The sequence below is a fragment of the Sapajus apella genome, unplaced genomic scaffold, assembly GCF_009761245.1.
Source record: "Sapajus apella isolate SASKATOON/1434 unplaced genomic scaffold, GSC_monkey_1.0 scaffold1, whole genome shotgun sequence".
NCBI lineage: Eukaryota > Metazoa > Chordata > Mammalia > Primates > Cebidae > Sapajus > Sapajus apella.
The window spans coordinates 76,428,616-76,500,704 of record NW_022436941.1 but is presented as its reverse complement, the minus strand read 5'-3'; the positions used below and the strand labels follow the sequence as shown (position 1 = coordinate 76,500,704).

Here is a 72,089-nt window from a genome sequence, read left to right as displayed (position 1 = left end):
GACCAATTTCTTTTCAAAGGCTTATTCCAGTTTTGTGAGGTTACCATGTGGTGTATACATTTGCCTGGGGCAGATTTGTACTTCTGAATTAACTCATGCAGCAAATGCTATGCATCTGCTTACAGTCCATTTAGAAGCATTTGCAGTGGATGATGGAGGGGCCAGCTCATCACACTCCTGCTTGCTGATCTACCTCAGCTGGTGGGAGGACGGGGAGGCTAGGATAAAGCTACCAATTCATTCTGAGTACTTGCCCTCAAAGGGAGTAGTGATCTTGATCTTCATGGTGCTGGGCACCAGGGCAGTGATCTCCTTCTGCATCCTGTCGGTGATCCCTGGGTATATGTTAGTGTTACCAGACAGCACTGTGTTGGCAAATAGGTCCTTGTAGATGTCCACATTACATTTTATGAAGTTGAATGTGGTCTCATGGATGCCACAAGGTTCCATGCCCAGGAAGGAGGGAACCTCTCATTGCCAGTGGTGATTACCCGGCTGTCTGGAAGCTACTAATTCTTCTCCAAGGAGGAGCTGGAGACTGTGGTGGCCATCTCCTGCTGGAAGTCCAGGGAAAGATAGCATAGCTTCTCCTTGATATTGTGCATGAGTTCCTGCTTGGCTATGGAGGTGAAGCTGTACCCTTGCTCTGTGAGGGTATTTGTGAGGTAGTCAGGTCCCAGCTAGCCAGGTCAGATGCAGAATGGCATGCAAGAGAATGCAGACCTGGTAGAAGGGCGCCATGTTGGTGACCCCATCACCAGAATTCATCACAGTGCCAGTGGTGCCGCCAGAGGAGTGCAGGAATATCACAGCCTGGATGGCCATCTACATGGCTGGGGTGTTGAAAGTCTCCAACATTATCTGGGTCATCTTCTCATGAGCGGCCTAGGGGTTCAGGGAGGCCTTGGTCAGCAGAACCAGGTGCTCCACAGAGGTGATTTGCAGCTGGCTGTAGAAGATGTGGTACCAGATCTTCTCCATGTCATTGCAGTTGGTAATGATGCCATGCTCAGTGGGGTACTTCAGGGTCAGGATGTTGTGCTTGCTCTGGGCCTAGAAGGAGTCCTTCTCGCTCATGCCCATCATCATGCCCTGGTACCAGGGGTGCCCAAAGATAGAGGGAGAATACGGGTTGGGGGATGTTGTGCCCAGCAAAGCCAGCTTTGCACATGCTGGAGCCATTGTCAATGACCAGCCTGTGATCTCTTCTTTCACTGCCTTGGCCAAGGAGCCAGGTGTCCCAGCTGGGAGAGAAAGTGGAGCATGGGTCAGGCCAGTGATGAGTGAGCCTATTAGAGTCTTTAAAAATACTGTTTGTAGAAACTATAAATTGAAACACAGAAGCTGTTGAAAGCAAAACCCTTCCCCTCCTTTCTCCAAAACGGAAGGAGGAGGGAAGGAAAGAAGAAAGGAAGGAAGGGAGAAAGGAGGGAGGGAGGGAAGGAAAGAATGAAGGAAGGAAGAAAAGAAGAAAGGAAGGAAGGAAGGGTTAAAAATGTAGTTAACCATATAAGTAATGGCCTCTCTCATAACTATAGATAATTTTTCTCCCTATCAAAGGTACTAAATTATGTGAAAGGCCACCTCATCTACTATGTGCAAAGGAAGAGGGAATGTAAAACAGAAGAGAAGATCATACGAGTAATTCAAATTCCTTAAGTGATGAAGATTTCTGGAAATATCAGTAAACAGAATCATGTGCTCCAAAAGGCTGAGCTTTCGTTCAAAAACCCTGTAAGAGTCTCTTTTTGGATTACCTGATGAAAAGCTGCAACTTAGGTTGGAGTCAGCAGTTTGGAAGCCATAAAGTTTTCAATCTAGGCTGGACGCAGTGGCTCAGGCCTGTAATCCCAGCACTTTGGGAGGCCGAGGTGGGAGGATCACAAGGTCAGGAGATTGAGACCATCCTGGCTAACACAGTGAAACCCCGTCTCTACTAAAAAATGCAAAAAAATAGCTGGGTGTGGTGGCACACACCTGTAGCCCCAGCAACGGAGGAGGCTGAGGCAGGAGAATTGTTTGAACCCGGGAGGCAGAGGTTGCAGTGAGCCGAGACTGCGCCACTGCACTCAAGCCTGGGTGACAGAGCGACACTTCATCTCAAAAAACAACAAAAAAAGTTTCCAATCTAGGCATTTCCCATTTCTTATGGCCTAGTTGGTATGTCTAAGGAAGTTTACATAAGGGCTTCAGTTCTTCATGGACCCTAAAACTATTTGCAAAATTACCTCTAGCCGTTTCAATTTCTGAAGCTACATGAACCACACTCACATTTACTTAAGCCAATATGTCCTACCTCATATTGTTCTCTCTTTATTTTTCCTATTTTTTAAAATCAGCATTTACCTATAGGAAAGACAATCAGGTCTCCTCTTGCCCTGAATTCAGGTCCTTCAAGGCTCTCAAGAGTGTTACAACAAGCAGAAATCTTAGTGATGAAGTTATTGCAACCCCTCCATTTTATAGGAGAGGAAACTGGGATCAGAGTAGGTATGAGACTTATCTATAGTCACAGAATAATTTTCTGCAAAACATAAATCAGTGTGCATGGTAGAAAATGACAGGTCTCTGAAGTTAAACAGACTGTATAAGAGTCCCAGTTCTACCTGCTGTCCTTGTGGCCCCAGGCATAACCATACAACCACAATCTTGTAATGTCATCCATAAAATGGGGATAATAAAATATATATTAGGGGTTGTGTGGACTGGGCTAGGACAGGCTTTCAATAAATGTCCATTTTCTTTCTTTAAAATACAAGACACCAAAACAAGTAAAATATCCAAGAGATTAAGATGGGCAAATTTCCCAACTTATATTAGGCCACGTGAAAATGAAGTAATACTTCTATTCTTAGTTGATCTCTGTAATTCTTTTAATTTTCTTAAAACCCTGTATCTCCATGGGAGCTCCCTGAAAAAGAAATATTTCCACTATTGAAGAACCTAGAGTTCTTACACTTCCCTCTTGGTGCCTGGGAATTGGATTTCCCTCACACTGTGAGAGTGCAAGGACTCTTCGACATTGGCCTAGATTACTTAGGATGTCGCTCAAGGTCCAGAGGATGGGAACCTCGAGTTTGATGAGCTTCACATAGTAATCATCAAAAATCAGGCTGAGCACTTGCTATGGAATCAGGAAAATTACCAGATGGATGGACTGGTGTGAATATGAAACATAGCCTGATTTTGGAAGTAAGTAAGAAGAAAAGAAAGATACTGGCAATAATGCCCTGTAAACATCACTTCCAATCATAATCTTATATACATATACATATATATATATACACACACATATACATATATATATATATACACATATACACACATATATATATATGTCTCTAAGTAGCAGGAGAGTGATGATATCAGGAACAATAAGCGACTTAGGCTTCAAAGAGACAAATCATTCCTGCACAATAGCTTTTTTTTTTTTTTGACAGTTATGAATAGATAAAGAGGATATTTAAGAGATGTAGTATATCTTATGTTGGTAAAGATTTGATATGTCTCAGAAAATTTTATTTGCAAAATAAGCTACAAGATCACAAAGAAAGGTTGTTGATAAATTGCAAAGTATCTGGTCATAGGGAGCTGCAGAGATGGCTGTCGAGGATGCTCTTATTTAACACCTTTATCATTAATTTGGAAGAGGTAGTGAAGCTCTTGCTGTGTTCATAAAAATTGCAGTTTATGCTAAATCAGAACGTGGTGTGAACACTGATCAGCCAGAGACTGACACAAAATGGTCCCAAAAGGGGAAAATTGGAGAGACACAAGAGCTAACTGAGGAAAGCGTTTTAAGGTATGTTTTGATTTACCTTTCTTCACAGTGAACTAAGTTAGAATCTGACAGCAAAGCAGGGCCACACAGACTTGGAGGAAGAGGTGGACAATGGAAAATAATCTATTAGGTACTCGTGGGGACTAGTATTTGGTGAGGGTCCACCCTGTGCCAAAATCTGCACTCGGACTTTAACATTCTGTGAGTGGGTGCTCAGAAGAGACTCAGAGATGTTAAAAATCCCAGAATAGAAAAGGAACTCAAAATCTTTCATAATCCAGTCATTACCCAGTAATTATAATATGACAAATTTGACTCCCCTGACTTCTAGGAGTGATATGATTTGGCTATATCTTCACCCAAATCTCAACTTGAATTGTATCTCCCAAAATTCTTATGTGTTGTGGGAGGGACCCAGGGAAAGGTAAATGAATCATGGGGGCCAGTCTTTTCCATACTATTCTGATGATAGTGAATAAATCTCACAGGATCTGATGGGTTTATCAGGAGTTTCTGCTTTTGCTTCCTCCTCATTATCTCTTGCCTCTACCATGTAAGAAGTGCCTTTCATCCTCTGTCATGATTGTGAGACCTTCCCCAGCCACGTGGAAGTTCAATTAAATCTTTTTTAACTGTAAGTTAAAACTTACTTATTAACTGTAAGTCCAATTAAAACTTTTTCTTTTGTAATTTGCTCAGTCTCAGGTATGTCTTTGTCAGCATCGTGAAAACAGACTAACAATACACACAGTAAATATAATTTGATAAAAATGTGACTCCCTTGACTTCTAGGAGCTTGGATTCCATAGTAGCACAAAAATCCCATGGCAGATGATCCACTGTTTATACTGACATATGTCTGTATACAAACAACGTATACAAAAATAAACTTATTTTAACCTTTGTAATCAATATGGGGGAATGATGCAAGGTTCTAAATGAACTATGGCAGATAGCTCAAGGAAAAGATGGTGGATGGTGTTCTTGTGACACAACTTGCAACCACATTTGATTGAGAGAGTTTGCAAATCACATCAGAAGAGGGTAGCTGATGATTTACTGTTGTACTGAAGTCCCACAGAATTTTGAAAACAAATCAAGAGGGAGCAGGTTTGTTTGAGACAGTGAAGAATGTGGAAGAGCAGTGGACTTGGAAATAGTCCTGGCTGTTCCTCTGACCAAGCCAATTCAGAAAAGTCACTGAGCATCCTGAGCGCTGGTGATCTCATCTTTTACATGAGAAAAGTGGGTTAGTCTAGGATTTCTTAGGGTCCAGATAAACAATGTAAACATGTAAAGTTTCCATAGGAGGTGGTGGGTCTTGTGGATATTGGACAGTCATCACAACAATTTTGGGAATTCAAAACTTGAAAAACTTTGTACTGTTTAAATGAAACATCTTTGTTCATGGGTGATATGGTTTGGCTGTATCCCCATCAAAATCTCATCTTGAATTGCAGCTCCCATAACTCCTGTGTGTCACAGGATGGACCTAGTGGGAGGTAATTGAATCATGGGGACAGGTCTTTCCCATGCCGTTCTCATTTTTTGTTGTTGTTTTTTGAAGCCTCATGCACCTTTATTTTCCCCATGGCACAAAAGATGGTTCTTCCACCCCTCTGGGATCCATGCTGAACACACTGTCCTGGCGTTAATCCAAAAAGAGAAAACTAATGACTCCTCGGAGAATGGTCCATCACTCCACAGATGCCAGACTGCCCTGTGGGAAGGGGCCTCCAGGCAACACAGCTGCCTGTGCTGGGAACCTGGATGGGCCCATCACTGGGGTCACCTTCTCCTCCTTGGGATGGGCTCTGCAGCCCTGACAGCTGCTTGTTCCTTTGGCTGATACTGGAGAGGGGCCCATTCACAAATCCCCTGGAATTGGCCATGTAAGCCCCTCCACCCCACCTCTCAAGCCAGCTGGGAAGACCGCCTGTCACTGATGCCCCCCAGTGACACCAGCAGTATAGGCGGCCTTCACTATTAGGTCACAGTGAGAAAGTGAAGCCTTCTGCAATCTCTTCCCAGCCTCCTAATTACATCAAGGGTCAAGAGTATGAGTCTTTATGGTGGCTCTGTCCCTGCTAATCTCTCTATTTAAGGGAGGAGGGTGGCCCTGGGCACAAGGCTCATGGGAAACAATGTGAGTCCATGTGGCCAGAGCACCCCAAAACTAACATGTAGTCAGGGGTTCACGTGTGTTGTGCATGTTTTTAGAGTTACTTGCAACTTACCACAGGTGACGCTGATTTTTTTAACTGCAGCAATGATTAACGTGTCTTCTAGGTATAAATGTATTTCAAAAAGAAGTGAGTTGATTTAAAGATCCAGGTCTTAAAATAACAGTATAGGTGACACTGGATCGCCACGGTGGTCTGCATACACCGAAAGCTGTTCTAAAAATGCCAGAAGCTGCTCAAAGTGTGGGGCCCCTTCCTAACCAAGAGGCACCTGTGTTCCCTTCTCCTGCAGGCAGGGACCAGGCCTTGGTTTTCACCAGGTCCCCTTCCAGAAACCCCATCCAGAGCAGCAGGGGGCCTGCAGGGTCATCAGGAGCAGCCTGCAGGGCCCACGGGCTCAGGCTCACTGGGCTATCTCAGGTAAGGCAAGGAGTGCTCCTAAGCCTGGTTCTACCCCGAAAGGGCACCTAAGCCTGAACAGAGCTGTGCCTACAAAACCTCTGGGAACGCCTGGGTGTAAGTAGGCCTTTGATACACGCTGATGGCTGTCAATACCGTATGATCCACACTGGATGTTGAATGAGAAACACAGAAAGGAAAAGACCCCCTAAACAGTCCAATCAAACACCATGAAATACCACGTGCCAGGTCTCAATGCCTCACAGGCACATCCCAGCTGTCCACTGCTGGTTTGGGCACTTTTCTAATGGCCTCACTCATCTGGTTTCCTAGACAACAGTGGGCAGGAACAATCACTGACAGCCCCTCCAACAAGAAGGAAAAGAGGAGGAGTCTGGGCTATTTCGTACAGGGAGAAACAGCCCACAGAGATCAACATCCCCCTGGACACCAGGGGGCCCTGGCTACGAGCTGAGCTCCTTCCCATCCTGGTCCTGTCATGGAGCACTGGATGACTCCGAGCAGCTTTCTTCGCCTCTCCAAGCCCCAGTGGTCCCATCTGCCGCCGACACACTTGTTTCCACGGTTTCACCCTTTGCCGAGCTGCAGGTGCCTTCGGGCAGCCCTCAGCCTGGCTGTCATGGGCGTTTGCAAGCCCTCCCAGCAGGGCTGCCGAGGGCGAGCGGCCCAGGAAGGCTCTTTCCAGCCCCTTGCAAGGCCTCAGGATGCAGAATAGCTCAGTCAAGATGCTCAGGGCCATGGTGGGACCCTGCTCCGTGTCGCCTGTGGCAAACAGCCTCTCTCTCTCCAGGAGAGGGTCTGTGCAGCTGGGATCCACAGACACCTGCTGGGTCTACTCTTTGAAGACTCCGCCCAAAGCCAGGGTGCTGGTCTGGTAAATTGCTGGTTGCAGGGGCTGTTCTCGTGGTCTTTCCCATGCTGTTCTCATTGAGTCTCACAAGTCCCGATGGTTTTATAAAGGGGAGTTCCCCTACACAAGTCCACTTTTGCTTGCCACCACGTAGATGTGGCCTTGTTCCTCATTTGCCTTCTGCCATGATTGTGAGGCCTCCAAGCCATGTGGAACTGTGAGTCAATTAAGCCTCTTTCCTTTCTAAATTACCCAGTCTTGGATATGTCTTTGTTAGTAGTGTGAGAACAAACTAATACAGTGGGCAAGATCATCATCCCATTATATTATTGTATTCCCTAGGAAACAAAGGAAAGAGAAAGTGGGAGTGGATACAGAAAAACAGAGAGCGATGGAGAAAGCAGCATCCACAGGAAGGAGTCCCAGAACCCAAGTTCAGTCTGTTCCAAATTGCTGAGAATCACAAACTTGGAAAAGCAGAGTTATCCAGTCACCACAGAACTTTACACTGGTGCTATCCAGTAGAAATGAAATGTGAGCCACAAATGTAATTTTTCAGAAGTCACATTTAAAAAGTAAAAAGAAACAGGTGAGGTAATTTAATGCTATGTTGTATTTAATGCAATATATTAAACTTTTTTTAAGTATAATAAATTTATACATGTCAATGAAATGGTTTATATTTTTTTGTCCTAAGTCTTTGAAATCTGGTATGTATTTTACACACACAGTATATCTCCGTTTGGAGTATCCACACTTAAAGTGCTTTATAGCCTCACATAGCTAGTGGCTAGAGTATTGCACAGTGCAGGTCTGGAAGGATCAGAAGACAGAAAGCGAGGCGACCCAGAGGCTAATACAAACATCTATCGTTTAGAAGTCAGGTGTGTCAGAGAAGTACCAGGAAATGTGTTATTGAAAAAGATAGCAAAAGCTACTGTATATATTATTTTTAATTTATATGTGGTAAAATCCACTCCTTGTGGTATACAGCTCTACAGATTTTGATAAATGCAGAGTCATGTGGTAGATACATCATTCAGGATAATGGACACAAAACAGCTTCATAACACTAAAATATTCCCTCCTGCTGCTTTTTTGTCATCAAATCCTCCCACAACTCCTAATTCTTAGAAACTACTGATCTGTTCTTTATGTGATAGCTTTGCCTTGTTCAGAATGTCATATAAGTGGAATTATACAATATATAATTTTTTGGGTCTATCTTCTTTCACTTAGCAAAATGCATTTGTGATTCATCAGTATTGTATGATTCACAGTTTGTTTATTATTGTTGTAAGTAGTGTTCCATTGTATGGATAGGCCAGTTTGTTTATGGACATGTGAATGGTTTTCAGCTCTTTTATAAAACCCAGTTTATAAATTTATTCATTTTTTATGGATCGTGCTTTTGGTTTCTTATCTAAGAACTTTTTGCATAACACAAGATCACATAAATTTTCTCTTTGATTTCTAAACAAATTTTATAGAGGTGGGTCTATGATCCATGTCAAGTTTAATAAAAGGTGTGAGGTATGGGTCATTTTTTTTCATATAGACATCCAGCCCCATTGAATCCCCCTGTATTGTCCTTCTGCTTTTGTTAAAAATCAGTTGCCACATATTTATGAGTCTATTTCTGAAATTTTAGTCTGTTCTATTGATCTATATGCTCATCATTTTACCAACAACTTACTGTCTGGATTATTATAGCTTTACAGTAAGTCTTGAAATCAGCTACTGTGAATGCTGCAACTTTGTCCTTTTTCTAAATTGTTTTGAGTATTTTAGTTCCTTTCCTATTTTATACAAATATTACAAATAGCATTCAATATCAATAAAAGATTCTCCTGGGATTTTCATTGGGATTTCCTTGAATCTCTAAATCAGTTTGGGTAAGAATTTCCATGTTAATAATATTTAGTCCATCTATAAAACAGAGTCTATCTCTCCACTTCTTTCAGTATTCTTTGATTTTTTTAAAATAAGTATTTTGTGCTTTTTGAGATACAGATTCTACACTTGGTGCTATTATAAATGATATTGCTATTTTTAAAATATAAAACTCTAATTTTTCATTATTAATATATAAAAATACAATTGATTTTTACATAATGATTATGTACTCTGAAGTCTTGCTAAACTAACTTATTTATTCTAGGACTTTTTTTGTAGACTCTTTGGGATTTTATGTATAGGCAGTTATGTCATCTGTGAATAGGGCATTTTATCTCATTATTTCTGATTCATATGCCTTCTATTTTTTCTTTATTGTCTTGTTGTCCTACTTAGGACTTCTAGTACAATCCTGAATAGGAATAGAAAGAGAGGAAATTCCTACTTTGTTGCCGATCTTAGCAGGAAAACATTTAGTCTTCGTGTATGTTGTCAGCTGTAGGCTCCTAGTGGATGCTTTTTATCTTGTTAAGAAAGTTTCCAGCTATTCCAAGTTTGCTGAGAATTTTAAATCACAGATGTAGAATTTTATCAAAAAAGTGTAATTTATTTTGAGAATTAGATAATTATTTTTTGCTTTCAGTACTTTTTTATCTTTTAGAAGATTTAAAAGAAAATATAAATTTATTCCATTCCACCGCTCTCAGTTTTTTATACATCCAAGTTTTGTCTAATATCATATTTCTTCTGCCTGAAAACTTTTAGAGAATTACTGCAGGGTAGATATGCTACCAAAAAATAATATGTTTTTGTTTGTAGAATAAAATCTTTATTTCTCTTTTATTTTTAAGAGACATTTTTCCAGATGTAGAATTCTAGGTTGACTTATTATTTTTTTCTTTCTGTTCTTTTGTCACTCCAATGCCTTTTGGTTTATACAGTTTTTGACAATAAGTCAGCTGTACTTCTTATCTTTGTTTTTATATGAATTTTGTTTCTCTCTCTTTCTCTCTAAGCTGCTTATAAGGTTTTCTTTTTTTGCCGTTTGGTTTTAAGCAGTACAGGTATGATATATTTAGTGTGTGGTATTTATCTTGCTTGGTTTCTCCAAACTTCTTAAGTCTGTGATTTCATACCTGTCATTAATTTTGGAAAATTTTCAGCTATTATTTCTTCTCTTAGTTTCTCTCTTCTCTTTCTAGGATTCTAAGTACACGTATGCTGAATCATTTGACATTTTCCCAGAGCTCTGAGATGTTCTGTTCTCCCCCCACCCCCACCATTAGTTTTCCACTTTGTGTTTCAGTTTTGGTAATTAATATATCTTTTGGCTATTGACCTATCTTTAAGTTTGCTGATCCTTTTCTCAGCTGTATTGAGTCTACTGACGAGATTATTGAAGGAATTCTTTATCTATTACTGTGGTTTTCTCATCTTAAGAATTTCCATTTAACTTTTGCTTATAGGTTTGATTCTTTTGCTAAAATTACTCATCTGGTCTTGCATATTGCTCCCCTTTTCTTTTAGAGCCTTTAACATATTAATCATAGTGATTTTAATTCCGTCTGTAAGTTCCAACATCTGCGTCATATCTGAGTCTGATTCTGCTGTTCACTTTGTCTCTTTATAGTATGTTGTTTTTCGTTGCTTTTTAACCTGCCTCATACTTTTTTGCTGAAAGCTGGACATTTTGTGCAGAATGGCAGACAGTGAGATAAATAGTTTTATGTCTAAAAATGACTGTATCTTTCCTAGGCCTTTAATGTGGAGTCTTAAATTAATCTAGTCTGAGTTGAGCTGTGTTTAGGGTTTATTGTTGCTATGGCTACTCACAGCGCACCATAGGCTTCAAATTCCTCTAGTAATGACTTGTGCTTAGGATGGGGGCTGGATCAACATAGGATTTTTCTCAATGTGTGCTTCACCCTTAGCATTAGATCATCCCTTTCTACTGTACCTCAGAGAGGGTCTCCTTCCACATTCTTGCAATTCTCTAGGAAGAGCTGCACCATTCCTTAATATGTGTTAACCTGATGATGATGATAGTGGTATTCTCAGTGGTTCAATGTGTCAGACTTAGGTAATCACTGTGTCCCTGAGTCTCGTGGGGTTTTCCCCACTTTCTCAAAGCTTCTTCACCTCCCCCAAGTTTAGTTTTTTTTTTTTTTTCTTTTTTTTCCATCCTCAATGGGTTTTTTTCAAGAGTGCCTAAAGTGTTTGCTGCCTTTCTTCCCACAGTCTAAGACTGTTGTTCCATAGGGTTCCATAGAGAAGATAGGGGAAAGGGATCAGGGAGAAGGGAATCCTCCCTTTCCCACAGCCCTGCCATTCACCTCCTGCATGCATGGCCTTCAAGGGATGCTTTCTCAAGACTCTCACCATTATTTTTGTGTGCAAGTACATGGTAAGATTAGTGGAAAAGTGGCTGAAAAATCCCCTTATATCTATAGCCCTGGAGGTTCTCTTTTCTCTCCATTACTAACCTACACACAGATTTTGCTAATCTATACTCAGTTTTTACCAATTTGTTAACAAATTTAGCTAAGGTATTCTTACAAGTGTTCAGCTTCATACGTCCTAGGTAAGAAAATGTTCTCACCTCATCTCTTTTCACAGGCAACTATCACTCCTTAGCTCTCTAACAGGGTAAATGAAAGTTGTAGATTTTCTGGGGTTTTTTGTTTTTTTGTTTTGTTTGGTTTGTTGTTGCTGTTGGTTTTTTTGGTAAGTGTACTAGGGATGCACTTTCCAATTTCATGCACCTCCAGTGGGATAAGAAGTCTCCCTCTTTACAACGATCAGTCTCACCTGTATTTGAGATTGGATCCCTTTCTGTCCTTCCATGTGTTTATATTTTCTTTGATAGAATTTACAGGGATTTGGAATTAAAGGTCCTGAAGGAGAACAGAAAAATATACTCTCATGGAGGATAAAATTACACTACCCTCCATGTTGATTGGAATCTTTTGACATTTGCTATAGAGTCCATTTTGTATATTTTCCATTATTCTCCTTATTAAGTCAATAAAATCTTCAGAGATTCTCTTATGTTGAGAGAGTCTGAATTACATCATTACAAATTTATTTACCATTGATAACACTTCACAGAAGCTTTTCTAAACTACATTTCCCATTTCAAAAGTATAAAGCCAATAGTCTATTCTTTTATTTCAAGAAAGAAATCATTCAATTAGTAGTATGTCAGATGAAAGGGACACTTTGAATTGTAGCATTATTCTGAACGTATGAAAAGCAAAGTCTGCACCTGTCATAACTATGGGATGAGACATGAATATTCTACATATTTCTGATTAATCAAAATCCATGCAAAAGTATCAGTCAGATCAGAAGAGTCAGAATTGATTAGACCACATTTAGCTTATCTGTATTGTCTGGGTATCACACAGATTAGAATAGAAGCCAATGTGATAGTGTGGGAACAAAAGACTTGTCAACCTGACACTATTTTAAACACAGAAACAAATGGAACCTTGCAAACCAATTCTGATTAACTCAATCTGACTCTGCCTTGAAAAACATAATGGTATTTTTATGATTTTAATATGGTTATCAGCACAGCTCTTCTATTCTGAGGTATGTAGACATATAATCTTCAGGTAGTGGAAATAACATCTTCAATCTGAAAATAACATGGACTGCAGTATGCCAGACACATAAAAAAACCATAGGGCAAACTTATTTCTTGTGTGATTAAAAGCTCACTTGAAAGGACCTCTTTGCATGTGGAACTTTTCTGAGCAAAGTATAGAGGACTTCGTTGTCTTCAAAGAGCTTCAAAAGATGTGCAGAAAAAAGCATGTGCAAACTAGGAAATCAGATGTGTGAGGTAAGGAAGTATTAACATTTTACACTTAGATGATATGTAGCATCTCCAGTCCCTTTTCCCTGGCTTCTTCCTTTCAGAAAAATCCATTTAGGTAGAAAGGGGCAGAACAAGTCCTGACCTGACTTCTTGTTTTGCTGTTGTGCTTAGAGAGGCAAAAGACTTTGAAATATTGGATGTTCATAGCCAGTGGTGGAGGATGCAGAAGTGGGGGCAGCTGCAGGAGAGGATCCCGTAGTCTGGTCGTAGGGGGCACTGTGATGGGCAGATGTGGCAGTGCATCCTCAACCTGACCAAAATGCATTGTGGAAACAGCTTCTATGTCATGCCTTATACTGTCATATCACCCACTTGAAGATTAAACCTCATACACTCTGAGATCAGGAAGGAAAATTGAACACACATAAGCATGCTACATGCTTTTCCTCTCCATTTTCTCTCTTTCCTGAAATTCAGTTCCATTCAGTTCCTACAGCCTGAATGGACTGAATTTCAGGAGAGAGAGAAAACGGGAGCTGGCATTCTTCACGGAGCTGGCAGCCTCCCTCCCTCCAACAGTGCACATCAGCATTTCTGATAGAAGCACCTGCAAATCTTCCCACCCTGGTTAGCAGAAGGTGAAGTGGCAAGCTGCTCAGTAAGCCAGTCTGTATGCTTTTTAAAACAAATTCCATCTCTACCAAAAGCTATTAATTACTTAAATAAAAACGACTATTTCTTTTGTTTTTAAGAAGATAATCGCTTTGAGGACAATACAAATTTTAAAATCCACAATTTGTTCCATTCGGAACCTATTAGCAATCAGAGAAACACATGACCTTTTTTCAGGCTTCAACAACATCAATATCACAATAGCTTTTCCAAAGCTAGTAAAGATGAAATATTCTCGCCTGCTCTGTCTTCTGTTTTCAGTAATTAAACCCTTCTCATTTTTCAATTTACTTTTTTAAATATCCACAAACATCATCCATTGTCAAGCAACGGAAAAAAGTGAGTGGTGTTATAGCATTTGCAAAGCAGAGCCAATGCTTCTCGTTTGAAACTCATTGATCACTTCTCTATTTGAAATGGCAGTCAAATTTCACTTGATAAACCCACTGGTAGAATTTTTTTTTTAAGCTAAGACATTTTAGAATCAAACTTACAACAAATTCTCTGGATAAGAGATCCATTTTAAAAAGAATTTATCTAATTACAAACTGAAAAATCAACACTTAGATTTACAAGGGAAGTGAAGTCAAACTATTCCCCACAAACTGGAAAGACGGGCAAATACAGATAATCACAACTTATGGTAGCAGAAAACTCTTCAGGAACCAGTGCCAGGGTAGGAAAACCTTAACTGTCATTGATGAATTGCTAGAAGCTCAGGATGGACAAGTCTGAGACTTAAAAACTCCAGGGGAACCAAGTAATCAGGGACCCCCATGCTTTTATAAGTTTTATTTCCTGGAGTTCTACCAGGTGAGAGCACAGTGAATATTAGAGAAAAATCCCCTCATACTTCCAGCAATGGGAAGAGAAAAAAAAACATTGTGAAATATACCAGAATATTCTGTTCTTCTTAACAAGGTCTGTCCTCAAGAGAAACTATTTAACCAGAGTTTAACATGCTGGGGTTTTATTAAAGTCTATTGGACCTCACAGAAGGGAAACACTCAACTCTAGCCCACTCTAGCCGTCTATGTGAAAGAAGCAAAATATCCAACTCCAGTCCTCTCTAGTCATTCTGTCCCATCTAAGTGGGGTAGGGGTGCGGGGGGGGAGGAAGATTGAGAAGCACTTGTAAAGTTTATAGTCCAAAGGCACAGTCTTATGAAAAGACTGAAACCTAATCATAGAACTTCTCCTTTCCTATTGTAGACCTTACCACTATATTACTAAAGGCCCATTTACAGCAGTTTTTAAAATCCAGTACATAGTGTTTATTATCAAGAAAAACTTCCAAGGCGTACTAAAGAACAAACAGTTTGGAGAAAGAGAGTGAGCATCAGAATCAAACTCAGCTATGGCAAGAATGGTGGCAATTATCAAATTTGTAATTAAAAACAACTATGATTAATCTACTAAGTACTTGCTGTTGTTTGCATGTCCCCTCCTAAACTCGTGTTGAAATTTAATTGCTATTGTCATGGCATTAAGAGGTGGGACCTTTAAAAAGTGCTTAGGCCAGGAGGGCTCTGCCCTCATGAATGGATTAATGCCATTATCATGGGAGTGGGTTTGTTATTGCAGGACTGGGCTTCTGATAACAGGTTACATTTGGCTCTCATTTTCTCTCTGTCTCATGTGCTTACTTGCCTCCCTACCACAAGATGATGCAACAAGAAGGCCCCTGCAGATGGATAACACCATCCCCTTATACTTCCCAGGCTCTAGAACCATAAGCCAAAAAAAAAAACCAAAAAAAAAAAACTCTTTTATTTGTAAATTATCCAGTTTGTGGTCTTCTGATATAGCAGCAGAAAATGGACTAAAATAGAAAATTCACAACAAGAAATAAGACTGTTGCTGTAACAAATACCTAAAAGTGAGGAAGCAGCTTTGGGACTGAGTAATGGGTAGAGGCTGGAAGAATTTGGAGCAGCAGTTTATAAAATACCTGTATTGCAGTAAATGGTGCATTAAAGGTGATTCTGATGAGTGCTTCAAAGAAGAGGACATCTGTGAGAAAAGTGAAATTTCTTAGCGATTATTTAAGTGGTCATGATCAGAATGTTGGTGGAAATGTGGACAATAAAGGCCATTCTGATGAGATCTCAGTGGAAATAACGAACAAGATATTGCAAACTAGAATAAAAGCCATCCTTGTTACATAATTGCAGAGAACTTGGAAGAAGTGTGTCCATGTCCTAGGACTTTATTAAATGCAGAACTTAAGTCCCATGTCGTAGGACTTTATTGAATGCAGGACTTTATTGAATGCAGAACTACAATACTGGTGGAAAAAATATCTAAACAGCAAAGCATTCAGGCTGTTGTGTGGCTACTTTTAACCACATACAGTGAGATGCAAGACAAATGACTTAAAGATGGACCTTATAATTAAAAGGAAAGCAGAGCAGAAAGATTTGGAAAATTCATAGGCTGGCCATGTTAAGAGGGAAAAGATGTATTCAGCAGTACAAATTAAGGGTGTGGCCAAGCAATAGCTTGCTGAAGAGATTAATCCAGAACTTAAAGTATAACAATAATAATAATAAAGAAATAAAGCAATTTAACAGTCAAAAATAAAAATAAAGTCTACCTACCCTTACACACACAAACACACACACACAGACACACACACACACGCACACAATATGAATAGAAGGAAACCAGATGCTATTCATCAAGACAATGGGGAAATACCCTGAAGGCGTTTCAAAGATCTTAAAGGCTGCTTTTCCTCAACAACACAGGTCCAGAGTTCTAGGAGGACAGAATGGATTGAAAAAAGAAGCCCAGGGCACTCTCTAGGGATTTACTACCCAAAGCTGCCTCTGGACTCTGCTCCCTGCATTCCAGTGTAACACTCTTTGGCCACCCCAGCCATATATCAAGTGGTCCCAGGTGTGATTCAGCCCACTATTCTGGAGGATACAAGCAGTAAGCCATAGTGGCATTCACATGATGCTGACTCTGTAGGTATCCATAGTCCACAAACTGGAGGGATGACTTCTCAAACCTAGATTTCAAAGTATGTATTGGACAGCTTGGGGCCTAAGCAGAAAATTTCCACAGGAACTTGCCATAAAGAATCCCCAGCAGGGTAACACCTGATAGAGCTATGGGAGTGAGACCACCACCAATATCCCAGAAGTGTAGAGCTACCGATGTGCAGCTCCAGCCTGGGAGATGTGCAGAGAAGAGATTCCAACTCAAGAAAGCTACAGCACATGGGCTGAGCCCAGCAAAACCCATGATGTAGAACTGCTCAAGGATTTGGGGGTCTAACTCTTCCAGATGTGCCCAGAATCCAAGACAGGGAGTCAAAGGAGATTATTTTCCAACTTTAAGATTTACTGTTCACTGTGTTGTGTTTTGGACTTACCTGTTACTCCTTTCTTCTTTCCTGTTGCTCCCTTTTGAAATGTGAATGTGTATCCTATGCCTGTTTCACCATTGTATTTTGGAAGTAGATAACTTGTTTGGATTTCACAGGCATAGAGCTGGAGGGAATTTGTCTCAGGATAAATTGTGCTTTGAGTTTGATCTATATCTGATTTGAATGAGACTCTGTACTTTGGACTTTTGAGTTGATGATGGAACCAGTTAAACGGGAAGCTATTGGTATGGAAAAAATATATTTTTGTATATTAGAAGAACACAAATTTTGGAGGGGGCAGGGGTATAATACTATGGTTTGCATGTCTTTGACAAAATTCATGTTGAAATTTAATTGCCATTGTGATGGTATTAAGAGGTGGGATGCTTAAAATGTTATTGGGCCATGAGGTCATGGATTAATGCCATTATCATGGGATTGAGTGGGTTATTGTAGAAGTGGGCTCCTAATAAAAATATAAGTGTGACCTCCATTTTCTTTCTGTCTTACAAATTCTCTTGCCTTTCCACTTTTTGTCATGGGATGATGCCACAAGAAGGCTCCCATCAGATGGCCAAGCAAATGCTGGGATGATGTCGTTGGACTTTCCAGCTTCCAGACTCATGAGGCAACTAAATCTCTTTTCTTCATAAAGTAGCCAGTCTGTGGCCTTCTGTAATAGCAACAAAAATGGACTATAAGAGGGATAGAATGAATAAAATAGATGCCATGTAAGAACAGATGGGCAAGGTAGGCAGAGATGGAAGTTCTAAGAAAGAACCCAAAAGAAATACTAGAGATCAAAAACACTGTCCAGAAATTTAAAATGCCTTTGATGGCCTTATTAGTAGACTAGACATGGCTAAAGAAAGAATCTCTGAGCATGCTGATATCTTAATAGAAGCCTCCCAAACTGAAAAGCAAAAAAGAAAAAGAATGAAAGAAAAAAAGAGAGACTATCCAAGAACTGTGGGACAACTCTGAACAGTGTAACATGGTGCAGTGAAGATACCAGGAAAAGGAAAAAAAAAAAAAAGAATAGAAGAAACACTTGGAAGAAATGATGACTGAGCATTTTCCTCAAATTAATGTCAATTGCCACAACAGCTCCAGGAAGCTCAGAGAACACCAAGCAGGTAAATGTCAAGAAAAACAACATCTGGGAACATCTTTTTTTTTTTTTTTTTTTTTTAAATCAACATAGAGGGTCTTTATTAAAAGCAGGTGAGACCATGCCTAGGTCCTCTGAGGGGATTCATTTCCTCACGTACGTTCCTTTCCCACATTTCCATTCTCTGCAGGCTACAGCTTGATGCAAAAAAAGGGGATCATCGTAGATATACTCGTATACCACCTTTGAGGGCACAGTTTGGAGATGGAGTCACACAGGACATTTGAAAAAGTGGGACAGCAAAGTTTCACTATAGCCCACAAGGAAGTAGAATTTGTGTGCAGGCAACTGCCTCAGGACCAGGGCACAGATCTCCAACTGGTTAGCCCGGCGCTTTATAACCAGCTGGTCAGCCAGGCAGCCTGGAGAAGGTACCCCACATAAACTTGCGAAGGAAAATATCCTCCACCATTCGCGCTGCCGCATGGTCCTCCCCATCCAGGTTACCTCTGTGCAGTGACAGCCAGCCCTTACGGTGGGCGATCTAGTGCAGCGGGTGTGCCTCCTCGTAGGTCACCGGCTTGTCTCCCTTGCTTACGCGGACTTGGGTCTCCTGGCGCAGACTGCGGAGGTGTGCAGGGCTCGCCAAGTGCAAGGCAGCTCTCGGCTACAGGACAGCACCCTGGCCCCAGCAACCCGCCGCACACGGAGGCCGCCATCTTTTTTAAACTACAAAAAATCAAAGGTAAAGACAAATTCTTAAAAGAAAAAAAGCCAGAGAAAATAAATACCTTACCTATAGGGAAGCAAAGATAAGAATTACATCAGATTTCTCCTGAGAAACCATGTAAGCAAAAAGAGTAGAGTGACATATTTAAAGTTTTGACAGAAAAAAGACATCACCTTAGAATGCTGTACTCTGTGAAATTATTCTTCAACAGAGAAAGAAAAATAAAGATGTTTTAGACAAACAAAAATTGAGAGAGTTTATTGTCTGTAGACATGCCTTGAACAAAATGTTAAAAGACTTTCTATGTAGTTCAATAACTTAGATCCAAATAAAGAAAGCAAGCATCAGAGAAGAAATAAGTGAAGGTAAAATAAAAAAATTATTTTTCTTATTTCTAATTGATATAATAGATAACACATTGTCCAAATTAATGATAGCAACAATGGATTTGTTTAGGTATCCTTATGTGTGTGTAAATATATTTATGTATGTTTATGTAAAATGAATGACAGCAATGATATAAGAAATGGGAGGGAAAAATGAGAATTATTTTGGTGTTATAATGTATTCACACTACCTGTGAAGGGGTACAGCGTTTTCTGAATGTGGACTTGGATTAGCTATAAACTTATGTTGCAGACTCTAGGATAACCACCAAAAATGAGTAAAAAGGAAAGTGTAACTGAAGTGCTAAAAAGGAAAAGAAAATTGAATAATATAAAATGCTTAACTGAGATGATAAGAGAGTGAAAGAATAGGAACAAAGAACAAAGGCAACACATAGGAAACAGTAACAAATATGGTATATGTTAATCCAACTATAGAGCCTCTTCAAACGTGAATGGTAAATGCACGCATTAATAAAGATTGTCTGAGTGTATCAAAAAACCATATACACTTTTATGTTGTCTATAAGAAACCCTCCTTAAAAATAAAGACACATATAAATTGAAAGAAAAGGGGTAGAAAAAGATATACTATGTTAACACAAATTGAAAGAAAGTTAGAGTACCTATATTAATTTTACACAGAGCAGACTTCAGAGCATGGAAAGTTATCAGGCATAAAGATGGATATTACATCATGATAAAGGGGTCAATCTCCAAAAAGACATAGCAATCTTTAATGTGTATGCACCTAACAACAGAGGGTCAAAATATGTGAGGCTAGAACTAAAAGAAGGAATGGATAAATCCACTATAATAGTCGGAGACTTCAACACCTCTATATCAGAAATAGACAATTACAGCAGGCAGAAAATTAGTAATGACACAACTCAATAACACCATCAATCAACTGGATATAATTGATATCTGTAGACTACTTTATTCTACAATACTAGAATACACATTCTTCTCACATTGAACATTTACTAAGATAGTCCACATTAGATAGTCCACATTCTGGGCCATAAAATACACCTTAACAAATTAAAAAAAATAGAAATCATATAATGTCTGCTTTCAAACCACAATGGAATTAAACTAGAAATCAATAACTGAAAGAAAGCTGTAAAATCTCCAAATACTTGGAGATTAAACAACACACTTCATAGTAACACATGGATTTAAGAAGAAAACTCAAGAGAAGTTAAAACATTTTGAATTAAATGAAAAATTTAAAACTACTTATCAAAATTTGTGGGATACAGCAGAAGCAGTGCTTGAAGGGAAATTTAGAGCATTGAATGCATATATCAGGAAATAAGAAAAATCTAAAGCCAGTAATTTAAGTTTCCTTAGGAAACTTTAAAAGAAAGATCAAATTAAATCCAAAATAAACAAAAAAAGTAATAAAAATGAGAGCACACATCAATGAATTTGGGAACAGGGACTCAATTGATAAAATCAACAAAATTATAGGCTGTTTCTTTGAAAAAAATTAATAAAATTTCTAAGTTTTGAGCCAGGCTAAGAAAAAAGAGAAAGGACACAAATTACTAGTACCAGAAATAAAAGAGGGAACATCGCTACAAATCCCATGGACATTAAAAGAGTAATAAGAGAATACTATCAGTAACTCTATGCTTACAAATTTGATAATCTAGGTGAAAGGAACCAATCCTTAAAAGACACAATCTTCTGAAACGTACGCAAGAAGAAATAAGCAATTTGAATATGCCTATATGTAGTAAAGAAATTCATAACTTTCCAAAACAGAAAGCACCACACCCAGATGGATTCACAGGTGAGTTCTATCAAATATTTAAGGAAAAATACCAATTATCTATAGTTTATTTCAGAAGACAGAGCAGAAGAAATATCTCCTAGCTCTCTATGAGGCCAGTATTACCTTAATACCAAAACTAGACAGACGTTATAAAAAAAAAAAAAAAAGCTACAGACCAATATCTCTCATGAGCACAGATGCAAAATACTAACAAAAGGAATTCAACATAAAAAAATTATACAACACACTAAGTAGAACTTATTCTAGGTATGCAAGGCTAACATTTGAAAATCAATTGATGTAATCTATTACATCAACAGGCTAAAGAAGAAATATCACATAATCTTTTCAATAGATGCAGAAAAAGCATTTGACAAAATTCATCACCTATTCATGGTAAAAACTCTCAGTAAATTAGAAATAGAAGGGAACTTCCTGATAAGGAATACCTGCAAAAAACTTACAGCTAACATCATATTTAATCGTGAGAAACTAGAAACTTCCCCACTAAGATTATGAACCAGTAAGGATATCCTTTTTGCTATAGTTTGGATGTTTGCCTCTCTAAACCTCATGTTGAAATTTGATCCCCATGTTGGAGGTGGGGCTTAAGGGGAGGTGTTTTGGTCATGGGGGCAAGTCCTTCATGAGATGGATTAATGTCACCCTGGGGAAGAGGGCAGTGAGTGCTCCCTCTATTAGTTCCCATGAGAGCTGGTTGTTAAAAGAAGCCTTGCACCTACCTTCTCTTTCTTGCTTCCTCTCATGGCATGTGACCTCTGCACACACCAGCTCCCATTTACCTTCTGCCATGAGAGTATAGTACTGAAGCCAGCCTTTTTTACTGGTTTCTAGGTATGTGATCCAATCCATTTGTGAATCAAGTTTCTGTTGATTACAGTCCAAAGCAGTATAACATATACAAATAATTCTAAAAAACACATTTCACCCCCAATTTTAAAATCTCTAAAATTGGGATGAGTTTTATGATCTATAATTTGTATGGTAGAATCTGTTCCTTTCATCGGGGTACATGAAACAATGGCATGCCTTATTATAGATGGTGTCTTAGATCTAATGATATGCGTTAGATTTGATGAATACTTCAGGCTTTGGGGTTTTGTTTCCTTTTTTCTTTCTTTCTTTTTTTTTTTTTTAACTTATGGTTGTTGAACTTTCTAAATAAGCTTCTTTTCCAAGATAGTTTTTTCTTTGATTTTTATATATCCCCCTGGATTATGAAGCAGCATTTTCATGTCAGCATATATTCAGAGCATGCCTGACTGAATTTTAGTACCAGAATAAGATTTTATTACTTGAAGAATACATTCTGTTTTGTGAACTAAAGGCAATATGCAAAACATCATTCAAATTTGGAAAGATCATTTGGGAATATCAGCTAAATTAAAGAAGATTGTTGAGGAGCTGACATATTCTGGTAAGGTCTTGGCACTGAGTGAACTTGCCTTAGATAAAATAAAAAGAGGACATCTGCCTAATTGTACACTTACTGAACTGCATCATCCGCAGCTACTAAAGGACAGTTCAGTTATGAATTACATTTCTGTTATTATTAGATGTTTAACATTTTCTGTTTGATTATAATATTTTAGCATAATGCAAACATATTATCTTGGATTCTAAGTCAAGAAACACCAAGCATTGCCACTAATTCAAATATATAGAAATCAAAAATAAAACTCACTTTCATGAGCCAAAACTCCCAATTCACCTCAAATTCTCTTATTTTTAAAAAACCCTTCTTGAAATTGTTCCTTCTACTCTACCCCAAAAGTCTCTCAAAATGAGAATAAGAAACTGCAATGAAAAATATAGTCCCATTTCATAATTTCAACAAAAAAGACAAAATAGGGAAGTGTGTGACCTTTTTGTAGAACACTAGAAAAGTTAGAGATATATAAAAGAAATATTGAGTAAATTGGTATATTTTTGCATTGGAAAAGTGATACCAATCTTTCACAAAATGCTTAATAGACTTATGGAATCTTCATTAAAAATCCAAGATAGATGGGGAGATGGGGGTGTGGCAAAGTGATAAAGGGTAAAAATAACCAAGGATATGTTGAAAATAAAGACTAATGGAAGAAACTTGCCTACCAGATAATACAACATCAATAATGAAAGCAGTATGCTACTGACAAAAGAATCGGCAGGCAGGTCAATTTAATGGATTTGATAGTCCAGAAATCGACCGCAGTATAGATGCAAACTTATTATATATTAAAGGTGGCATTACAAATCAGTGAGAAAAAGAAAGATTATTGAACAAATGGTCTAGGACAAATGCTTAACTATTTGGAAAAACAAAGTTAAATTATCCCTCTAAAATAAATTGCAATTGGTGACCTTTAACCACTTAAATACTAGAGATAATACAGAATAAAAAGTCTTAAGTGTAAAGGAATGAGATGAAATCACAAAGGGAGATTAGATCACAAGAGAAATGAAGTGTATGTGTCTCTCTCCTCTCCTGTTTCCAATGCCTACGGAAAAATAGAAAGAGTAGTTTGAAAGAATAAAATCTGCCCCAAAACAAACAAAATAAATACTATTAGTGTACCATATATTGATAAAGTACAGGAAGATGGAAAGTGGAGAAAAAACTATAGCTCAAAGCCAAAATGAGAAAAGCTACTCTACAGATAAGACCTGTTCTTCACAATAAAACTCTAAAGCAGGAGTTCTTAAAGGGTGGTTTCTGGACCAACAGTAGCATCATCACCTGGGAACTTGATGGAAATGAAAATTCTTAAATCTTACTCCTGATCCACAAATCTAAAATTCTGTGAGTGGAATCCAAGGATCTAGATTTTAACAAGCCTTTCAGATGATTCTGATGCACATAAAGTTTGAGAACTCCTGTACTAGGGAAACTCCATGTTATAGTGAAACACAGATACTAAAAGGGTTCTAGGACAGTCATCAAGATAATTAAATAAAGGTTTACATTCCAAGGAGCTGGGCCTGTAGATTTTCTGTCCACTGTTCTCAACATTGAGCAGGGGGTAGCCAGGGCATATACCCTCAGAATAAGGTCCAAGGAATTACTTTAAAGATAAATACACTTTCTGTGTAGGGAAGGCTCTGAAGGTGAATGTTGGGGCCAGAAGGAAAGGCAGCAGAGTTTGAGCATTTCCCATTCTCTAAATGTTAGTTAGCAAAGAGACAAAGAAACAAGAGCTGTTTTTTCCCCTAGAACGATTTATGTACAATATGGTACTCTGAAACAGTAGTTCTGATAAGGTCAACTTCCAGAATTGCCTTGGGGCTGAGGAAACAGGTGTATGTCCCAAATTGCTGCCATCAGGTAGAAACTGAGTCTGCTCATTCAGAAGTTAAAACATCCACTTTGTCTTCTGTCCTCATCTTGCCTTCTACAGTCACCTATATTCAGAAATTTATTTACTAACAGGTAAATGCCATGATATTTGGCTGTGTGAAAATTTTGTATTTAACTTAGAGCAGGCTTTTTTTTTTTCTGCGAAGAGTCAGAGTAAATACTTTTGGCTTTTCAGTTCAGTTCCCTGTTGCAACTACTCAATTTTACCACTGTAGCACAAAAGTCGCCAGAGAAAAGTGACCATAGACAATATATAAAAGAATGAGTGTAGCTCAAATAAGAGTTTATTTACAGAGCACTCAGAACTTGCCAGTAGTGGTGCTGACGCCAACGTGTCTATAGCATTCGCAGCCCCAAGGCAGCAAAGCGGAGATCACTCCCCAAAACACTAAAATCATAACAATCTCTCAGACCACAGCACAACCAAATTAGAAATAAAGACTAAGAAATTCACTCAAAATCATACAATTGCATAGAAATTGAATAATCTGCCCTTGGACAACTTTTAGATAAATGTGGAAATTAAGGCAGGAATCAAGAAGTTCTTTGAGACTAATGAGAACATAGATACAACCATAATCTGAGACATAGCTAGGGAGTGTTAAGAGGGAAATTTATAGCACTAGATACTCACATCAAAAAGTTAGAAAGATCTTACTTTAATAACCTGACATTACAACTAAAAGAACTGAAGAACCAAGAGAAAACCAACACCAAATTTAGCAGAAGACAAGAAATAACCAAAATCAGAGCTGCACTGAAGGAGACTGCAACAACAACAACAAAAATATTCAAAAGATCAATGAATCCAGGATCCGGTTTGTTTGTTTGTTTTCTGAAAAAAATAAGAAAATAGATAAACTGCTAGCTAGAGTAATAAAGAAGAAAAGAGAGAAGATTCAAATAAACACAATCAGAAATGACAAGGGAGATATTATCACTGACTCCACAGAAATACAAATTATCCTCAGAGAATATTATAAACACCTCTATGAACATAATCTAGAAAATCTAGAAGAGATGGATAAGTTTCTGGACACCCTCCCAAGATTGAACCAGGAAGGAACTGAATCCCTAAACTGACTGATAACAAGCTCTGACATTCAGTCAGTAATAAATAGCTTACCAACCAAAAAAAAAAAAAAAAAAAAATACAGGACCAGATGGATTCACAGCCAAATTTTAACAGATGTACAAAGAAGAGCTGGTATCATTCTTGCTGAAACTCTTCCAAAAAATTGAGAATAAAGGATTCCTCCCTTACTCATTCATTGAGGCTAGCATCATCCAGATACCAAAACCTGGCAGAGAAACAACAACAGCAAAAGAAAACTTCTGGCCAATGTCCTTGATGAACATTGATGCAAAAATGCTCAAAAGACTAGCATACTAAATCTAGCAGCACATCAAAAAGCTTACTGACCACAATCGAGTAGGCCTAATCCCTTGAATGCAAGGTGGTTCAACATAAGAAAATTAATCAATGTGATTCATCACATAAACAGAAATAAAGACAAAACCACATTATTATCTCAATAGATGCAGAAAAGGTCTTTGACAGAATTTAATATTCATTCATGTTAAAAAAAAAACTCAATAAACTAGGTATTGAAGGAACATGCCTCAAAATAATAAAAATCATCTATGACAAATCCACAACCAACATCATACTGAATGGGCAAAAGCTGGAAGCATTCCCTTTGAAAATTGGCAGAAGACAAGAATTTCTTCTCTTACCACTCCTATTCAACACAGTATTGGAAGTCCCTGCCAGAGCAATCAGACAAAAGAAATAGAGTGTCCAAATAGGAAGAGAGTAAGTCATACTATCTCTGTTTGCAGACAACATAATCCTATATCCAGAAAACCCCATAGTCTTGACTCAAAAGCCCCTGAAGCTAATAAACAACTTCAGCAAAGTCTCAGGATATAAAATCAATGTGCAAAAATTACTAGCACCCTTATACACCACCAACAATCAAGCCAAGAGCCAAATCAGGAACACAATCCCATTCACAATTGCCACGAAAGGAAAGAAAAGACAAGACAAGACAAGACCTAGGAATACAGCTAACCAGGGAAGTGAAAGATCTCTACAAGGAGAACTACAAAACACTGCCCAAAGACATCAGACGTTACAAACAAATGGAAAAATAATCCATGTTCATGAGTAAAAAAAAAAAATCAACATCATTAAAATGGCTATATTACCCAAAGGAATTTATAGATTCAATGCTATTTCTATTAAATTACCAGTGACATTCTTCACAGAACTAGAAAAAACAATTTTAAGATTTATATGTAACCAAAAAAGAGCCCAAATAGTCAAGGCAATCAAGCGGAAAAAAAAGAGCTGGAGGCAGCATGCTACCTGACTTTAAGCTATATTACAGGGATACAACCAAAACAACATGTTACTGGTACAGAAACAGACACATAGACCAATGGAACAGAGAGAAAACCTAGAAATAAGGCTGCACACTAAAACTATCTGATTTTTGACAAAGTTGACAAAACAAGCAATAAGGAAAGGATTCCCTATTTAATAAAGGGTGCTGGGATAACTGGCTAACCATATGCAGAAGACTGAAACTGGACCTCTTTCTTATACCATATTACAAAAATCAACCCAAGATGGGTTAAAGACTTAAATTTAAAACCCAAAGTTATAAAAAACCCTGGAAGACAACATAGGCAATACCATTTTGGACAAAGGAATGGGCAAAGATTTAATGACAAAGATGCCAAAAACAATTGCAACAAAAGCAAAAATTGACAAACAGGATCAAATTAAACTAAAGAGCTTCTGCACAGCAAAAGGAACTACCATCAGAGTGAAGAGACGACCTACAGAATGGGAGAACATTTTTGCAATCTATTCCTCTGACAAAGGGCTAATATCCAGCATCTATACAGAACTTAAACAAATTTACAAGAAAAAAAATCCATTAAAAATGGGCAAAGGAGCCCCACCCACCACCTGATCCTGCTTATACTACCACAGCTGATATGCTCTTGAAAGTGTCAACTCCTGGCTGGAGGCCAACCAACACAAAACCAACAAAAATATAACAAAGAACCCTCACTGAGTCCACTTTACTCCCCTGCTATCTCCACTGGAGCAGGTACTGGTATCCATGGCCGAGAGACCTGAAGACAGGTCACATCAGACTCTTTTGCAAACACTTCCCAGTACCAGCCTGGAGCCCCATAGTTCTGCTGGGTGGCTAGACCCAGAATAGAAATAACAATCTCTGCAGTTTGGCTCTCAGGAAGCCCCATCCCTCGGGGATAGGGGAGAACATCATATCAAGGTAGCAACCTGTGGGACAAAATAATCTGAACAGCAGCCTGTGAGTTTTAGATCTTCCCTCTGACATGAGAAGGGACCAGGAAAACAATTCTGATAATATGACAAAGCAAGGTTCTTTAACACCCCCAAAAGATCACACCTGCTCACCAGCAATGGATCCAAACCAAGACAAAAATTTCTGAGTTGCCAGAAAAAGAATTCAGAAGGTCAACTATTAAGCCAATCAAAGAGGCACCAGAAAAAGGTAAAGTCCAACTAAAAGAAATTCAAAAAATTATATGAGATATGAATGGAAAAATCTCCAGTGAAATAGATAGCATAAAAAAAAATCACAACTTCTGAAAATGAAGAACACACTTAGAGAATTGCAAAATGCACTGAAAAGTCTCAGCAATAGAACTGAAAAAGTAGAAGAAAGAACTTAGAGCTCAAAGACAAAGCTTTCAAATTAACCCAATCTGACAAAGACAAAGAAAAGAGAATTTTTAAAAAATGAACAAAGCCTTCAAGAAGCCCAGGATTATGTTAAATAACCAAATCTGAGAATAATTGGTGTTCCCATGGAATAAGAGAAATCTAAAAGTTTGGAAAATATATTTGAGGAAATAATCAAGAAAAACCTCCCCAGCCTTGCTAAAGATCTTGACGTCTAAACACAAGAAGCTCAAAGGACACCTGGGAAATTCATCACAAAAAGATTATCAACTAAGCACGTAGTCATCAGGTTATCTAAAGTCAAGATGAAGAAAAAAATCTTAAGAACTGTGAGGCAAAAACTATTAGTTAACTCATAAAGGAAAATCTATCATTAACATCAGATTTCTCAGCAGAAACCCTACAAGATAGAAGGGATAGAGGTCCTATTTTCAGTCTTCTTAAACAAAGCAATTATCAGCCAAGAATTTTGTATCCAGCAAAAGTACGCTCCATAAATGAACGAAAGATACAGTCTTTTTCAGACAAATAAATGCTGAGAGAATTCACCACTACCAAGCCAGTTCTACAAGAACTGCTAAAAGGAGCTCTAAATCTTGAAACAAAACCTCAAAATACACCAAAATAGAATCTCCTTAAAGCATAAATTTCACAGGACCTATAAAACAACATCACAATAATAATAATAATAATAAAAGCTATTCAGGCAACAAATAGCACAATGTACAGAGTAGTACCTCACGTCTCAATACTAATGTTCAATGTAAATGGCTTAAATTTTCCACATAAAAGATACAGAATGGCAGAATGGATAAGAATTCACCAACCATGGATTTCCTGTCTTCAGGAGGCTCACCTGACACAGAAGGACTCCTGTAAACTTAAGGTAAAGGGGTATAAAAGATATGTCATGAAAATGAATGCCAAAAATGAGCAGGAGTGGCTATTCTTATATCAGACAAAACAAACTTTAAAGCAACAGCAGTTAAAAAAGACAAAAACGGACATTATATAACGATAAAAGGACTAGTCCTACAGGAAAATATCACAATCCTAAATACATATGCACCTAACATTGAAGCTCCCAAGTTTATAAAAAAATTACTAATAGATCTAAGAAAGGAGATAGACAACAACACAATAATAGTGGGTGACTTCAATACTCCACTAGCACCACTAGACAGGTCATCAAGACAGAAAGTCAACAAAGATACAATGGACCTAAACTACACACTACAGCAAATGGATTTAACAGATATTTACAGAACATTCTACCTAACAACTGCAAAGTATACACTTTATTCATCAGCACACGGAACATTCTCCACTATACACCACATGATAGGCCACAAAAGAAGTCTCACCAAATTTCAGAAAATCAAAATTATGTCAAGTACTCTTTCAGATCACAGTGGATTAAAACTGGAAATCAACTCCAAAAGGAACCCTCAAAAACGTGAAAATTAAATAACCTTCTCCTGAATGATCATTGGGTTGACAGTGAAATCAAATTTGAAATTAGAAAAAATTTTAAACTGAATGATAGTAGTGAAACAACTTAACAAAACCTCTGGGATACAGCAAAGGCGGTGCTAAAAGGAACATTTATAGCATGAAATGCCTACATCAAAAAGTCTGAAAGAGCACAAACAGACAATCTAAGATCACACCTCAAGGAGCTAGAGAAACAAGAACAAACCAAACCCAAACCCAGCAGAAGAAAAGAAATAACCAAGATTTGAGCAGAATCTAATAAAATTGAAACAAAAAAAATATACAAAAGATAAATAAAACAAAAAGCTGGCCTGTGAAAAGATAAATAAAATTGATCAAACATTAGCAAGATTAACAGAGAAAAGATCCAAATAAGCTCAATTAGAAATGAAACAGGAGATATTACAACTAATATCACAGAAATACAGAAGATCATTCAAGCTACTATGAACACGTTTATACACATAAACTAGAAAACCTAGAAGAGAAGGATAAAGTCCTGGAAATATACAGCTCTCCTAGATTAAACCAGGAAGAAAAAGGAACTCTGAACAGATCAGTAACAAGCAGTGGGATTGAAATGGTAATTAAAAAGTTACTAGCAGAAAAAGGAATTCAAGGCCAGACATATTTTCACAGTTGAATTCTATCAGACATTCAAAGAAGAATCAGTACCAGTCCTACTGACACTATTCCACAAGATAAGGAAAGAAGGAACACTGCCTAAATCATTCTATAAAGCCAGTATCATCCTAATACCAAAGCCAGGAAAAGACATAAAAAAAAAAAAAAAAAAAGAAACTACAGACCAATATCTCTGATGAAAATAGATGCAAAAATCTTCAACAAAATACTAGCTAACTGAATCCAACAGCATATCAAAAGGATAATCCACCATGATCAAGTGGGTTTCTTACCAGGGATGCAGGGATGGTTTAACATCTGCAAGTCAATAAATGTGACACACCACATAAACAGAATTGAAAACAAAAATCATATGATCATCTCAGTAGATGCAGAAAAAGCATTTGGCAAAACGCAGCATTCTTTATGATGAAAACCATCAGCAAAAACAGCATAAAAGGAACACATCTCAAGGTAATAAAAGCCATCTATGACAAACCCACAGCCAAAGTTATACTGAATGGGGCAATGTTGAAAGCATTCCCACTGAGAACTGAAACAAACCAAGGTTGCCCATGTTCAACACTTGTATTCAACAATGTGAAGGGTAGATGTTATTAAATACAAAGTATTGGTACAAGTGTTCAGTAGTTCAAGTAGAAAAATTGGCAAAGAATATGATGAGATGATTTGCACAAGGAGAAACAGAAATTACTAGTTACTTTCCATCAGGTATCATGACCATAGTCAACGGAATTTGACAGAGTCTCACCATTTGGTGGCATATCATTTACTCCCCACCCTGAAAGCCCACCAAACTCACTGTTTGTAATATGGAAGAATACCAGTTGCTAAACAGATTTCTTTCATTTGCCATAGTGCCATGCATATATATCATGGAGGACAATCTCAGGTACAACAGCAGAAGTCAGTGGTTTTCAAACCCCGGTGGGCATCCAAATCACCTGGAAGGGTTATTAAAATTCAGACTACTGGGGATGTTGATCAAAGGGTACAAACTTTAAGTTGCAAGTGAAGAAGTTCTCGGGACTGAATATACAGCATGGGTGGTGATAGATGTGTTAACTAATTTGATTGTGATAATCATTATACAATGTACATGTATATCAAATCATCATATTGTACACCTAAATATGTACAATCTTTGTCAATTAAATATCTAAAAATTTTAAAAATTCAGATTTTGCAGATGTTGATCAAAGGGTACAAATTTTCAGTTATAAGATAAATAAATTTTGGGGACCTAATGTATAGCATGCATAGTGATTGGATGTGTTAATGATTATGATAACCATTGTACAGTGTATATACAGATAAAATCATCATGCTGTTTACCTCTAATACACTATCCTTATTAAATATTTTTAAATAATTAATTTTTTCAAACTAGACTCTGCCCTCAGAGTTTCTGCTTTTTTTTTCTTTTTCTTTTTTTTTTTTTTTTTAGACAGGGTCTTTGTCACCCAGGTTAGAGTGCAGTGGTGCAATCTCAGTTCACCGCAACCTCCACCTCCCAGGTTCGAGTGATTCTCCCACCTTGGCCTCTTGAGTAGCTGGGACTACAGGTGTGTCACACCACACCCAGCTAATTTTTGTATTTTTAATAGAGATAGAGTTTTGCCATGTTAGCCAGGCTTGTCTCAAACTCCTGAGCTCAAGCAAGCCACCCACCCTGGCCTCCCAAAGTGCTGGATTAATCCACCACACTCACCCCCAGTCCTCAGAGTTTCTGATTCAGTAGGTCTAGGGTGGGGCCTGAGAATTTGAGTTTCCAACAAGTTTCCAGGTGATTCTATGTTGCTGTTCTAAGGAACCACACATTGAAAACCAAAGCCATAGGTCAAGAGTTGGCAAGCTTTTTCTGTAAAGGACGAGGTGGTAAATATTTTAGACTTTTTGGGCCATGCCATCTCTGATACAAATATTCTGCTGTTGTAACATGATAGCAACTATGCCACAGACAATATGTAATGTTGTAGGCTACATTCCAATGAGGCCTTATTTACAAAAACACTCTGTAGACCAGAGTTGGCCCTCATGCCAGCTTCTGATATAGGTAAACAGAATGCAAGCAAGAGGACACACATCTATAAAGATGAAAATTTAAAGCATGCATTCTAAACCTAAGTTCAATGAATGGACTTACTAATCATCAATTGCCCTTTCCAAGACACACTTGTAATGACAATAGAGATGAAATGGCTTTCATTGGAAACTCTGATTGGACAATGAAATGAAGAAAACCAGGAAGCAGGGCCATGGACAAGGAGCCTCAGAGTGCACTGGAGAGATATTATGAAAGCCACAGAAGAGGTGGCAGTTTGGGTTGAGGAGGCATCTAGCTAAATGGTTCTCATGGAAACCAAGCGTACCAATTGCATGAGAAATAGCTAAAGGGCCCAGGAAGAGAGCTGTTTGATCCTGACAGGTAGTTGGTAATTAGCAATCAAAACCTAATTGAGATGAACAGCTGTTTTTCTAGTACAGTTACTAAAAGGGAGGCAGAAATGGTATGAAGATCATCCAAGCTCTACAAGCTGCTTTTAACATCAGAAAACTATGAGAATAGAGCAATATGCCAAGCAAGCAGGGAGATGAAAGCAGGCCATGTACACAGAGCTGAGCTGACAGGCCAGAGAGGGCTGGATCCAGAGGACCAATTAGGACATCTACAGGGGTGCTGGAGGCAGATTAAAGGGGCAGGATGCAAACAACACTACAGAGTCTATTCACTGGCTGTTGTGGTTGAGCCACTGCCTGGTTCTCACAGAGAAAAGGGCACATTGGTGCAGCTCTCTGAGCTGTCACGGGGGCCCTGGGGTTAGACTGGAAATTCTTTCAAACATACTGTTTGAGCACCTTCCCACCATTACTGCTGGCTGTAGAAATATCTACTGTCACACCATGGGGCTGAACCTGTGACATTTCCATCAGGTGAAACATATCAAATGGTTAATCTCTCTTTGACATCTTTTCAGTGGGTTTTCTTTTTCCAAGACAGTCTCAGTGGCTCTGAATTGGCTCTCTTAATTAGCAGCACTAGCAAAACTGGTGTCTGTCACCAGGAGTATGGCACAGGACCTCGGAGAAACTAAAAGATGGTGTAAGACTCAATCAATGTGGCTAGAAGCTATTAGACATACGACTGCCTTGAATGTTGGAACTTACTGAAAACCAGAGGTATATAACGTAGCACCTACTATGTGCCTGGCATTCATCTAAATGCCTGACATTCTTTCTCATGTAGTCCTCACAACACCCTTAGGGAGCACCTGTATGCTGCTGTCATCCCCATCTCACAGATGAGAAAACTGAGATAGGTTAATTAATGGGCCCTGGTTTACACAGCTTCAAGTGATGTAGGATTTGAACTCACATGCTCTGACATCACATCTACAACCCAGCGATATTCTCCTCTCCCAGAAACTCAGTAGAAATGCAGAAGCTCCAACATTGCCCCAGACCTGCTAAAATAGAACCTGCAGTTGGCAATACTCCCAGGTGATTCCTATGCACATTAAGGTTTAAGGGACTCTGCAGTATGCTATATGCCCTCATCTGGATATATCCCATATACATTAATAGTTCATCAATTTTAAGAACATAAACCACTTCTCAATAACAAGGACTCACTGCAGTTAGATTCATACAAAAAACAAGGGGGAAAGTGTCCCGTATGGAGCGCTTTTCTCTCTTTAGTCATCAGTTCTGTTTTTCCTAACTGTTGGCTTGTTTATTAAACAAAGCCTGTTTATTTTCCTTCCAACTCTCTCTGCCACAGACCTTTTTCACAGCCTATAGTTCCTTTTGTTTCAGCAAATATTTGCTGCTCTTTTAAAGTGATAATACTTGGAATTAGAAGTGTTTCCAATTTTGGATTTTTGCATATATATAATGAGATAGAGATGAGACTCAACTCTAAACATAGAATTCATTTATGTTTCATATACACCTTATACACATAACCTGAGGGTAATTTTATACATTATTTTAAGTAATTTTGTGGATGAAACAAGTTTATATACTTTGAATCATCGGAAACCAAAGGTGTCACTAGCCACCCACGTGGACAATCTGTGATTGTTTGGCATCACCCTTATTCGTGACTCTGAATGTATATGCCACTGATAAGCAATCATTTTCTTATGCTTATTCACACATTAAGTACTTAGCACCAAGATAGGACACACCATTAATGTGGTGAAATAATAATATTTCAGGTAACTAAGCAGCACAGTAGCATCACCAGAATACCTGTTGCTGTTAAACAGCAGCAACGAACAACAGCAGACTTTCAGTCTTTATTCTGAAGCTATGTTTCAATGAAAAGATTACCATACACTATATTTTCTATTTTTTGGTGAGACAAAGCATCAGAACCAGTTGAGGGACCAGGAAGTGAGTTCCCTAGGAATGAGGGGACTTTCTATGGGAGGAGTTTTAAAGTTGTTTCCTCTAGAGTCATTTGCTGCATTCACAAAATTTTTGTCTTAGAAGTCTCTCTGATTTTATAAACTGACGTGGTTTCTTGTTATGAATGCATGCTGCTGTAATCCTAAGCCAATCACATGGTTTCATCAGATTCATTATACACAGTTTTTCTGCAGTGTTAATAATGTCATTTTTGTCATCACTATTATCACAATCACCTTGATTCAGAACCATTCTGGAGGCTATTTCACCATTTGTCAATGAATGAGTGATTGGAGTCTCATTACCAATGTTAAAAGCTTTGATATCCACTTCTTTCAGTTTACTGATGGACTCTGAAGGTATATTTTTTGCATATGTAAGAATAGGCATCATTTTTTTTCACTTGGCATATGTAATCCTTCAAAGTCGCCACCTTATTCATCATCATCACTGAAAATAATTGCAGGCCAGCGGTTGTGCCAGGCTTGGACAACTGTAGTCACAGTGTTCCAAGTGTTGACAGCAGCATACTGTGGCATTCTTCATGTCCTTTTGAAAACCTACACCCACGCCTCTGTTCCCTGCCATAGATTTGTTCAAGTAAGTGTTTTTATATTTACTCTTCATTGATATAAATATACAAGTGGTTGAATTAATGAAGTCAAATTTTGAGGAAAGTATATGGCATGACCATTATTTCTGGTGAGAATTTTAGCTGAAGGGTGAGCAGTTTTCAAGTTATAATAAAATGTTACAGCAGCATCCATTCCAGCTTCCCTGCAGTGAGCACAAGCGGCTGGTACAAAATGTTTGTGAAACTGATCAGAAAAGATGTCCTTGGCGATCCATGCCTTTTTGTTAGCATAATAATGGACTGATAAGAAATTCACTCCTTGAAAACAGTAAGGACATAAGCTTTTCCTATCACAACAAGTTGATACTTATGCATGTCTGCTGCATTAGCACATCCCAGCACAATTATTCTGTCCTTGGCATTCTTAATTCCTGTAGGGGTTGTCTCATCAACTGTAGTCAGTGTCTTTCTGGAGCAATAACACCAAAACGGTGATGCTTTATCAGCATTATAGACTTGTTCTGGTATTAGATTTTCATCAGCAATGACTTTGGCAAGCTTGTCAATGAATTTATCCACTGCTTCATGATCTGCAGATGCTTTATCACCATAAATCTTTAAAAATTCAATATCATGCCTTTTCTTAAATTTCAGCAACCAACTTGTTGAATATTCATTCACAGTTCCCTTCAATCTTCAATATGTGATGATCTTTGCTTGTTTCATGATCAGCATACCATTAAGTGGCATATGTTCTTTGCAGCAGTCACATATCCACTCTTTCAATACATGATTGAGATCTTCATTTATAGCTTCATGCAGTATTTTTCATTAACTTCTGTTTATCCCTTTCAGCATAGTACAACAGTATATCCTTCTGTTTCATCATCTATTTCATGTGGCCATTCCAACACAGCATTCTTCCGTAAGATGTTTCACACTTGCACTACTATCCAGCTTCTCCAACAGCTTGACTTTCTGTGAAACGGATAAACATAAATGCTTTCCCTTTTTGTTTTAATCAACTGTTACCCACAGGGATTTCTGCAGACCTTTTTGAGGCTTTCAATAGTATCTTTACACCGCAGAGTAAATATAGCTAAAAAACACAGCGAGTAAGGCACGTAGGTCTTGGCCGCACAAGGGGCATCATGGGGAACTTGGCATTCATGTATCCAGTCTGCAATACTTTTCTTCCTCTTTGTGAGTGGGCTTCTATTGAGGAATCTGAATGTGTTTAGAAAAAATATATTACAGATGAAGTGGGCTAGCAAGGTCTTTCTCCCTTTGGGAATACTGAATAAACTGTACATTGTGCACTTGTGTTTTGACTGTGACTGTCACATGAGGTAAAGTGTGGAATATTCCATCTGACCTCTGATATGTGGTGTCATATCAGAGCTCAAAAGTTTCAGATTTGGGAACATTTTGGATTAGGGATGCCCAAACTGTTTTACCCTAGAGAAACAAAAACTGTGTTGGCAGAAAAGCCAGTACATGAATGTTAATAGCAGCTCTATCAATAATTATCAAAATCTAGAAACAATTCAAATGCCTTTCAATGAATGAATGGATAAACAAATTGTGATGCATTCATACAGTGGAATAATGAGCAATAAAAAGGAATGAACTACTGAGACACTTGGCAATATGGATGAATACTGAAAGCATTATGCTAAGTGAAAAAACACAAAGACTACTTCCTGTATGATTCCTTTTATATGAAATGGTAGAAGAGACAAAAGATATAGTAACAGAAAGCAGATTGGTGATTGCCAGGGCAAAGAGCACAAGAAAACATTTTGGGATGATAAAAATGTCTGTATTTTTATCATTCCAAAAATAAAAATTGTGGTCATGGTTACACTACCTTTTGCTTTTGTCAAAAGTCCATCAAATTGCCCATTTAAAATTAGTGAATCTCATTGTATGTAAATTACACCTTAACAAAGCTAATCAAAAATAGGAGAATTTGAGATTCATTGTTGGTTGATAAAAGGAAGAAGAGCAAAGAATGTCAGATCCACTGAAGCAGCTGGTGGTCATCATCATATGATTAACTAATAAAAGAAACAGCCATTCAAATCCCCAACACGGATGGAGGAGTAGTCTTTTTTTTTTCTAAATATATATTTTATTGCATTTTAGGTATTGGGGTACATGTGAAGAACATGCAAGATTGTTGCATAGGTACATACATGGCAATGTGGTTTGCTGCCTTCCTCCCCATCACCTATATCTGACATTTCTCCCCATGTCATCCCTCCCCAACTCCCCATGCCCTGCTGTCCCTCCCCTAGTTTCTCTGGAATAGTCTGACAAAATTCAGTACTTAAAGAAAGCACATTCTAAACATGTTTTCAGTATCCTGAGGCTTTAGAATCTGAAATGAGTTCTGTATAGATGCCATAAACATCTTGTAATTAAAGAGATGTTAAATGTCAGTTGCATTAATGCTAACAAAATATAAATGCTACATTAGTGCCTAGAGCCATTGAGAATCAGTATCTCTTAAGTTGATTAAAACTCCAATCTCAATGGACTCAAGCTCTCCCTTTCCTTGATAACAGGAAGATGCTTTATGTAGAATTCTCCTCCTGAAATATTTCTGGGAATTCTAAGGCTGTGCCTATGTGTGTGTGCAAACTGGCCTGATACCTGGTCAAGCCCTGAGTCTGGACCAGCTAGCCCAGCCTCCTGTTTCCACAGAGAGGCCATTCTGAGGCTGTGGACCTGTCTTACATGGCCTTCGAATCCAACATCATTTATAAAAGTCTCACCTCATCTTGATAATACTGGGTAGGCATCAATATGCTTTGGGCTCAGAGTTTTATCATATCTCAGACAAATTGAGAAGAAAAACACTCTTGCACTTCCATCACTTTGGGGATTCCCAACCAGAATTGCTTGAGCCCCAAAGCATTAGTGTCCTTAGCAAGGCAGCCCTTTAGATTCCCAATAGTTCTTCTCTTCCTGATGCACAGGCTGGCCTGGGATCATTTTCAGTACTAGCTGCCACACAGTGCCATGAACTAAAATTTTCTCTCACGATGAGGCCCTGCTGTTAAGTGTGGTGTGCTGGGCCAGTACTCTTTTAATTCCTTGCAGTCCTTGTTCATGAACAAATAGGAACATCACCCTCTACTCTGTAATCCGGCTCTCACCAGAGCTATCCCAGTTCACCCTCTATCTGTATATCTCTGAATCTTAAATATGAACAGAGTTTAGCCTAAGAGTCTCTGGCCTCTCTAAAAATCAGTGGCAATACATAGATGCCTAAAATGCACATGCCAGAAGCACTGAGTTCCAACTCCTGCTCAGTCATGAACTCCTGATATTCAAATAAAATTCTTCTCCAAAGGCAGTTTGTTCTTTATCACAAACTTTTGGAAAAGTGAGAGCTTTAACAGCTCTGGGGCTCTACGGAGCATGAATAAATGTATAGTCACATTTCAAACCTAAAGAATCAGTATAGGAAACTTGTAGTGAACAACTGCATCTATTACCCAGCATTACCAAATCACGCATAAAGCTGTCACTATATTTGCTTAAATAGTATATTTTATACTCAATAAAAACTCCCATTATCTATTGGTATCTTCAGTATCTATTGCATATTAGATACAGTAAGTACGAATGCAAATTATTTGCAGCTCTTCCATCAAGAATATATTTCTCCATCACTTGACTCTGGACTGACTTCATCACTGCTTCGAACAGGATGTGGTAAAACAACATTATATGACTTCTAGGCCTTGGCTTTCAGGGAGAAGCCTCACAACTTCCTCTCTCACCCTCTGGGAATGTTGTAGTTTTGTGAACAAGCCCAATCTGGCCTCCTTGAGGATGAGGGTTCATGGGGATAGACCTCATAGAAAGAGAGAGATCTAAGCATCAAAGCTGAGGACCCAAAACTGTGAGTGAGGACATCTGGGAACAGCAAGCTCCAGACAACAAACCAACTGGCCTAAGATATATGAGTGAGCACAGCTAACATCCCACGGAACAGAGATGAGTCATCCTAACCAGGCCCTGCCCAGTTGCCAGCCCACAGAATCATGAGCAAACACGTAGTTGTGGCTTTAAAGCCATTAATTTTGGAATGGCCTGTTACATAGCAGTAGATAATGGAGACACCCTGTGTACTCTCCTCAAACCCATTCTTCCACGTTTTTCCTTCTGCAAAGATAAGTATAATCCATCATTCCAATGCGTTCTTATAGGGAGAAGTTCATCATGGCAATGGCAGAAGAGCAAAAGCGCCAAGATGTGTTTTAAGTTAAAAACACTTTTTATTAAATTGTTTTTAATCTTTTTTATGTTAAATTAAATTAAATTTTAAGTTCCAGGATACATGTGCAGGACATACAGATTTGTTTCATAGTTAAACCTGTGCCATGGTGATTTGCTGCGCCTATCACCCATCAGCTAGGTATAAAGCCCCACATGCATTAGCTATTTATCCTGACGCTGTCTTTCCCCCGACCCCCACAGGTCCCAGTGTCTGTTGTTCCCCTCCCTGCGTCCCTGTGGTCTCATTGTTCAGTTCCCACTTATGAGTGAGAACATGGGGGAAAACACTTTTTAAAATTTTGAAACAAATATATAGAATAGTTGCAAGTTCATAATTAACTTTTTTCTCTGAACCACTTGAAAGTAAATTGTCAAACATATCTCATCATATCACCCCTCAACTTTAATGTGTATTTCTACAAACAAGGACATTCTCCAGATACAGGATTCAACCATCAAAATCAGGAAGTCTGCATGGATTCATTAGAGTCTGAGAACTCTAATCCTCAGACTTCATTCACATTTAGCCTGTTGTCCCAACAATGTCCTTTATAGCAAATAGACCCAGTTCGAATGCACAGTAGTTGCTGTGCCTCTTTAGTCTCCTTCTGTTTGGAACAGTTCCTAGTCTTTCCTTAACTCTCATGATTTGTTTGAGGGTTTTGACATGTTTTAAGATTACCAGCAGGTTATTTTGCAGAATGTCCCTTAATTCACATTTGTCTAGTGTTTCCTGATGATTAGATTCCAGTTAAGCATCTTTAACCAGAATCTCACAGAAGTAAGGATGTGTTCTATTTGCAGTCAATCAGGTGGCACAAGGTCTTAATTTGATCTGTTACTGATGATGTTCATTTGGATTGCTTGATAATGTGGCATTGGCCAAGGTTTTCTTTGTAAACTTATTCTTTGTTCCTTTGCGGTTAATAAGCATTTTTGTGGGGAGGTATTACATAAATATCCTCTTCCTCATTAAACTTTCTATCAATTAATTTATCTATGTATTTGTATGAACTCATAATTGCCTATGTTACTCAGTGGTTTAAATTACTCAGTGTTTTAAATCTTTTATTATCATTATGTTGATCTTAACTTCTTGCCATTTTTGCCAGTGGAAGCCACTTTAGGATTACTTCTTGTCACTGTGACATGTTCCCCATAAGCACATTTTTTGCTTTCTTGCACAGCAGATGCCAGTTTCATCTTATACGTCCCAGCCCACAGCCCTGGAATCTGCCATTTTTATAGGTTTCTTTTGGGAAAGAATGCTACTTAAAAGCCAACTTTGTGCTAGATGCATTGAACTGTTGCTTCATTGCTATTGAACTGTTGCTGTTGAACTGTTGCTGTTCAACATTCATTGCTATTGAACTGTTGCTGTTACCAGGACTTTTCACCCCCCTCAGTAGACAGAGCTATGAAACACATGTGAAACTATATTATACGTACATGCAGACTTATACTTATGTTTATATATATATATATGCACTCCATATCTTCAATTCCAATCCAAAACCACAGGGCTCATGCTAATGTTCTCCCTTTCCATATTTGTAAAGTCCATCTCCAAAAGTGAGTAGTCCAGCTCCCCTTATTCTCAGTATATTTACTTCTTTGATCAATCTTCATTAATGGGAGAAACCTTCCATGCTATGGCTGTCTTGCCTCATCACATTTGCCCTCCTGAGCCTGCTCTGACCCATGCAGATGGCCTCCTCAGCCCACTTTTGCTCCTTCAAGGCCCCTTTCCTCACCCTACTGGGACCCAGACCTTCCAGCAGCGCCCTCCTCAGCCTGCTTGGGCTATGTCTCCCTGCTCCAGCAGCCTCCCTCCTCCTCTGCCCCCTCCACCTGCTTGGGTTCCTATACCTTGCATTGCCTGCCCTCATCACCACCTCCCAGGCTCTGGATAAAGGAGAAGAATAGAAAGGGTGAGGGAAGGGAATGAGACACGGAACCCACTGTGTGTTTATTCCCCTCCCTTCTCTCTTTTTGGAAACTTGAACGATCATTTTCTGTTCCTGTATACGAGCCTATTTCGTTCTATTCCTCTGTATTGCATTTTCCCTTCAGGCTACTCTTATCCTAAAACCATCCAGACACATTTCATAGCCAAATTTCTACAGAAGAGCCTCTCTGGTTGCCTCCACAGTGATCTGGCATCTGTCTCTCAAACCTGTTGAAATTGTCCTCTTCAAGTCACAAAAAACCTGCTTATGATCACACCTGGTAGCTTCCTTGTAGGGTTCACCCGCCTCCATCTGCTATCATAGACTACCCTCTCTATCTTGAGAATCTGCCCTACTCCTCCTGGGGCAGCACTCCTGAGTTTCATCTCTCCCAGTCCCCCTCCACCTTTCTCTGTCCCTTCTGGCAGCTCATCCTCTGTTCCCATGTTCCCCAGGGATCTGTCCCAGGGTGTCTTCTCTTTTTTTGTCAATATTTGCTCTTTTTGCAATTTTATTTTGTCAGTTCCTTCATTTCTAGGTGGATGACTACCAAATTGACATAAATTTGACCTCTCTTCTGCACTGAAGGATATTTCTCCATGGTTACCATGAGCTATTTCTCTGTCCTCCCAGGTACCTCAAATGGAAAATTTATTCAGTGTCTCCAATTGCCAGGCTTGTGCTAGATACTATCAATACATAGGTTAATAAAGCAGAGTTTGTTCAAGAAGAGGACTTATCCAAGCTGGAAACTACAGTCATTTTTAATACCTCTGTCCCCTCATTCCCAGTCTCCTACTTATCTTTCATATCATCACTTGTCATTAGTTTTCTAAGGCACAATTCTGATCTTACTAACTTCTAACCCAGAAACTTTCAATATCCTTCCATTGTCCATGGTAAAAAGTTGCAGCTTGTATTAGTCCATTTTCACGCTACTGATAAAGACATACCCAAGAATGGGCAATTTGCAAAAGAATGGTTTAATGAACTTACTGTTCCATGTGGCTGGGGAGATCTCACAATCATGATGGAAGGCAAGGAGGAGCAAGTCATATCTTAAATGGATGGCAGCAGACAAAGAGAGCACTGATGCAGAAAAACTCTTCCTTATAAAACCCTCAGATCTCTAAAGACTTATTTATTATCATGAGAACAGCATGGGAAAGGCCTGCTCCCATGATTCAATTGCCTCCCACCAGGTCCCTTCCACAACATATGGGAATTCAAGATGAGATTTGGCAGGGAACACAGCCAAACCATATCACTCTGCCTGTGGCCCCTCCCAAATCTCATGTCCTCACATTTCAAAATCAATCATGCCTTCCCAACAGACCCCCAAATTCTTAATTCATTTCAGCATTAACTCAAAAGTTTACAGTCCAATGTCTCATCTAAGACAAGGCAAGTCTCTTCTGCCTATAAAATTAAAAGCAAGTTAGTTACATCCTAGATAAAATAAGGTTACAGTCATTGGGTAAATACAGCCATTCCAAATAAGAGAAATTGGCCAAAGCAAAGGGGCTACAGGCCCCATGCAAGTCTGAAATCCAGCGAGGCAGTCAAATCTTAAAGCTCCAAAATGATCTTCTTCGACTCCATGTCTCACATCCGGGTCATGCTGATGCAAGAGGTGGGTTCCCATGGTCTTGGGCAGCTCTGCCCCTGTGGCTTTGCAGAGTACATCCTCCATGCTGGCTGCTTTCACTGGCTGGTGTTGAGTGTCTGCAGCTTTTTCAGGCACAGGGTGAAAACTGCAGGTTGATCTACCATTCTGGGGTCTGGAAGACAGTGGCACTCTTCTCACAGCTCCACTAGGTGGTGCTCCACTAGGGACTCTGTGTGGGGACTGTAATCCTCCATTTCCTTTCTGCACTGCCCTAGCAGAGGTTCTTCATGAGGGCTCCACCCCTAAAGCAAATTTCTGCCTGGGCATCCAGGTGTTCCCATACATCCTCTGAAATCTAGGCAGAGGTTCCCAAACCTCAATTCTTGACATCTGTGCACCTGCAGGCTCAACATTACATGGAAACTGCCAAGGCTTGGGGCCTATACCCTCTGAAGCCACAGCCTGAGCTATAGGTTGGCCCCTTTTAGTCATCATTGGAGTGGCTGGAATGCAGGGCACCAAGTCCCTAGAATGCACACGGCAGAGGGGCCCTAGGCCTGGCACACAAAACCATTATTTCTTCCTAGGCCTCCAAGCCTGTGATGGAAGGGGCTGCTGCAAAGGTCTCTGACATGCCCTGGAGACATTGTCCCCATTGTCTTGGTGATTAACATTCAACTCCTCATTACTTTGCAAATTTCTGCAGCCAGCTTGAATTTCTACTCAGAAAATTGGATTTTCTTCTCTATAGCATCGTCAGGCTGCAAATTTTCTGAACTTTTATGCTCTGTTTCTCTTTTAAAACTGAATGCCTTTAATAGCACCCAAGTCATGTCTTGAATGCTTTGCTGCTTAGAAATTTCTTCTGCCGGGCTGGGCACAGTGGATCATGTCTGTAATCCCAGCACTTTGGGAGGCCAAGGTTGGTGGATTACAAAGTCAGGAGATTGAGACCATCCTGGACAACACAGTGAAACCCTGTCTCTACTAAAATACAAAAACTTAGCTGGGCACGGTTGCACATGCCTGTAGTCTCAGCTACTCGGAAGGCCGAGGCAGGGGAATTACTTGAACTTGGAAGGCAGAGATTGCAGTGAGCCGAGAACACGCCATTGCACTCCAGCCTGGTGACAGGGCAAGACTTCGTCTCAAAAAAAAAAACAATTTATTATGCCAGAAACCCTAAATCATCTCTCTCATGTTCAGAGTTCCATCAGTCTTTAGGACAGGGGCAAGATGCCCCCTGTCACTTTGCTAAAACATAACAAGTCACCTTTGCTCCAGTTTTCAACAAGTTCTTCATCTCCATCTGAGACCACCTCAACCTGGATTTCATTGTGTATTTTATTACCAGCATTTTGGTCAAAGCCATTCAACAAGTCTCTAGGAAGTTCTAAACTTCTCCATATTTCCCTGTCTTCCTCTGAGCCCTTCAAACTGTTCCAACTTTTCCCTGTTAACCCAGTTCCAAAGTCACTTCCACATTTTTGGATATCTTTTCAGCAGCACCCCACTCTACTGGTACGAATTTACTGTATTCGTCCATTTTCATGCTGCTGATAAAGACATATCTGAGACTGGACAATTTACAAAAGAAAGAGGTTTAATGGACTTACAGTTCCACATGGCTGGGGAGGCCTCATAATCATGATGGAAGGCAAGGAAGAGTAAGTCACATCTTACACAGATGGTAGCAGGCAAAGAGAGAGCTTATGCAGGGAAACTCTCCCTTATAAAACCCTCGGATCTTGTGAGACTTATTCACTATCATGAGGACACCATGGGAAAGACCTCTCCCTGTGATTCAATTTCCCTCCCACAACACAAGATGAGGTTTGGGTGGGGACACAGCCAAACCATATTACAGCCCTTTTACTATGGTCATCTCCTCCCACTCCTTGCCTTTCCTGTTTCCTGCCAGCTTGACTCCTTCCCATAAACCAAATAAAATATTTATTTTTTGCCTTTAAGCCATTGTTCATACTGTTTCCTCACATACTGTTCTTTCCTACCTATAGAAATCTTACTTACGTTTTCTTTAAAAATGGCTAAACTCAATGGCACTTTAATTCTACCATTTCTGTTTCTAACAGAAGGACACATGAGATTTCCTAGGTCTTTAAATTTTGTCTACATTTTGGTTATGGCAAATATCCTAGTTTACTTTTAATGGTGATTAGTAGTACATATGTCTCTCTGAGCAAGCGGAAGGCAGGGACTGGGTCTCATTCAAGTTAATTTCCCTCTAACAAAGTCATTCCCAACATTTTTGGTTTATGGTTCCCTTAACATGTTAGCAATTTTTTTCATTGTGCCCTTAAACCAAAAGAAATGCTTGATGGTTCTATTTATTAAATAGCCCATGCCCCCCCCCAACCCCCTGCAAATTTATGTCCTAACAATTCAGTAGTCTTTTAGAAAAAAATTCAGATTGAAGGTAAAAATAATATTTTATTTCATTTCTAAATAACCACAATTAATTACTAGTGGGATATGTATGCTTGTTTGGCATTGTATGACTTCTTAAACCTTGGAATAAGATGGAAAGCCACAACTGTCATTTCCTGCTCCATGTTGATTTTCATGCAGTACTTAATTTTTATCACAGCAAAGGGCAGAACCCAGATTTACAAAGACATGATATCTCTGGAAAGGATGTAGTGTGATTTACCATGAACTTGTGAACTACCTTGAGCTAGCAGTTCTCATGGTGTCTGACACATGTTACTGCCCCATGAGTTTGCATCATCATCTTGAGCTCTCTGCATAGTTTGGGAGCTGCAACACCAGAGCCAGGCACTATGCCAACTGCACATTGAAACCTAGGTGGATTGAATTAGGTCCTGCATATTTATGGATTATTAGATAGAGATTCATCTTCCATCTCAAGCCCACAAATAACCTTTATACAGAAAACAAATTTATTTAAATACAATGTAGGACTAGAAAAATTATTATTATCATAACATCAACTTAACAAAGGACCAAATAACATTACATATATATGTGTGTATATATATGTGTGTGTATCTGTGTATATATACACAGATACACACATGTGTATATATATATACACACATATATATGTATATATATACACATATACATATACACACACACACACACACACACACACACACACACTCACACATATAGCTTTTGAGATGGAGTCTTGCTTGGCTGGAGTGTATTGGCACAATCTTGGCTCACTGCAACCTCTGCCTCCCAGGTTCAAGCAATTCTTCTGCCTCAGCCTCCAAGTAGCTGGGACTACAGGCATGTGCCACCACACCTGGCTAATTTTTGTATTTTTAGTAGAGACAGGGTTTCACCATATTGGCCAGGCTGATCTAGAATTCCTGACCTCGTGATCCGCCTACCTCAGCCTCCCAAAATGCTGGGATTACAGGTGTGAGCCACCATGCCCAGCCTACACTGACATATTCTTTTTTTTTTTTTGAGACGGAGTTTCGCTCTTGTTACCCAGGCTGGAGTGCAATGGCGCCATCTCGGCTCACTGCAACCTCCGCCTCCTGGGTTCAGGCAATTCTCCTGCCTCAGCCTCCTGAGTAGCTGGGATTACAGGCACGCGCCACCATGCCCAGCTGATTTTTTTTGTAGTTTTAGTAGAGACGGGGTTTCACCGTGTTGACCAGGATGGTCTTGATCTCTTGACCTCGTGATCCACCTGCCTCGGCCTCCCAAAGTGCTGGGATTACAGGCGTGAGCCACCGCACCCGGCCTACACTGACATATTCTTAAGTGCCATATTTGCATTAATCAAGCTACTACAAAGGAAAGCTTCATCAGAGTTGCTACTTTAAACTATAGAATGGACTCACAGCCAGGGATGTTAACTTGGAGACCATTTATGCAACATCTTTATTGATTTGAAGTTTGTATATTCTCCTGAGGACAGGGTATATAGCTTTTATGAAATCTTCAACTAGTCTGTGACCAAAACAGTAAAATTTGATCTATAACATTAAACAAGACACAATTTTAAAATTAGCTATGACATGTTACTATTAACCCCAATAATGACATTTGCCAAAGTTGATCTTATTGGTAGAAAGCAGTTTTAAGAATTTTTTTTCCAGAATTAACCATTTTTCAATGTCAGAATAAAACAAAGATGATTCATTGTTCTCCTATTTTATTATTCTTTCATTCATTTCTGTTGCTTTATAAATATTCCTCTCCTCACTAGACATAATTTAGAACATTTATAAGTCACTTCCAAAATGAACAAAATAATTTTTTGTCTCCTTTATTTGCAGATCTTAATTTTTCTGATACCAAGTCTTAAACAAAAATTTCTTTGGAAAATGACATTTTCCAAAATACATATCCTTGTGTGATCTATCATCTCCATATGGGATCCTAGCTAAACTGATGGCACTTAATATTCTCTTTTGCTTGGATAGAGACTGAAAACCCTAGTATGACAAACAAGCCAAATGCTGAAGCTGTTACTATGGGATATCAAATTCCCAGATTCAAAAAAGAAAAAAAAAACTCATAATTTACTAGCTTATTACAAAATGTTCCAGTGTTATTGTGTAGACCTGACACCTAAATAATTGCTTTAATGAATGCAAGAGTCTCAGATTAAACAACCTCTGTCGATAATCATTACGTAAACAGAGCTTAATAAACTTGCCTGTTGTTCATTGTTCTGAACAATAATGTTCTCATCTTCCTATCCAGCTCAGCTCATGTCCCAAATTCTCACTATCCCTGGCTTCACTAGCTCAGAGGGAACTCTTCCTTCACTAATATAAACAACATCTGATCTCTAATGGAAAATGTAAGACCTCACCCCACCTCCCCAAGTCCCAAATTCCATGTATTACTTTTAAAGAAACCACCTTCTTCTCAGCCTGAAATTGAGATTTATCTTCCATCTCTCTGATACCAATACTCCATATACATTAAGCAGGCAAGACCTAGAGAGTTAACTTTTGTTACATATTTGAAAAATAACTTCTTTTCCTCATCCTACTGTGTATCCTGGTTCAAGCTCTTATTTTCTGTTGTCTAATACAATTGTAATAGACCTTCCTTAACCAATCCTCCTGCCTGTTCTTTTCTCATTCTAATTTGCTTGATACAACTTTCTAGTTTATTCTCAGATAACACAGTTAGGTTGTTCTGTTTTTTAAAATTCATTGTGGCACCCATTGAAGAAGAACATTTACAGCCTTGCCTACTACCAGTCCCTTACAATTCACAAAAATTATCTTCTCCCGAACCTGTAATCCTAGTGTTCAAGTCTTAGTATCTTCTCTACTTCCATACTTTTATAGCACTGTGCATTGTGATCATTTTCTACCTAACATTTTATATATATACATATATATATACGTATATGTATATGTATACGTATATGTATATATATGTATGTATATGTATATATACATACATATATATATATATTTGTCCTACCAATTTACTCCCTTGTAAGCTTTTGCCATATAGTAAAATTCTTTCATTCATCTATAATTTATTGTTTACCTGCTAATTTTATAGGTATTCTGTAGGTCCAGGGTTTCAATGAGCAAGACGGGTCTCCCTAAGCCCTGCATGTAGTTAGTGCTCAAAAACCATTTGCTGAATTTTCTGATGGTTTTTGTTTGTATACATATATAAAGCAAATTTTTTGTTGAATTGAATTCTACTTTGTATTCTTTTAAATGTACATTAACAATGCTAGTCTGATATCTTCAGGAAGGGGGAAGCACTGTCTTATTCATTCTTTGTGATCCCTAGATCATTCTCTACAGGCCTACAATGGATTTTTAATAAATCCATTTTGATTGAATGATGAATGCTTTCTTTTTTCCATATATGTGACGGAGTGTGACCTGAGCCCATCATGCATGATCAGCAAGTGTGACTCACTGTGGGACTGGGGGAACCTGAGTTGATTATGCTCTTTAATGCGGGCAGAGCCTTAGCTGATATTTTATTGTCACTTGCTGTTTAAGTTTGCTGAAACCAAAAGAGCATTTAGAGGGAGTTAGCTTGTCACCTGATCCTTTAAATAGCTCATATATTGGTTTAGTTCTTGTTTTGTTGACAAGACATCCAAATATTGGATGAAGACAGACCTAAATGGAAGAAGTTATTTCAAAATGCCTGTATACATTTGAATAATGTTCAATATTAACTTAGTTTTTATAAGATTCCTTTATATGATTGTGTATGAATAAAGATGAATTGATACAAAGATTTAAAATCGAGATTATATAGTCAAGCCAACAACACTTACCAAGTAGCCAATGTATTAAAAAGCTAAATTCAGTAGGAGAATACTGCCCGCATTGAGGTCACATATTAACGCACCAATCAGGTGTTTTGTTCTTGTGCATTATTGTGAGTATATTCAAGGAAATGTAAATTAAACTGTCTGAAAACCAAAGAAATTACAAATTTGTGATAACTTGCTAATCCCTACTCTAAATGAAATTATTCCTGTAAAGCACCTAACATGATGACTAGGAAATAGTAGACAATAAATATTCATTACCTTTCCCCCTATGGGGTGAGAATAGAATTAACCAATTATTTATAATGGAGTGGAGTGCATGGGAACTGTCATTTATCCAGAAGGACCCAAATTTTTATGGTGCTTTAACAGAATTTATCAGCTAGCAGTTTAATTCATTATTTCCTCTGCATGAACACAGAACTAACTATATAATGTGAAAGAAATACAACGAAAGAGAAAGAAAGAAAACTTTAAAATATAAGGTGTTGAAACTATTGTGAAAATTGTTGAGGCACCTAAAACAGAAAATAAAACGCTAAAAGAAAGAAAAAAACATTATAAATGAACTTCTTCTGAAGACAACCTTAAGCTGCCACCTTGATGCTAGACATAGCAGATTCACTGTAAATACAGAGAGGCTGCTCAATATTGTAGTGTAACTAGTTTGCCTAATGAACATGCCAGTAATATTTAATCATAAAAAAATTAGAATGTGCTAACATTCTAGGAAAAAGCAGGATTGCACAGCAACCTGCAAGATGGCTTGAGCTTTGCCTGATGATCCATGGGGAATCTTCCATTCTGTGCCTTTTGGAGAGGCCAGTTTGTGGGAGCAGAAGAACAGGCCACAAGCAGGAGCCTGAATGGCTGGAAACTCCACCCCGAGACCTGGCATTCCTGAGCTGCTCCGTCCTGCCAGGAAACTGCCCAGCTGGATAGAGACAGACAGGGAGTTGCTTTTCTGGTCCTCAGAGAAAAGGAAGGACAGTGATGTCAGCAATGACCGCCACTGACATCTCTACCTGGTCAAATAGCCAAACTGTCCCAAAGGAAAACCTTGGTAAGCACCCATGTGGAGAAGAAAAATCAAGCAGCTAGGTGGTCTTCAAGTGAGAATAGTGGGAACACATCACACTGGACACACTTGATTGCTGTTTGTGTTAAAATTACAAAAACACGATCTGTTGTTGGTAAAACCGTAGATGTGTGTCTAGATTTATTGAAGTAATAAGGAATCTGTTCTGTAGTCTCATGACATTTTATTGGCAAATTCTGCTGAAACTTGCTTGGCTCTGATTGTAATCATTGTGTAGGCTGAAAACTGGCTGGAACATATTAAAAACAGAGTGTCTTTATCCCAAAGAAATCAAGCAGGTGCCCTCAGGGTAAATAGCAGGTCTCAATGTGACTTCCTTTCCAAATCCGTAGCCTCTAAAAGCAGTTCTGTAATAAACTGCAACTTGGGTTCCTTAACCAACTCTGGCCAAGTTACTTAGACAATTACTTTGCTAACCCTATATCTGTCCACCTTGGTTTTGACAAGAAAGTTCTAGGAAGTAGACATCATTTCTGTTTTCCCTGCGTGTAGCATCTGGACCATGGGTTCTACTGGCAAGGTCTAAGAGGAGTGAGATAGATGATGATGCTGTTTAATCATTATCTACCAGGCACTCCATTACACATTGTTTATACAGTATCTCATCATATTATCTCACAACTCTATGTGGTAAGCATTATTCTTTATCATTTTATGAATAAGGAAACAGGTCCAGAGAGGCTTAGAATTTGCCTGAGTTCATAGCAAATGAGTCTGCCTCATTCCAGAACCCAAAGTGTCCATCAAACCCATGTCCTGCTACCTATATAAAATAGAACAACAAAGATGAGTGCTCTCTGTGCTCTAAATGGAAAAAGAGGTAATCTCTTTTGTCACCTCTCTAAAGAGCTCAGAGTTGGTGTGCACCTAGAGGAGATGTTGCTGCTAATTTGAGAATGGGTTCGGTCTGATGGTATCTGGACCTTCCAGAATTCTGAAACAAGTATAACGTTTATCTTTTTATCCCTTCCTATCTTTTTTTCCATTTTAATAAACTTTCATTTTGGAAACAATTTTAGATTTACAGAAAAATTGGGAAAACTGTACAGAGAGTTCCTATATACAAATGCACATACAGTTTCCTGTATTATTGGCATCAATATTAGTGTGGTACATTTGTCACAATTTATGAACCAATGTTGACTTATTATTACTATGAGACACGGTCTTGCTTTGTCGCCCAAGTTGGAGTGCAGTGGCGCGATCTTGGCTCATAGCAACCTCTGCCTCCTGGGGTTCAAGCAATTCTCAGTCCTCAGCCTTCCAAGTAGCTGGGGACTACAAGCACACGCCATGACACCCAGCTAATTTTTGTATTTTTAGTAGAAACAGAGTTTCACTATGTTCACCAGGCTGGTCTCAAAATTACCTCAAGTGATATGCCCCCCTTGGCCTCCGAAAGAGCTGGGATTACAGGCATGAGCCACAGCACTCGGCCCTCAATTTTGACATATTACTATTAGCTAATGTTAATACTTTATTCAGATTTCCTTAGTTTGTACCTAATTTTCTTTTTTGTCCCAGCCTGTCACATTATATTTAGTTGTCCTTTCTCCTTAGGCTCCTCTTGGCTATGACAATTTCTCCGACTCCTGGTTTCTGATGACAGTGTTGAGGAGTATCCATCAGGACTAGAGAAAGACACAAGGTGAACCTTAATGTTTCCTCCATTTGGGTTTGTCTGATGTTTTTCTCAAGATCAGACAGGCATTACGAGTTTGGGGGAGGAAGATCCCAGAGGTAAAGTGCCATTTTTATCACACTGTATCAAGAGTACATACCATTAACAGGAAATGTATTACTTATCAATTACATTGCCAATGTTGATCTTGATTATCTGGTTAAGGTCGTGTTTTTCATCTTTCTTTACTGGAAAGCTACCATTTTCCCTTCTTAGCATTACTGCTCACTTACGAATTCACTATGAACAGCCCATGCTCCCCTCTCCTTAGGGCAAAATATCTACATAATTTATTTGGGATTCTTCTGCTGAAGAGATTTCTCCTCTATTTATTTATTTATTCAATCATTTACTTATATTAGTATAAACTCATGGATATTTATCTTGTACTTTTAGTTATAATCCAATACTACTTTATTTATTTTGTTGTTCAAATTGTTCCAGCTTTGGTCATTGGAAACTCTTTCAAGATGGTTCCTGTGTCCCTTTGACATACCCCCATCACTATAGCCTCTTTTTTTTTTTTTTTTTTAATCATTTTGTTACTTTCTGGCATTACAAGATGCTCCAGGTTCACCTTGTGTATGTCCGCAGTCCTAGAATCAGCTATTTATTCAAGGAGTTCTCCTATGCTTTTTAGGTAAGAAAATCCAAAAGATCTTGAGGGCAAAGGGCTATTATGAATAAATAATATTAGGCAGGCAAGTAAAATTGCCTGATCGGATTTCCATTTTAGAAGAATCACTTCTGGCTGGACAAGGCTGGAACTATGGCAGGAAGTCAGACCAGAGAGGAGGCTACTGTAGCAGTCCGTGTAAAAAGAAAGAAAAAAAAGCAACAGAGAAGGACAGATATTTGGGAGGCAGCTTAGCTTACATTCCTAACAGAGCCACAGTAATCTGGTCCTGGGATTCAGTCTACCCTGGCACAAAGTGTGCAAAAACTTTCTGAATGGAGGAGAAGGATAATTAGAGTAATAGCTAATATTTATTGAGCACTTACTATATTCCAGGCACTGCCCTAAACACTTAATGTATTAACAACTCATTTAGTCTTCACAACAACACTTTATGCTATGCACTATTATTATTCAAATTTTACAGTTGCAGAAATTGAGCATTGAGAGAATAAGTGGCCCAGAGTTTCACAGTGAGTATGCAGCAGGCAGAGACACCAGCCCAGGGGCACTGAGCCCAGCCCCACACTCTTTAACACAGTGCTAGAGTGCCTCATGCTGAAAGATGGCTTCAATGTTGACAGCCCTTACTGGCTGCCTGGACCACCTGACGGGATTTCTAGTCCTCAGCTGCCTGCAATATTTCTGTTCCCTCTGATTCCTAGCTTATTCCCCAAAGCCAGTTCAGACTGGCCAACCATTGTGCCTGACTCGACGTCTGCATCTGAATCTTCCCAGGCCCTGCTGCCCATTTGATGTAACACCCTTGCTCATTTTCAATGTTAAAAGCAACTTCTATTGTCTAGCACAGTCATAGGTGCTGGGAACACAGAGGGTGTAAGTGACACTCCTTTCCTTAAGAGGCTTACAGTGTGCACATGTGTGTGTGAAAATAGTGTCATATCTAGCTCTCCTTACTCTGTAACTCCTAACTGTGGTGTCTGTGCCGCAGTGCTGGGGTGCCCACTTGACCTCAGACTGTCTTCAAACTCACAGCATCCAGGTTTATGCCCAGGTCCTGTCCCTCCTGGGTCTGTCACAGCTCTGCTTTCTGCTTGTGGGGCTTCCAGTCTGTGTTCTTGCTCACCCATACCTCCGCCACCAGGAGCCACGCAGCCAGCTTCCTCTCTCCCCTGCTGCGAATGGAGTCAGCTGGAGAATGTGCCCGGCCAACTCAGTCTTCCAGACTGCTCTGCTCTGACTCATGCTAATTTTGTTTCCAGAATTTGTTTTCATTCACAGCGCTATGAGAGCTTCAGTTTCCTTTTCGCTCCAGAAGTAGGAGGTGAATTAGAGATGATCAGCAGTCAAATTTCTTCCACCACTCTCTTCAGGCCCATCTGGACTTTTCTACTTGACTGTTTTCTAATACCCTGAGTCATTCTCTCACGAAATTGTGAGACCATTTAAATATTCTGCATTGTTTGTCTGATGCTTGAAGCTTCAAAATCCATCTCATATATATTAATGTCTCCCAAAGGATACTGCCTGGTTTGGGGAAACATATTCACTAAGTCTGAACTAGTGAAAGCATTGCCATGATGGTGCGGGGATATGCAGGGAGATAGGTAATCCCTCGTGAAACTTTTGTAGAAGGATGCTAACAGTTCTCTCTCCATTCCCTCCAAAGATTCCAAAAATATTATGCAGTTAGGTTATGTGACATAATGTTCACACTTAAGACTCATATTTTCTTCATCAGCTTATTTCTAGACATCTTAAAGACATCTTTTATTTTTATTTTCCCAGTTAGAAACAAAGAGACTTCTTGATCCTTTCTCTAGCCTTCCTACAAATATAGAAGGGCAATCTAGATCAAAGAGCACGGGAGAGGTGGAAAGGAAGGAAAATAGAAAAATTCTGTCTTATACTCTTGTTACACACGTGACTCTCACCCCCAACATGTCACTGACTCTCTGGGACAGTTTCCTGATCATGCTCCCATAATGCACTCTCAGAAGTTGCTTTTTGAATTATTTGCAGCAAATAAATCCCAGAGTGAGAAAATAACAATTTTAATACATTATTGTGAATTCAAAGTAAAACCTAAGATAATGTGGCTCACATTCTCACAGGGCGATCCACTTTCTTGAGTGGGAGCAAAGGTGGAGGAGTTGCCCCTCCATCAGCAGTTGCACCTACCCCACTGCAGTGTGCGTCTTGTGCATGCTTCATGGAGACATGATTGAGAACCACAGACCAGGGTATCTTTTCCACAAAGGGCATCTATTCAGTCTTCCAGGGCAAGAGTTTTCTGATATTTTCAGTGGGTTCTGCTGACAGCTATGAGGTAAGTTAAGTCCTGACCCCAAGCAGAGACCGTCATCCACTTGTCCTGTCTGCAGTGTAGAAACTCTGTTAAGTAGCTTCTGGTCATTTCTGGCTACCTAAGCTCCCAGCAGAAAACTCTCAAAGCCGTAGTAAGGTGAGAATGAGCAGCTGTGCAATAGGCAATGAGTGGACAACCACTGTTTGGACACATTCTGGGGATACAGCCTCTCTGATGGGCATCCCATGCCTGGGAATGGGTGCATATGGGGTGTAGCGAGTGAAACATTTAGCTGCTTTGAATTAGTCAAGAAGCAGGAGAGGAAAGAAGAGTTCAGTTTTTTAATTGAAGGAAGTAGATCAAGTCCATAGCTGCCTGCAGGGACTGGAGATAGTCTTTTAAAGGTCTTTGTTTGGAGATAGTCTTTCAAAGGTATTTGTTTTTAGCAGTGGAGAGAAGAGTAGCCAAGAGTGTTGAGTTTGTTGCTTGTTTTCTTTTCTCTGCTTTTTGAAGAGCAATCACACCCCGTTCTTCCCCTGCTTCCACTATCAGACAAGCCCAGATGGACGCTTCCATGCAGGTCCTTTCCATATAGACAAAAAGCATCAAAGAAGGGTTTGAAACAGCTAAAGCAGAGCCGTGGCAGAAGCCCCTTTGTACCTCAGACCCTCTGTTGAGTCTCCCACTCCCCAATCAGGAAGTATCTATGTTAGACCAAAGTGTTCACCAGGAAACCTGCAGCCAGACAGTAAGGCTGGGGAGGACGACAGGAGAATATTTTGGCAAATTCTTCGCCTCTATCCTCCCTTTCTGCCAGTAGCCACAGGAGACCCACAGTCAAGCAAATTCCGCCATTAGTTCTTGTGTCTGTTTCAGAAATTAACATTAGCCAGTTCTTCCTCGACACCTTGTAAATGGCAGGCACGGCTGTCAGCTGCGCTCTGTACTTCCCGAGAGTAGGCCAACAGAGGACTGTCCCAGGGCTGGGGAAGGAAAGGGAGGCCAGTTCTTCTGTCTTGCTTGCCTTCATTTTTTAAAGTGTATTTTCAAACAGTTTGAAAAACTGGCTACTGCTGGGCTCCGTGTCTGGCTGGTTGCATCTGATCCGCTAGATAAATGTTGCTTCTAGCAGGAATCGCAGTGTGTGTTCAGAAACATAAAGTTGTTGCTTAATGAGACTGAGGAAGTGGCAAGGCCAGACTTAGCATGAAAGAATGCTGAGGAGGGGGTATCTGTTGGGTGTGATTCAAGAACCCTAAACAGGACCGGAAATTCTCATCACCTTAATTCCATGGTGATACATTCTAGCTTCCTGAATGCAGCTCACACAGTAGCATGGAGGAAGGAATAATGATAATAATGTTACAGCACTTTAAGGTTTATAAAATACTTTTTACATCATTGTATTTTTGTGGGATGGTCCCCACTTAGTCAAGCTTCAGATAAAATTGTGTGGGTGCTTCTAGGAAAACCTCGCCCGCATTATCCTACTCTTGCAACTATTTCTCTGAGTGGGTTGCATGGTAAAAAGGAGCCTATCAGGGGAAAGTATTTGCCATTAAGGTCTCTGGGAGGCAGGACAAGTGACATAGGAGAGGTCAAGGTGTTAGACAAGCTGTGACCTGTCCCCACTCAGCCCCACAAACCAGCTTTTGGGCCACTGATGGAGGAGATGGGAAGTTGCTATTTTTCTCTAGAAAATAGCTGGAACTTGTGGTCCACACAATGCTCTTTGGGATCCAGATGACTTTCCAAATAGCACAGAACTCCAAATAAAACATGTAGATACCCTCCTACAGGGGGTGGAGCTTAACTCCCCTCCCACTGAATGTGGGCTGGACTTACCAACTTGTTTCCAAAACATGAAGTATGGAAAGGAACAAGAGTGGGGAGTGGAGAAATCCAGTTAGCACCAGCAGTGATATGTTATGTTGATGTCAGGGACCCTCTGCTATGATGTTATGAGCAGGCCACATCACCTCTACGTCTTCTTTCCAGCATCCCAAAATCTTATCTTAATCATGAGAAAACAACTGACAAACACAAACTGAAGAACATTCTACAAAATCACTGAACAGTAGTCTTTAAACTGAAAGGTCACACAAAAATTAAATAAAAAAAAACAAAAACAAGAACGCAATGAGAAACTGTCAGAGAGTGGAGAAGACTAAGGAAACATGACGACTAAAGGTAACGTATTATCCTGGACTGGGTCCTGGAACAGGAAAATGACATTAGTGGAAAAACTGGTGAAATCCAAATAAAGTCTATACTGCAGTTAAGAGTATTTTACCAACGTTAATTTCTTCGTTTTGACAAGAGTACTATGGTTATGTAAGATGTTAACATTAGGGAAAGCTGGGTGAAAAATATACAGGAACACTCTGTTCTATTTTTGTAACTTTTCTGAAAATCTAAATTAAAAGTTTTTTTTAATGTTTTAAATTACTAAGAAGCCAGAGCACAAAGACAACTGGATAATGCACATGTAGAATAAATAAGCTGAGAATAATGGAAAGTTGGATGAGAGACTTGACATTCCACAAAGGTTTTACTTTTCCAGACGGTTGTTCAGATCATCTTGGGTCATCTGGATTTTGGCCATTTTGTCACAGGAAAGGCAAACAAAGAGTAACAGTGATCTGTGTGTGTGTGATGGGGGTGGAGGGGGTGGGTAATAGGTAGATCAGAGATTCCACTTAAAAGTTTGGTGTTGGGGAGATATGTTTATCCATGCATTCAGGAACTAAGTTTAAAACTCGTTTTTTGGGAATGCCTTAGAAGAGGAATCTAGATCAATTTTTAAAAACTGAGTTAATGATGTTTTTATCTACCATTTTTCTCCAAGGTTTTGAGGCTTTGTTATCAGAGAGGTTTGGATTCTCATTTGTTGAAGGCATTTTGCTCTGGCATTGTGCCAACAGTATAGGACAATCTAAGAACCTTCCCATATATTTTCAAAATATGATATCCACATGTACATTTCTGTTGGGACTAAAGCTAGGCTTTCAAGTATATGGAGGTGATGGCTTAAAGGTTATCTCCATCCCAAGCTGATCTATTACTTTAAAATCCTCTATTAACAATTTCTTTTTTACGTTAAGTATACTTCTTGCCAGCCTCTGTATCTTTTCCTCTGTATTTGACGGTGTGAGTATGGTGGGTCACATATTGAATGCCCTAGAAAACAGACTTAAACTCTCTTAGATTTACATGCAAAAGGTTTATTGTGGTGTGCTTTTGGAATTAACACCTTTGAGGGGTGAAGGAAACAGAATTTAGCGGAGAGAAACGTTGAACTGTAAAGCATTTGCAGTAGAGTTACTGCAAACCTACTGGTGATGTTGGAGCTGAGATAGCCCTTTATATTTGAACACATTGAGGAAAGAGAGTGGGGCTCCAACCACAACTAATTATTAGATATATGCCAGGCAGTGATGTAAACTTGGGTAAGGTATCTCCCTTTGGCAGAGGGAAACTGCTGGAGAGGAATTTGGGTATGAGCTGTCAACAACCAATATTCTGCAGCTAGAAAAATAAGTACCTTGATCCTGAAAGGGGATCTTGGAGGTGTATCAAAGCATTCCATACAGCCCTACCATTGCAACACTTCAGTATTCTTCCAGAGGGAGTTAAACACATGGGGAAATAGCCTCTCAGGATTTTGCTTGATTTATCTTTATGTGAAAACTTACAATATTAAGGTGATAAAGTGAACTATAGCCTCGTCACTGTAGCTGATCTCAAAGCAAGAGCTGGTATCCTTGATTTTCTTCTGTTGCTACCCATGCTACCCATTCTAGATTCTTTCCACTCTCTGTTATATCTCTGATAGTCTTGGTGGCTAAGTTGAGAAGCCAATCAGTCTCTATTCTTGAGTGCTTTGAGGTACTGGTGATCATGCCCATCTCATGCAAGGCAATAGCTGCTACTTGAGTACATTTACTGAAGATTGGTCAGAAAAATACCAAAAGATGCTCCAGTGAATCACCTGTGTGTCAAAGTATTCCCTGTCCTCATTGTGTAACTTCCCCAAGAGCTGGATCAGTTACCACTGCCAAGACTGTGACACATTTCCTTGCTTGCTAGTTTCTTGGTGTAAAAAGAACAAAGTGACTGGGCTGCAATGATAGCTTACAGTTTAATAGGATTCTTACTGTATCTCCTGGTGAAAATAATCATAATCTTTGGATCCAGAACTTTTAGACCTATAGAGCCTAGAGTTGTAGAAACAGAGTGCAGAAATTCCTCACATCACTGCAAGTAATGTTACCCCCAACCCTGGGTTCTTAGACATGTTCCTGGGGAATATGTTATTGACTGGGGTACAAGTTACATCCTGGAGGATGAAATCTGATTCTGGTAGGGTATCTTCTTCAAGATGTCAAATTCAAAAGGTTCTTCCCTGTCAAAATGTTATTACAGAAGTCCATCAGATCTGGAATGTGAGGAATATTATAAAAACTTGTGAATCCTATGGTTCTAAATTGGTGGCATAGAAGTAAGCTGGCTCTACTCCTTACAATAGAAAACCAAAAACAAATATACAACACTGAGATTATCACCAGCAATATCCCAGAACTCAAATATGAGAAGGAGACAGTTCTTGGGACCACAGAGAAATGAAAAAAGTCCAAGAAGATGGGAAAGGAATTGGATGTCCACAATGCCCCCTGTGCAATCTGCCCAGCACAAAGCATGTGAAAAATTTGCTCCCAGTTGATAGTTTTCTACACTGGAAAAAGTAAAATTGAGGTGGACAGCAAGTTTTCCCACCATCGTGGGTTGCCTGTCAGGAGACCTTTTCCTGCCTCAACCCATGGGAAGCATTGAGAGCACCTGCAGAGAGAAATATTCCTGAGGACAGTCAGAGACTAAGGGAGGGAGATGGGACCACCATTCCCAGCTCTGAAACTCAACCAAAGGAAACAGCAAAGCAGAGTGGCTGTTTAGCAGCACCACACTTTAGGGGGTTCATTCCATAGGTCCCCTGGGCATAAACCTCTAGCCAGCCTGCACACATTACTGGGTTATCCTTTTTGGGACCTCCCCTATTCAAGATGGTTAGCACTCTGATTGTTTGCTACAATCAAGGCAAAGCTGGGCTTAAGACACCATTTAGTGCCAAAAAGGACACAGTGACATAGCAGGGGGAATAAAAGGAAGAAAATCAACAGGTAAATTACAAAATTTCTCTAAACAAATATGTCCATTATAAACCAAAATAAGCCATAGAAAGAAGAATGTAATAAATAACTAATTCTTTAGTGCAAAGACATAGATGTACATCCACAAGAAATGACAGCAAACAGGGAGCCATAACTTCCCAAATGGACAAAGCAAGGAGCCAGTAACTGACCCTGACAAGACTGCAATATATCAACTCTCTAACAAAGAATTAAAAGCAGCAGTTTTAAGGAAACTCAGTGATCTCCAAGATAACACAGAAAAGCAATTCAGAAATTTATCAGAGAAATTTAATAGATTAACATATTTCTAAAAAAAATCAAACAGAAATCTTAGAACTGAGAAATACATTTGCAAGACAGAAAAATTTATTAGAGGCTCTGATGAGCAAAATAAACCAAGCAGAAGAAAAAATTAATGAGCTCAAAAACAGGATATTTGACAATACACAGTCAAAAGAAAAAAAAATGAAAAGGAATGAAGATTGCCTATATAATATAGAAGATTATCTGAAAAGAGCAAATCTAAGGATTATCGGCAATCAAAGGGGAATTGCACAAGAGCAAGGGATAGAAGGCTTAGTCAAAGAAATAATAAAAGAAAACTTCCCAAAACTTGAGAAAGAGGTAAAATATTCAACAAGAGGAAGGACAGAGAACACCAAACAGATTTGATCTAAATAAGACTACCAAAAGCATATAACCAAACCCACAAAGATCAAGGACTAAGAGGGGATTCTAACAGTAGCTAGAAGAAAAAGCATATAATATATAAAGATGCTCCAATTCATCTGGCAACAGACCTCAAGGGAAACAATATGGGTCGAATTGGAATGGGATGACATTTTCAAAGTGCTGAAAAGAATAAAAAGCAACTAAACATGGAAAACAACCAGTACCAGCCACTGCAAAAACATACTAAATTATAAAGACCATCATCGCTATAAAGAAACTGCAACTAACAGGCAAAATAACCAGCTAGCATCATAATGGCAAGATCAAATTCACACATAACAATATTAACCTTAAATGTAAACAGGCTAAATGCTCCAACTAAAATACACAGACTGGCAAATTGGATAAAGAGTCAAGACCCATCAGTGTGCTGTATTCAGGAAACTCATCTCACATGCAAAGACACACATAGGCTCAAAATAAAGGGACGGATGAATACTTACCAAGGAAATGGAAAGAAGAAAAAAAAACCAGGGGTTGCAATCCTAGTCTCTGATAAAACAGACTTTAACCCAACAAAGATCAAAAAAGACAAAGAAGGGGATTACATAACGGTAAAGGCATCGATGTAACAAGAAGAGCTAACTATCCTAAATATATATGCACCCAGTACAGGAGCACCCCAGATTCATAAAGCAAGTTCTTAGGCCTACAAAGAGACTTAAACTCCCACACAATAATAGTGGGAGACTTTAATACCCCACTGTCAATATTAGATCGATAAGACAGAAAATTAAAAAGGATATCAGGACTTGAACTCAGCTCTGGACCAAGCGGACCTAATAGACATCTACAAAACTCTCCACCCCAAATCAATAGAATATACATTCTTCTGAGCACCACATCACTCATCCTAAAATTGACCATATAATTGGAAGTAAAACATGACTCAGCAAATGCAAAAAAACAAAAATCATAACAGTCTCTCAGACCACAGTGCAATCAAATTAGAATGCAGGATTAAGAAAAACTCACTCAAAGCCACACAACTACATGGAAACTAAACCACCTGCTCCTGAATGACTACTGGATAAATAATTAAATGAAGGCAGAAATAATGATGTTCTTTAAAACAAATGAGAAAACAGACACAATGTATTAGAATCTCTGGAACACATTTAAAGCAGTGTCTAGAGGGAAATTCATATCACTAAATGCTTACAAGAGTAAACAGGAAAGATCTAAAATCAGCACCCTAATGTCACAATTAAAAGAACTAGAGGACCAAGAGAAAACAAATTCAAAAGCTAGCAGAAGAGAAGAAATAAATAAGATCAGAGCAGAATTGAAAAAGATAGACACACACACACATTCACACACAAACCCATCAAAATGTCAATGAATCCGGGAGCTGGTTTTTTGAAAAGATCAATGAAATAGACAGATTTCTAGCCAGACTAATAAATAAGAAAAAAGAGAAGAATCAAATAGATTCAATAAAAAATAATTAAGGGAATATCACCATCAATTCCATAGAAACACAAACTACCATCAGATAATACTGTAAACACCTATATGCAAATAAACTAGAAAATCTAGAAGAAATGGATAAATTATTCCTGGACAGAAACAACCTCCTAAGACTAAACCAGGAAGAAGTCAAATCCCTGAATAGACCAATAACAAGTTCTGAAATTGAGTCAGCAATTAATAGTCTACCAAGCAAAAAAGTCCAGGACCAGATAGATTCGTAGCTGAACTCCACCAAAGGTACAAAGAGGAGCTGATTCCATCCCTACTAAAACTATTCCAAACAATAGAAACACAGGGAATTCTCCCTAACTCATTTTATGAGGCCAGCATCATCCTGATACCAAAACTAGGCAGAGACACAACAAAAAAAGAAAATTTTAGGCCAATATCCCTGATGAACATCAATGCAAAAATCCTCAAGAAAATACTGGCAAACCAAATCCAGCAGCACATCAAAAAGCTTAAACCACCTGCTTCATCCCTGGGTGCAAGGCTGGTTCAACATACACAAATCAGTAAACATAATTTATCATGTAAACAGAATCAATGATAAAACCATATGATTATCTCAATAGATGCAGAAAAGGCCTATGATAAAATTCAACACCTCTTCATGCTAAAAACTTTCAATAAACTAGGTATTGATGGAACGGATCTCAAAATAATAAGAGCTACTTATGACAAACCCATAGCCAATATCACACTGAATGAGCAAAAACTGGAAGCATTCCCTTTGAAGACCAGCATGAGATAAGGATGTCCTCTCTCACCACTCCTATTCAACATAATATTGGAAGTTCTGTCCAGGGCAATCAGGCAAGATCAAGAAATAAAGCATATTCTAATAGGAAGAGAGGAAGTCAAATTGTCTGTTTGCAGATGACATGATTGTATATTTAGAAAACCCTGTCATCTCAGCCCAAAATCTCCTTAAGCTGATACGTAACTTCAGCAAAGTTTTACAATACAAAATCAAAGTGCAAGAATCACAAGCATTCCTAGACACCAATAAAAGACAGCAAGCCAAATTATGAGTGAACTCCCATTCACAATTGCTACAAAGCAAATAAAATACCTAGGAATACAACTTACAAGGGATGTAAAGGACCTTTTCAAGGAGAACCACAAGCCACTCTCAAGGAAATAAGAGGACACAAACAAATGGAAAAAAATTCCATGCTCATGGAAAGGAAGAATCAATATCGTGAAAATGGCCATACTGCCAAACTAATTTATAGATTCAATGCTATCCCGAATCAAGCTACCATCGACTTCCTTAACAAAGTTGGGAGGAAAATACTTTAAGTTTCATCTGGAGCCAAAAAAGAGCCCACATAGCCAATACAATCCTAAGAAAAAAAGAACAAAGCTAGAGGCATCATGCAGCCTGACCTCAAATTATGCTACAGGCTGCAGTAACAAAAACAGCATGCTACTGGTCCCAAAACAGATATATGGACCAATGGAACAGAACAGAGGCCTCAGAAATAATATCATGCATCTGCAATCATATGATCTTTGACAAACCTGACAAAAACAAGCAATGGGGAAAGGACTCCCAGTTTAATAAATGGTGTTGGGAAAACTGGCTAGACATATGCAGAAAGCTGAAACTGGACCCCTTCCTTGCACCTTATACAAAAATTAACTCAAGATGGGTTAAAGACTGAAACATAAGACCTAAAACCATAAAAACCTTAGAAGAAAACCTAGGCAATACCATTTAGGTAATAGGCATGGGCAAAGACTTCATGACTAAAACACTAAAAGCAATGGCAATAAAAACCGAAATAGACAAATGGGATCTAATTAGAATAAGGCTCCTGCACAGCAAAATATCCTGGTATATCTATAAAATGTCTTTGCAAGCTTCATGCTAACTACAATGCAGAAACCCATAATAGATTCACTAAAAACAAAAATAAATTAATTAAAACACACTACCTGTAATCCCAGCATTTTGGGAGGCCGAGGTGGGTGGATCACGAGGTCAAGAGATCGAGACCATCCTGGTCAACATGGTGAAACCCCGTCTCTACTAAAAATACAAAAAATTAGCTGGGCATGGTGGTGCGTGCCTGTAATCCCAGCTACTCAGGAGGCTGAGGCAGGAGAATTGCCTGAACCCAGGAGGCGGAGGTTGTGGTGAGCTGAGATCACGCCATTGCACTCCAGCCTGGGTAACATGAGTGAAACTCTGTCTCAAAAAAATAAAACAAAACAAAACAAAACAAAAAACAAAAAAACATACTACCAGAGAAAATCAATAAATCACAAAGGAAGACAGTAAGAAAGGAAAAAAAAGAGAAGTTACAAAACAATCAGAAAACAAGCAACAGAATGGCAGTAGCAAGTCCTTACTTATCAATAATAACACTGAATGTAAATGGACTCAATTATCCAATTAAAAGGCATAGAGTAATTGAGTGGACAAAAAAAAAAAAAAGAAAAACCCAAACCCAACTATATTCTGCCTGCAGGAAATCCACTCTACCTGTAAAGACACACATAGACTGAAAGTAAAGGGATAGAAAAAGATGCAACTGAAACCAAAAATTAGCAGGAGTAGCTATACTTACTATATCAGATAAAATAGTCTACAAATAAAAGACTGTAAAAAATATAATGTGGGTCACTACATAATAATAAAGGGGTAAGTGCAGCAAAATGACATAACAATGATAAACATTATGCACCAAACACCAGAGCTCCCAGTGATATAAAGCAAACATTAATAGATCTAAAGGGAGAGATAGACTGCAATACAATAATAGTAGGGGGCTTTGATACCCCACTCTCAGCAATGGACAGAACAGACAGAAATTCAACAAAGAAACATCAAAATTAAACTATACATTAGATCAAACATGCCTGACTGATATTACACAACATTTCATCCAATGTCTGCAGGATACACATTCTTATTAGCACATGGAACATTCTAGAACAGATGATATCTTAGGACACAAAACAAGTCTCAAGAAATTAAAAGAGTAAAAATAATATAAATTATCTTTTCTGATTTTAATGTAATAAAAATAGAAATCAATAGCAAGGGGAACCTTGGAAAATATACAACACATGGAAATGAGACAACATGCTTCTGAACGTCCAATGGGTCAATGAAGAATTTAAGAAAGAAATTTTTTTAAAATTTCTATAAACAAATGAAAATGGTAATACAACATACCAAAATCTATGGGATACAGCAAAAGCAGTACTAAGAGGGAAGTTTATAGAAAAAAAAAAAAAAAAACACACAGGAAAACCTCAAATAAACAACCTAATGATGCACCTCAAGGAACATGAAAAGCAGTAACACACCAAACCAAAAACTAGTAGAAGGAAAGAAATAATAAAGATTAGAGCAGAAATAAATGAAATTGATATTAAAAATCAATGAAGCAAAAATTTGGTTTTATGAAAAGATAAACAAATCAAGAAAACTTTAGCCAGATTAAGACAAACGAGAGAAAACCCAAATAATTATAATCAGAAATAAAAAAATAGATTAAATTTTTTTTGTAGAACAACTGTATGCCAACAAGTGGGAAAATCTAGAAGAAATAGATAAATGAGTTAATGTCCTTTGCAGGGACATGGATTAAGCTGGACACCATCATTCTCAGCAAACTACCACAGTAATTTATATATTTAATGCAATTAAAGTACTCAGAGTAATTTATATATTTAATGCAATCCCTATCAAAATACCAATGACATTCTTCAAAGAAATAGAAAAATAATCCTATAACTTACATGAAACCATGAAAGGCTCCAAATAGACAAGGAAATATTGTGCAAAAAGAACAAAACTGGAGGCATCATATAACTTGACTTCAAAATATAATACAAAAATATAGTAACCAAATCAGCATGGTACTGGCATAAAAACAGACATATAGACTAATGGAAAATAATTGAGAACCCAAGTATAAATTCATGCATTTACAGCCAACTCATTTTTGACAAAGCACCAAGAACATACAATGAGGGTAGGAAAGTCTCCTTAACGAATGGTGCTGGGAAAGTTGAATGACCAGGAAAAACAAAACTAGGTCCCTCTCTCTCTCACCACATACAAATATCAAATCAAATTGGATTAAAAACTTAAATGTAAGACCTGAAACTATGAAACTGCTAGAAGAAAATACTGGGGAGATGCTCTAAGACATTGGTCTGGACAAATAATTTTTGTGTAAGACCTCGAAAGCACAGGCAATGAAGGCAAAAATAGAAAAATTGGATAACATCAAGCTAAAAAGCTTCTGCACAGCAAAGGAAATAATCAGAATGAAAACACTGCTCACAGAGTGAGAGAAAATATTTGCAAATGATCCATCTGACAAGGGATTAATAACTAAACTATATAAGGATCTCAAGCAACTCAATTTTAAAAAAAAGAAATCAATTAAAAATTGACAAAATGCCTGTACAGACATTTGTCAAAAGAAGACATACAAATGGCCAAGAGGTACATGAGAAAATGCCCAACATTGCTAATTATCAGAGAAACGCAAATCAAAAGCACAATAAGATAGCATCTCACCTCAGTTAAAATGGCTTTTATTTTAAAAAGACAGAAAATAGAGAAAGGGGAACCCTCCTGCGCTGTTGGTGGAAATGTAAATTGGCATAGCCACTATGGAAAACAGAATGGAGATTCCCCAAAATACTAAAAATGAACTACCGTATAATCCAGCAATTCCATAGTTGGGTATATAACCAAAGGAAAAGAAATCAATATATAAAATAGACGTCTGCACTCCCATGTTTATTGCAGCACTATTCACAATAACTAAAATATGTAATCAACCTAAGTGTCCATTAATGGATGAATGAATAAAGAAAATGTGATTATATGCATAATGGAATATTATACATTTATACAAAAAAGGATAAAACTGTCATTTGCAGCAACATGGATGAAACTAGAGGTCTTTATGTTAAGCGAACTAAACCAAGCACAGAAAGACAAATATTGCATATTTTCACTTATATGTTGAAACTGAAAAAATGGATCTCATAATAAAGAGTAGATTGGTGGTTACCAGGGGCTGTAAAAGGTAGTGGGAAGAGGGGGATAAAGACAGGCTTATTAATAAGTATAGAAGAAATAAAACCCAGTGTTTGATACATTTGTAGGTTGACTATAGTTCACAATAATCTATTGTATACTTCAAAATAGCTAAAAGAGAATAACTTGAATGTTTCTCACATAAAGAAATGACAAATATTTAAGGTAATGGATATCCCAATTTACTGATTTTATCTTTACAAATTAATGAATGTATTAAATTATGTGTATCCCCAAAATACGTACAATAATCATGTATCATTTTTTAAAAGTGCATCCTATGTTTATGTGGATACCACTGCATCTCCTTTGTAGGAAGGTGGGTCCCATGGTCAAATGTGATGTAACGTACAATCCTGTGTTGGTGAATCACTCTATAAAGCAAACTCATACTCATAATATGCTTCAGTTGCAGTCAAGATAAACAGTTGCCCCTTCCAAGTTGGAAGGAAGTTCAATTTAAGCAACTGTGACCAAGTAGCTAGTTGGTTTCTTCATGGCATGGTAGCAGAGAATTCTATTATATATCTTGAAATTATCACATTCTACCTTCAAGTGATAGCATATCACTCCATGTATAATATAAAAGTATTTCTGCCTTTCTGGCCACTGTACTATTGTTACATGTTTAACTTCTACATATGCCATAAAGTGCATACTACATTGTTATTTTTGTTTAAGCAATCAATTACGATTCTAAGAAATTTAGATAAGAAAATGTCTATATTTACCCAAGTAATTACCATTCTCAAGTCTTTCAGTTCCAAATTGCCTTCTAATATCATTTTACTTCTGCCTTAAGAACTTTCTTTACATTTCTTATAATGCATGTCTGCTGGCGATTGATTATTTCAACTTTTGTATATCTGAAAAATCTTTTGTCTTAATTTTTGAAATCTATTTTTTCTGAGTTATGAATTTCAGGTTTAAAGTTAGGTTTTTGTTTTTGTTTTTTTAAATTTTTCCTTTCAATGCATTTTAAATATTGCTCCACTTCTTCTTGCTCACATTGTTTCTAGGGAGAAATCTGCTGTCATGCCTATATTTGTTCCTCTGTACTTCTCTTTTTTCTCTATCTGCTTTAAAATTTTTATCTTTGTCACTAGCTTTAAGAAATGTTATTATGATGTGCCTTCTTTTCTTTTTTCTTTCTTTCTTTTTATTCTTGGAGTTCATTGAGCTTCTTGTGTCTGAATTTATAGTGTTCATTAAATTTGGAAAAATTTTGGTCATTATTTACTCAAATACTTTTTCCATATCTCCCTCACTCATCCAGAGGCTCCAATGTGCCATTAATCTCATTCAGCATATTTTTTTATCTCAGACATTTTAGAAGTTCTATTTGTGTCTTCTTAATATCTTCCATGCATCTGTTCAACATGGTCAATCTCTTCTCTACCATTCTTCTAGGTTTCACCTTATTTGTTTGTTGTCTCTTGGTAATCACCATCCTTCATTCTCTAGTGTCAAATGTCATGAAAATCATTGGGTCACATAACTTTCTGGGTTCTCAGCCTTTTTCAGATAAGAAAGCAAATCATGTCCCTGTTATTCCATCTTTGCAACAAATTTAAAATCGTCTAGGTTCTTTCACAATCTCAATCTTTTAAATGCAAATTTTATTCTAAGGAATGGCCAACTAAATTCATAGCACCTCATGACAGATACTTGTGGTTACCCAGCTAATAAATATTATCCCTCTTTTCTTTCTAACAGAGCCCATTTTGTTTTAATTTGAAGATTCTGATCCTCAGGGAATCCAATAGTTTGTTCCATGCCATGAGAAAAAAAGAGGAGGCAGTTTTATTACTCCTTGCTGGTGATTGGTCAAGGTGTAGGCATTTGACCCAGTCTGCTAGGGAATTTCTGGAAGAGATTTTCTCCCAGATAAATCTTAGAGCTGAAGATAAAACAAAGCTTTATCTTGCCCCTTTTTATTCTTTCATTTGAAGATTTTTGTGAGAGGATTTGAGGCTTGGATGTGTCAATAACTTACATCCATGTGGCAACAACTAGAGCAATATTGTCAAACACAGAAAGTAAGGAGAGGAGAATCATAGAGAGGTTTAACTCCCCTCCCTCACCCCCCTCCCCCACATTAAACCACAGGACTATTCCTGGGCTCACCTACCTTTAAACTTCCTATTAGGTGAGATAACACACATTCTTAATACGTAAGCAACTATTTTTCAGGTTTTCTATGGCTTGCAGCCAAATGCATCCTACTTGATATATTTTACCATGGCTCAGTTTCTCAGATTTATCCAACTGCTTTCTTCCACAATCAGAAAGATGATGTTCTGAGAGTGAAGGCTGACATCAGAGAAGGTGGAGTCTCAATGGCGTACAAACTGCTTCACAATTTTTTAAAGGCATGGCATTGCATAGCCATAATCCTAGGCAGTCAGAGCCCTGTAGGCTTTACCTTTTAATGTTAGAGTCATTTAACAGACAATAGCTATGCAGAAGTTGCAATGATAGGGAACTTAATGGTAAGGTCCCCTGAAAAAGAGCTATATTGGTTCTTGAGTGGAATACTAACTTTTAATGACTAAAATCCACAGGAAAAAAAAGCCTTAGCCAAAGATACTTAAAATAATATATATTAATACAATTCCATCATAAATAATACATACTATTAATATGGTTTTAAATAATGTATAATGCTAGATTTGCATAATAAATAATACATAAATATGTAATCAGACCATGAAGTCACATGAAATTAGTAATCATGAAGGAAACAATCTAGTAACGTGCTATGAGAGGAAAGGTGCCTTAATCAGTGCTGCTGTGTAATCTTGTGGCTAAGAGAAACACCAGCCTTATATAAAGGATTTGATCTATATCTTTACTAGTGAAGAACAGTAGCTAGTCACATACTTCAGTTATAGTTAATAGACTTCCTTTTGGTCTGTAAAGATAACATTGCTTTTTATTAAAAAAAAAAAAACTCTAATCCATCAATGATTGAAAGAGTATAGAAGAGTTGTTTCCTAAAAACGATGCAACACAAACTGTTATCACTGCCTCTTTCAAAAATCCTTCCATTTTTTTCAGGAATTCACTTGTGTTATCTTATTTAATCTGTCTAGTAAACCTATGTGATGGGCAACATTTTTCTCATCTTCCAGCTCAGGAAATGATGAGTGAGGGAGGTTAAGTAACTTACCCAAGGTTACACAGCTAATTGATGGCAGAGACAGGTGCTCAGCTCTTTTGAAACTAAAGACTATTGTTTTCCACTATAATATATTAGCCTGTCTATCCTTTTTATGTATCTCTTCTCTGTGGATGAAGATCCTGGATATTTTATAATTCAGATTTAGCAAACCTTTAAAGAATCTCTTCTGTGTGGTTGACATAATGTTAGACCATCTCATGTAGGTGATGTCATTTGTCCCCCACAATAACCCTATTGGGTGTTTATATCTTCATGTTATAGATTAGGAAATAGAGGATCAGAAAAATGAAGTGACTTGTCCAAAGCCTCAGAGTATGAACCAAAATTTGAGCCCTGTGTCTCCATACCGCACCATGCTATATCTCTGGTGAAAGGTGATGAAATGTGACCCCTTGTTTTAACACCAGGTTTTCAAGGCATTCTCCAAAGAGCAGACCCAAGGCCCAGGCTCCTTGAGAGTGTTGTCCTCTGCCCAGCAATATTAATTGTTTTCTTCTGGAATAGGAAAGGTAATGTTCTTGGAGTGGAAGTTGTTGCCAAGAGATTGGGGGCAGTATCAAGTGCAAACTTTCTTCACAGATTTGTAAGGGGCTGGCACTATAAGCAGCCTCAGCCAAGCTCACTCCAGGTACTTTAACAAACACTCAAATTCTTGAGTCCCTCATGTTAGTGTTCTACTCCTCCACAATACACAGTTGGGGAAAGTCCCTACTCCTCTGGTAATAGCATTCTTAGAAATTGTGCTTTGAGATCAGTTCTTCTGGGAAAGATATAACCTGATGAAGAAGTACTGAGAAAGGTTGAAACTATAAATGTCAAGTCTACCCAGGAGAGTAAATGTAAATTGCCTGCATCTTTCTGGCTGACTTATAGCTTATCAAGCACACATTAAACCTTTAAGCGTTTTTTCCCTTAAGTAAGAATAAATCCAAGTTGACTATTCCAGCATATGTATTTGTTTTCCCTACATTGTCTATAAACCATGTCCAAAGTGAGTATTTATACGCCTGAACAAAAACTAGACAAACAATTCTGAGAATAAGTGACAACTATAACAGTTCATGAAAAGACAGTCACAACAAAGGAAATGCTATGCATTAAGTGATTTTTCTTGCAAATCCTTTATACATATGTCAGGTTGTGTGCTGGCAGAATGAAAGAGAATAAATCAAAGAGAATGCCCATATAAGAAAGGAATTTTAGGCAAATGATGTCTTGTATGCATAAATCAAATAGTGATTTTAAAAATTCAGAGGAATAGCATAGTTTTCTATAGAATTTTAAACAATGATGTTATTTAGCAATTTCACAACAATTTATATTTATGGAGCAGCTTACAAT

At 38.4% G+C, this 72,089-nt stretch overlaps 1 long non-coding RNA gene across 1 annotated transcript; it reads left to right on the top strand.

The window, feature by feature from the left end:
* Positions 1-24,901: 24,901 nt before the first annotated feature.
* LOC116553004 lies at positions 24,902-35,561 on the top strand. Its single transcript, XR_004269590.1, has 3 exons — positions 24,902-24,913; positions 33,959-33,969; positions 35,433-35,561. It is a non-coding gene; the product is annotated as an uncharacterized LOC116553004 (long non-coding RNA).
* Positions 35,562-72,089: the final 36,528 nt, after the last annotated feature.